General features: G+C 59.8%; 5 protein-coding genes and 1 non-coding gene across 9 annotated transcripts; 4 read left to right on the forward strand and 2 right to left on the reverse strand.

Moving 5' to 3' along the window:
• Window positions 1-3,755: 3,755 nt before the first annotated feature.
• On the forward strand, window positions 3,756-8,653 carry NDUFA11 (NADH:ubiquinone oxidoreductase subunit A11). Its single transcript, XM_054175142.1, has 4 exons — window positions 3,756-3,885; window positions 4,801-4,893; window positions 6,574-6,696; window positions 8,467-8,653. The coding sequence occupies exons 1-4, from the start codon at window positions 3,804-3,806 to the stop codon at window positions 8,577-8,579; spliced, it is 411 nt and encodes a 136-aa protein (XP_054031117.1). The 5' UTR covers window positions 3,756-3,803; the 3' UTR covers window positions 8,580-8,653.
• Window positions 8,654-10,776: 2,123 nt separating this feature from the next.
• Window positions 10,777-14,159, forward strand: KLHL33 (kelch like family member 33). Its single transcript, XM_054175458.1, is given in 5 exon segments — window positions 10,777-11,308; window positions 11,547-12,119; window positions 12,122-12,479; window positions 12,882-13,052; window positions 13,583-14,159. Coding segments are annotated over 5 exon segments (2,202 nt in total). The 5' UTR covers window positions 10,777-10,785.
• Window positions 14,160-14,757: 598 nt separating this feature from the next.
• Window positions 14,758-17,342, reverse strand: LOC104308308 (glycoprotein Ib platelet subunit alpha). Its single transcript, XM_054175360.1, has 2 exons — window positions 16,133-17,342; window positions 14,758-16,006 (listed from the first exon to the last, which is right to left on the reverse strand). Exons 1-2 carry the CDS (start codon window positions 17,320-17,322, stop codon window positions 15,076-15,078), a joined length of 2,121 nt encoding a protein of 706 aa, XP_054031335.1. The 5' UTR covers window positions 17,323-17,342; the 3' UTR covers window positions 14,758-15,075.
• A 3,771-nt stretch (window positions 17,343-21,113) lies between these two features.
• Window positions 21,114-22,823, forward strand: LOC128898782 (thaicobrin-like). Its single transcript, XM_054175459.1, has 2 exons — window positions 21,114-21,171; window positions 22,303-22,823. The coding sequence occupies exons 1-2, from the start codon at window positions 21,114-21,116 to the stop codon at window positions 22,821-22,823; spliced, it is 579 nt and encodes a 192-aa protein (XP_054031434.1).
• Window positions 22,824-26,325: 3,502 nt separating this feature from the next.
• On the forward strand, window positions 26,326-26,398 carry TRNAV-CAC (transfer RNA valine (anticodon CAC)). Its single transcript has one exon. It is a non-coding gene; the product is annotated as a tRNA-Val (tRNA).
• A 1,391-nt stretch (window positions 26,399-27,789) lies between these two features.
• Window positions 27,790-48,321, reverse strand: MARCHF2 (membrane associated ring-CH-type finger 2). 4 transcript variants are annotated; one of them, XM_054174865.1, is made up of 4 exons: window positions 48,082-48,321; window positions 42,833-43,028; window positions 35,145-35,354; window positions 27,790-27,926 (listed from the first exon to the last, which is right to left on the reverse strand). In XM_054174865.1, the coding sequence occupies exons 1-4, from the start codon at window positions 48,255-48,257 to the stop codon at window positions 27,906-27,908; spliced, it is 603 nt and encodes a 200-aa protein (XP_054030840.1). In that variant the 5' UTR covers window positions 48,258-48,321; the 3' UTR covers window positions 27,790-27,905. The 4 variants fall into 4 exon arrangements, with proteins under 4 accessions (XP_054030840.1, XP_054030839.1, XP_054030838.1 ...); XM_054174864.1 differs by having other exon boundaries at window positions 27,790-27,962; XM_054174863.1 differs by lacking the exon at window positions 27,790-27,926 and adding an exon at window positions 28,386-29,624.
• Window positions 48,322-66,389: the final 18,068 nt, after the last annotated feature.

Consider the following 66,389-nt stretch of genomic DNA (forward strand, 5'->3'; position numbering starts at 1 on the left):
CCCAAGCTTTTCTGTTTCCTTTCCCAGTAGGTTACCAACAGCTCAGTTCTCACTTGCTCTTTCTCTGGTGGCTTCAGGAGATCTAAATTGCACCAGCTCAAAGCAAATGGAAGGGGAGGAAGCATTTGATGGAGCCTGGATTGAACGTGAAAGCCCAGGCTGCACCACAAAGGCAGTGACCACACAGCAGAGCAGCCCTCACTGCTCTGCTCCCTGAGGCTCTGCTGGGAGCCAAGAAGGGACTTTGCCTGCTGCCTGTGGGGAGCACTGGGGCAGGGGCTGCTGTGCTTCTCCTGACAGCCTGGTGAAGGAACCTCTTGGTTCCCACTTCCAGGGAGTGAACAGAGCTGCTGCTGAGCTGTGTCTCTGGACTGGCTGCTCTTCCCTTTCTGCATTTTGGGTTTATTATTAGAGTCCTGGGGTGGTTTTATTAACCATGCACAAACCCACTGATTCCCCTCCCCACAAGCTCCCTTCTCATGCAGCTCACTAATAGAAGTCTCTTGCTGCCCCCCCCCCCCCAATTGTTTCTGCATCACCAGGTCTGGAGAGCTTCTGTATTACCAAACAGCTGATCAGTGTTTTGCATCTGTTGATGCTGAGAGTACTCAGATTCAGGCCAATCTTCCCAAACAACCCTGCAGGATGTCAGCATGAAGTAAATGAGATGTCTTGGCCACCAGGGCCTGCCTGTGGGGAGCAGGAGTTCTTTCCTGATGCCAGACTCCATAGGGTCCATGCAGGGTCTCCCTTGAGCTGCTTTAAACTGAACTTGATGGTGCATGAAGCTTCAGGAAGTGGATTAAGCCTCCTTGCTTTGAGCCTTGGTGGTACCAACAACCACCTGCAGCATTCTGAAAGGCATCTGGCAGCTCTTTACTGGTGCAAATCCTGTTCCAGATGGAAGCTTGGTGATGCTCATGGCAAGGAGAGAAGTGTTTCTGTGAGCCACCCACTGGCCATGGATGGAGCTCAGGCCCTGCCCAGTGAGATGGAGCCAGGCCAAAGCCAAACCTCTTTGTTTCACTCTGCTTTAAGCCTCAAAAAACCAGTGAGAGGTCAACCCAGAGAATGCCTCTGTGCTCGGTGGGGTTTGTGTGAGGCTGGCAACAAGGTGTGGGAACAACATGAAAAGTGCTGTCAGAAACCAAGCCCCAAGCCTTGTGATGTTTCCTGTGCTGGGCCATGGCTCTTGGGAGGGAGGTTGGTGACCCAGCTTTGCCTTCACACCAGCCTTCCCCTTGCACCCTCCTACTGCTGCTGCACCTTTGCTCCTGGGTGGATGTTTGCAGGTGCTGTGTGTCTTGGCCTGGCTGCTGGCCCAGGTGGGCTCAGCCCTTCAGAGGGCTCAGCCCTTCAGAGTGCCCAGGGTTAAGAAGCTGCTGAGGAGTGGAACAAAGCTGAGCACATCTGTTGGGAGGGTGTTTCAGGAATGGTGGTGGTAGTGAAAGCAGAAGTAAAGCTCTTGTCTGTGACAGGAGAGGTGAGGTCACAGCCCGAGGAGCTGCAGAGTTAAGCACAGCAGCACCAGTCCAGTTCCAGTGCAGGATGGAGCACCTGGGAGGAGACAGGGCAGGGAAAGGTCTGAATGAGCTGACCCTCAGCAGCCCTCCACTGCCACCAGGCTGGGCAGATGTCCAAACTATGGAGACACCTGGCAGGAGTTAAAACCTCCACCTTTGTCCCAAGCCTCCCCTCTGTCCTGGGCCCCGAGGTGTTGATCATTTCCATTGCTGACTGTGCCCTGTGCTGCTCTGAGTTTGGCCTCTTGTTTTCCAGGGAGTGTAGGAAGTGGCTTCTGTCCTTGCTGCAAAGATGTTGCAGGTGTGGAACTTGGCCTCATTCCCCCAGAATTCCTAGGTTTAGGAATTGCAGTGCTGAGAATTGCCATAACTTGTCATGCAAGACTTCATTAAACTGATTTTTCACTGTGTGCTCTTCTGCCCTTGTTCTTTCCTCTTGCTGTGCACTGACTTTGCTTAAGCTGAGCTCTGAGTCTGTTCTGGGGAAGCAGATAAAGTTCAGACAAAGTTATAAAACATTTCATTTCTCAGGGGGGTTTTTTTTCTTCACTCTGTGAAGGTGAGCACTGAGCAGCAGAGAGGCTAAACCTGCCTCAGGTATACCCGCTCAGCTATCCTCTGAGGAACTGCTCAAAGCTCAGTTCTGTAAAGAAAAGCCTAGTTTAAAGATAATATTCAGAGTTCCTCTTCCAGTAGCTCCTGGCAAGGGCTTAAGAAGACTCAAAAGCTGTTTGCCACCTTTGCTGGGCAGGGGGAGGGGGGCAGTGAGTGCCTTTGCTAAGGGCAGGTGTGGGCTGTGCTGAGTGAGCCATTCCCCATGGAGCTCTGGTCCTTTACCTTCAGCCTCCCAGGAAGCCCAGGAAGAGCCAAGCAGAGAGGTTCATAGAATCAGAATTGTCAGGGCTGGAAGGGACCTCAAGGAGCAGCCAGTTCCAACCCCCCTGCCATGGGCAGGGACACCTCACACCAGCCCAGGTTGCTCAGAGCCACATCCAGCCTGGCTGCAAACACCTCCAGGGATGAGGCTTCCACTACCTCCCTGGGCAACCTGTGCCAGTCTCTCACCAGCCTCATGGGGAAGAACTTCTTCCTAACATCCAATCTGAATCTCCCCACTTCTAGTTCTATCACTCCCTGACCCCTTACAATGTCCCTCCCCAGCTTTCTTGCAGCCCCCTTCAGATACTGGAAGGCCACAATTAGGTCTCCTCAGAGCCTTCTCTTGTCCAGCCTGCACAACCCCAACTCCCTCACTCTGTCCTCATAGCAGAGCAGCTCCAGCCCTCTGCTCATCCTCGTGGCCCTTCTCTGGACACCTTCCAGCACCTCCAGATCCTTCCTGTAATAGGGGCTCCAGAACTGGACACAGAGCTCCAGGTGGGGTCCCACCAGAGTGGAGTAGAGGGGGGAGAATCACCTTGTATATGATGTCCTCCTCCTGCCCAAGAGACCAGGAGGCACCTGCCTGGAGGACACTGCTGCTGGCAGCAGTTCTGTGAGCAGCCTGTGCCCAGTCTGTGCTGACTGCACACAGGAGAAGCTTCTTCATTGTCCCCTGGGCAGTCGCTCACCAACTGTGGTGCATTTTGTACCAGAGGCAATTCCCCTGCTGGAGGCTTCAGCATGAGCTCAGATGCAGGTGGGAGCTCTGTGACTGAGACCTGCACAAAAGAGGGGAGGATGGGGAAAGGCTTTTGAGTGTGACTGGGTGTCCTCATTGGCAAAACAGAGTTTTAGGGGTAGAAGGGAACTGAAGTCAGCTGCAGCTTGTGGGTGCCATCCACCACCCAAGGGAGCCCAGCCCCTATGTTTGCTGACTGGCTGCAGCCACAGCCTGCAGCTGCTCATAAAGTATCTGGAGTCAGGTTGGGTGTTTTACGTCTTGTCACCTGCCCGGGTTGGCCTGGCTCTGGAGCTTGCCTGTTCATGGTAAGAGAACTTACACCTCCCTTAACAGCTCTCTGATGAGCACTAATTGCCTGGGCAGAGTCCGACACAGGCTTCTGAAGAGCAAACCACTGCAGCTGTGTGCCAGGCCCTAAGGTGAGCTCTGGAGACTTTCCTACCCGTCCTGGACGTGCTCCGCGGCGCCCTGCCCTGCGCGATGCTGCCCAAGCAGGGGGTGGCACCGGACGCTCTCCAGCGCTCCCTTCCCTTTCCCAGCGCTCTCCACTCCGCTCTCTGCGCCGGCCCCGGGGGCGGCGCTGCCCTGCGGCCGGGGCGGGGCCGGGGCCGTCCTCTCGCGAGAGCGGGCGGGGCCCGGCCGTGCCCTTGGCGGCCATGGCTGGCTACTGGGACGGGCCCGAGGGCGAGCAGTGCCCCAGCCGCACCTGGCTGACCACCCGCGTCGGAGCCGCCGTCGGTGAGGGCTGCGCCCGGGGTGCGGCGGGAGGGCGGCTCCGGGGCCCGGCCCGGGCTTTGGGAGCCGGAGCCCTGGGACCGAGCGGTGGGACCGCGCGGCCCGGCGCGGCCCTGTGCTGCCCGGCGCGGTGCTGCCCGGCGCGGTGCTGACCGGTGCTGTGCTGCTGGCACGGTGCTGACCGGTGCTGTGCTGCCGGCACGGTGCTGCCCGGCGCGGTGCTGCCCGGCGCGGTACTGCCCGGCGCGGTGCTGCCCGGCGCGGTGCTGCCCGGCGCGGTGCTACCCGGTACTGTGCTGCCGGCACGGTGCTGCCCGGCGCGGTGCTGCCCGGTGCTGTGCTGCTGGCACGGTGCTGCCCGGCACGGTGCTGCCCGGCGCGGTGCTGCCCGGTACTGTGCTGCCGGCACGGTGCTGCCCGGCACGGTGCTGCCCGGCGCGGTGCTGCCCGGTGCTGTGCTGCCCGGTGCTGTGCTGCCCGGTGCTGTGCTGCCCGGCGCGGTGCTGCCCGGCGCGGTGCTGCCCGGTGCTGTGCTGCTGGCACGGTGCTGACCGGCACGGTGCTGCCCGGCGCTGTGCTGCCCGGCGCGGTGCTGCCCGGCGCGGTGCTGCCCGGCGCGGTACTGCCCGGCGCTGTGCTACCGGCGCGATGCTGCCCGGCGCGGTGCTGACCGGCGATGTGCTACCGGCCCAGTGCTGCCCGGCGCGGTGCTGACCGGCACGGTGCTGCCCGGCGATGTGCTGCCGGCGCGGTGCTGACCGGCGCGGTGCTGACCGGCCCTGTGCTGCCGGCGCGGTGCTGCCCGGCGCGGTGCTGCCCGGCCCTGTGCTGCCGGCGCGGTGCTGCCCGGCGCGGTGCTGCCCGGCGCGGTGCTGACCGGCGCGGTGCTGACCGGCGCGGTGCTGTGCTGTGTTGCAGGCTTGGTGGGGACGGCCTACAGGATCATCCTGCAGCAGCCCAGCTCGGCGCTGGCCGCCTTGCAGATGGCGGCGACCGACACCGTCACCATGGGTAAGGCCCGGCCCGGCGGGGCCCTGCGGCGGCCGCTCCCTGTGCTCCGGCAGCCCCCAGCTTGGCTTGGTGCGCGGTGCCGGTGGGGCTCGGCCTTCTCCTTCCCTCGAAGGCAGCTGAAGAACGGCAGCCATAGAGCCAGAGTGCTGCAATGAGTTGAGAGAGCTGCAGAAGCCTTACAGCTGCTGCTCCCTTCCCGTAGAGTGGCTGAAAGCTCATCCAGCTCCAACCCCCTGCCATGGGCAGGGACACCTCCCCCCAGCCCAGGCTGCTCAACGCCTCATCCAGCCTGGCCTTCAACACCTCCAGAGAGGGCAGCCACAGCCTTCCTGGGCAACCTGTGCCAGTCTCTCCCCACCCTCACTGCCAAGAATTTATTCCTCCTCTCCAGCCTCAACCTGCCCTCTTCCAGCTCAAAGCCATTGCCCCTTGTCATGTCCTCCCAGCCCCTTCCTGGCTTTCTTGGAGGCCCCTTGCAGTCCTTGACCTGGGGGCTCTGTTTCTTTTTGGATGAGTTTAAGAGCAGCATGACTGCCTAGTTTGGGGGTTTGGTCAGTTTGTTTGTGCAAAGCTGCAGAGGTCTGTAATGTGAGCTGGTGCTTTGCTGGTTTGCCACAGAGATGGACAATTTTTGTCCTGGGTGGAGCTGGAGATTGTTTGCAAAGGTCTCCAGTGGCAGGAGGCAGTGGTTTGAAATGAGAGCAGAGCAGATCGGATGTGAGGAGCAAGCTCTGCACCATGAGGCTGCTGGGCTTCCCTGTTGCCTCATCTGGAAGGGCTCTGAGCTGCTTGGACCAGATGATGCTTGGGGTCCCCCCAGTCTGGCTGTCTGTGACTGTCTCATTCTGATAACCAAGCTGGCTGTGGGGGGTTGTCTTTGGCCATTCCTGCCTCATGTGCTGGCAGGGTTCCTGCGCAGGACCTGCACAGGTGGCTGCACAGCTGGGCCTCTGTAGGGAGCAGGAGGAACTGGAAGGGACTTGGGTAATTCTGTCTCACCACAGTGGCTGGGATGGGATGCCCTGGGTAATTGGAAGCAGATCTTCCTTCATTGTCCTCCCTTCTGCCAGAGGAACCAGCACTGTGTGTCTCCAGACCTGGAGTACTGCATCCAGCTCTGGAGCCCTCAACACAGGAAGGACATGGACCTGATGGAGAGGGTCCAGAGGAGGCCACAAAAATGATCAGGGAGTTGGAACAGCTCTGCTACAAGGACAGGCTGAGGGAGCTGGGGGTGGTCAGCCTGGAGAAGAGAAGGCTCCAGGGAGACCTAATAGTGACCTTCCAATACCTGAATGGGCTACAAGAAGGCTGCAGAAGGACTATTTGCAAAGGCCTGCAGGGACAGCACCAGGGGCAATGGCTTCAAACTAGAGCAGAGCAGATTGAGATTGGATGTGAGGAACAAGTTCTGCAGCAGGAGGCTGCTGGAACACTGCAACAGGCTGCCCAGGGAGGTGGTTGAGGCTCCATCCCTGGAGATACTCAAGCTGAGGCTGGACAGGGCTCTGGGCAAGCTGATCTAGCTGGGGATGTCCCTGCTGAGTGCAGGGGGTTGGACTGGCTGAGCTTTGGAGGTCCCTTCCAACCCAAACCATTCTGTGATTTATGAAGAAGTGCTTTGTGTGTCATTCCCAGCTCCCTGAGGGGTCTGTTTTGTTCTGTGCCTCTTGTCTCCAGCCACCCTGGGAGCTGTCTTTGGTGCCACCACCTGCCTGAGTGCCCAGATCCGGGAGCAGCCAGACGACCCTTTGAACTACTTCATAGGTGGCTGTGCCACAGGAGTCGTGCTGGGGGCACGAGGTAAACATGGGCACTGCCTGAGGGAGGCCCTCTCTGGGCTGGGGACCCTTCCCCTGAGGCAGTCATGGGGATGGCAGACCTCAGAGTTTGTGCTGTGCCATTTCCATTGATGCTCCACTGTACAGCACCTGAAGCAAAGGCTGCTGAAGGGTGCCAGAGTGCACAGCAGGCTGGCAACGGAGTGAAGGCAGAGCTGGCCCAGTGCTGCCAGCTGAGTGACAGCTGCCAGTGAGAACTGGAGGTGGCAGGGTCTGGGAGATGGCATCCAGGTTTTCTGGAGACCTGGAGGTGGCAGGGGATGGACACTGCATGGGTGGCATCAGGCTGTGTGGGCAGCTCCTGGGGTTCATTTCCCGCAGCAGCTGGCACCTGCCCTGGCACTTCCCCTGCACTCAAGGCACAAGCTGCTCCTGGGGCAGCTCCTGCAGGGCTTTGTGCAGATCTCACCAACCTGGTGGCTCTCTGCAGTGGAGGCACCATGATGGTGGCCAAGGGAGGACCAACAGAGGTCACCTGCATAGGCTTCTGTAAAGCCTCTGACCCAGTCCCCACAGCATCCTCCTCCCTCAGATGCAGAGATGTGGCTTTGATGAGTGGGGCTGGCCAGTAGGGAAGGAATTGGTTGGATGATGGCATCCAAAGGTCAACAGCTCAATGTCCAGATGGAAGCAGATGACAATGGTGTCCCTCAAGGGTCTGCAGTGGCACCAGTGCTGTTCAGTGTCACCATCAGACAGAGACTGAGGTACCCTCAGCAAGTCTGCAGGTGGCACCAAGCTGAGTGCTGTGGTTGGCAAGACTGAGGCAAGGGAACCACCCAGAGCACCTGGACAGGCTGCAGAAGTGGCTGAGGAGAACCTGATGAGGTTCAGTCAGGCCAAGTGCAAGGTCCTGCACTGGGGTCAGGCCAACCCCCAACATCAATCCAGGCTGGGGGTGATGAGATTGAGAGCAGCCCTGCAGAGAAGGCCTTGGGGGTGCTGGGGGGGAGAAGCTGGACAGGAGCCAGCAATGGGCACTGGCAGCCCATTGACAGAGATGGAGAGAGGGGATCCTGCCCCTCTGCTCTGGTCTGTGTCCAGCTGTGGGATCTCCAGCACAGGAATGACCTGGAGCTGATGGAGAGGGTCCAGAGGAGGCCATGAAGATGAGCAGAGGCTGGAGCAGCTTTGCTATGGGGACAGGCTGGGAGAGTTGGGGCTGTTCAGCCTGGAGAAGAGAAGGCTCCAGGGAGCCTTTCAAACTCAGAGATGTGAGGACTGACTGCAGCTGGAGTTGTGGTGAAACCAAATTTATCTGTGTGCTGATGGGAGCTGGAAGCAGTGACTGCTGACACTGAAATGAGCAGGGTCAGATTGCCCCTGTGAGATGTGCTGGGTTACAGGAGCTGATATTTCAGGTTGCAAACTGAAGGAGAGAAGGGGACATGGACAGGGCAAGAGGAAACAGCCTTAAGTTGCCCCATGGGAGGTTTAGGTTGGACATTAGGAACAATTTCTCCCCTAAAAGGGTTGTCATGGCCTGGCCCAGGCTGCTCAGGGCAGCTCTGGAGTCTGCATCCCTGGAGGGCTTTAAAAACCATGGGGCTGTGGTGCTGGGGGTGGTGGTGCCCTGGCAGGGCTGGGTCCAGGGTTGGGTGGTGAACCTTAAAGGGAACCCTTCTGGTTGTCTTGGCAGACAGCAGCTCTGCTGCTCAGGAGGTTGTGAGGAGCTTGTGCCCCTTGGTGCTCGTGCCCTGAAGGTCTGTTGTGGCTCCTTGTGTCTCTGCAGCTCACAGTTACATGACGGGCACCACGGCCTGCGTGGGGCTGGGCGTCCTGGCCGCGCTGATGAAGATCGGCAATCAGGAGGGCTGGAGGATTACAGGACCCCCCAAGCTCTAGCTGCCCCCTGCCAGCTGCCCCCTGCCAGCTGCCCCCTGCCAGCTGCCCCTGGCTGCTGCTGTGCAATAAAGATGTTTTCAATCCACTGTGGGGCTGAGATGTGAAACTGCTGTTGGGAGAGGAAGCTTCACCTGCTGCTCCTGCTGGGATTTCTGCTCCGTGTCCAGATGGAGATCAAGTGGTGGCCCTTGGGGGTCCTCACTGGGACCAGTGCTGTTCAATGGCTCCATCAGTGGTGGGGTGAAAGGCTGCAGATGGCTCCAAGCTGAGTGGTGTGGTTGAGGAACCTGAGGGGTGGGATCCATCCAGGAGGATCTGGACAAGCTGCAGAAGGGGCAAGGATGAACTTCATGAGATCAGCAAGGCCAAGTGCAAGGTCCTGCACCTGGTTCAGGGCAGTCCCTGCTATCAATCCAGGCTGGGGGTGAAGGGCTGGAGAGCAGCACTGGGGAGAAGACCTTGGGGGTGCTGGAGGTGCAAAGCTGGAGCTGAGCCAGCACCAAGCACTGCCAGCCCAGCCCCAGCCTGTCCTGGGCTGATCCCCAGCAGTGTGGGCAGCAGGGGCAGGGAGGGGATTCTGCCTCTCTGCTGTGCTCTGCTCAGAGCCCCCCTGCAGTGCTGGGGCAGCTCTGGAAGCCCTCTGCTGGGAGGCCAGGCTGAGAGAGTTGGGCTCAGGCAGCCTGGAGAGGAGAAGGCTCCAGGCAGACCTTCTGGTGGCCTTCAAGGGCTGAGCAGAAAGCTGGGGACAGAGTTTGGAGCAGGGCCTGTTGGGACACGACAAGGGGGGATGGTTTGGATCTGAAAGAGATTGAGAGTGGAGAGAAGGGAGAAGTGTTTGACCTTGGGGTGGTGAGAGCCTGTCCCAGGCTGCCCAGAGAGCTGGGAGCTGCCCCATCCCTGGCACCATTGCAGGTCAGGTTGTTTGGGGCTCTGAAGAACTTGCTCTGGGTGCAGATGTCCCTGCTGGCTGCAGGGCCCTGGATGAACCTGAAAGGTCCCTTCCCACTCAAACCATTCCATGAGTCTGTGTTTTCTGGGCACAGGGTGATCCTGGGGCTGGGCAAAGTGGCTGGTGTCCCCATGTGCTCCCTGACCCTCAGATCTTCAGTGTGGCTGGGCTCCAGTTTAGGGGCACCATGGGGGGTGGTGGAGGTGTCACCTCTTGTGGGTGGGGAAGCCTGGGCAGTGTTTGTCTCCCACCCGTGGGCTTCAGGGGGGTTGTTGCTTCAGCCTGGGCTCTGGAGGTGCATAAGGCTAAGGGGAAGGTCTGATGGGGCAGAGCCCCCGAAGAGAACCTGCTCAGGAAAGCCCCTGGCTGACAGCTCTGCCTGTAGCTGAGAGAGGAAAAATCTCTGGGCAGCTTCGCACTACCCATCCTCAGGGATCCCCGGTGTCCCCTGGTATCCCCCGGTGTCCCCTGGTGTCCCCCGGTGTCCCCGCCGCCCGTCGCGGGATGCCGGGGCCGCGGACCTCCCTCCGCCTGGGCCTCTCGCAGCCCTGGGCCGTGGCCACGTGTCCGGTCTGGGCTATAATTACCGGGACACATTCCGGGGGGGTCACAGCAGCCTCCCGGAGCGGCGGCAGGCGGTAAGGGGGCACAGGACGCGCGGCGGCACCGCGCAGGGCACGGCCGCGGAAGGGCTGCGGGGCCGGCGCCGCTCAGCGCCGGTGGCTGCGGAAGGGCTTTCCGCGCAGGATGGAGGCTTAGCTGTGGGCTGTGGGGCAGCATTGGGGCTGTGGGGCAGCACTGAGGCTGTGGGGCAGCACTGGGGCTGTGGGGCAGCACTGGGGCTGTGGGGCAGCACTGAGGCTGTGGGGCAGCACTGGGGCCGTGGGGCAGCGGTGTGAACTGTGGGGCAGCATTTGGACTGTGGGGCAGTAGTGTGGGGCTGTGGGGCAGCACTGGGGCTGTGGGGCAGCAGTGTGACCTGTGGGGCAGCAGCTTCATGTGGAGGGCTCAGCAGTGAGGCAGAGAGGGGCATCAGCCGCAGCCGTGGGGCAACACCGCAGGCTGCCGGCACTGCCTGGGGGGCTGTGGCTTTGCTGGGGGGCATCAGATGCAGCTCTGGGGCAGCAGCAGAGCTCTGGGGACCTCAGCCGCGGGGTGGAGGCTCTGGCGATGGATCCACTGTAGGGCAGCGCCGGCCCCGGCGGCCCTGGCGATGAGGACAGCTCCTGAGCCGCCCCCCATGTGCCCGCAGGCAGGATGTGGGTGACAGAGGGGCCAGCCTCGGCGCACTGGAGCCTGCAGGACAGAGCCCACGCTGGACACTTCCTGGCCGCAGCCGAGCAGCTCCGCGCCGCGGGGCAGCTGGTGGACGTGGCCGTGGGGCCGGAGGCTGACGCGGCCCACGCCGTGGTGCTGGCCTCCATCAGCTCCTTCTTCCTGCGCTTGCTGGAGGGCAGGAGCGGGGAGCTGCGCCAGGGGCCCCCGGCCCGCGTCCCGCTGCCCGCCGGGGTTTCGCTGTGGGGCTGGAGGGCTCTGCTCGCCTTCGCCTATGGGGGAGCGGTGCCCCGCGGCCGGCAGCGGGAGGTGCAGGAGGCTGCCCGGGCCCTGGGGGCACCCCGGCTGGGGGCCGCCTGTGCCCTGCGGCTGGAGAACGACAGCCAGGAGGGGGGTCCCGAGCCCCTGGAGGCGCAGTGGGAAACGCTGAGAGCCATGAAGCAGCTGCATGGCAGCGGCCTGGGCTGCGACCTCCAGCTGCAGGCAGGAGACGAGGTCATCCCAGGTGAGCCGGCAGCAAGGGCGCCCCGGGAGGCGCTCAGGGCTTGCTGGGGTCCACAGCTGGGGGCTGAGGCTCCAGGGGTGGGTGAGGAGCTAGAGGGGGCCGCAGGGCTGGTCCCCTCGGGAGAGGTGGGGGCTTGGTGGGGGACCAGGACACCTCGAGTTCCCAGGGGGCAGAGAGTTCCCCACTCAGTGCAGGGGGTTCCCCTCTACCCCCCACCGTTCTTCCTCCTTCCCCCCAGTTCAGCGCCTGGCCTTGAGCTGCTCCTGTGACTTCTTCCGAGCCCTCTTCACTTGCCCCATGCGGGAAGCCACCCACGACCCCTCGGCCCCGCTGGCCACGGGGCTGTCCCCAGCAGAGCTGCACCTCCTCCTCTCCTTCGCCTACACAGGAGCTGTGGCAGGGCCGTGGCCCACGGTGCTGGAGGCAGCTGAGACCTCCCTGCGCTACCAGGCCTGGGGGCTCCTCACCCTCTGCCTGGATGTTTTCACCCACGGCCTGACCCCAGAAACTGTCCCGGACGTGCTGGCCTTTGCCACGACCTACGAGCTGGCCCAGGTGGGCCACGTAGCAGAGGACTACATCTTGGCCACCTTTCCCAGCGTGGTGGCCACACCTGCCTTCCTGGACCTGCCTGCACACCTCCTCATCCGCCTGCTCCGCTCCGACAGCCTCAACGTCCTGCACGAACTGGAGGCTCTGGAAGCAGCCTCCCGCTGGCTGCTGGCCAACGGCGACGGCCAAGAGGAGCTGGCCAAGGAGGTGCTGTCGTCCGTCCGCTTCGCCCTCATGTCCACCTGCGAGCTGAAGAAGGTCAAGGCGTGACCGCAGGGGTGGCTGACCCCAAGGTCATCCACGACCTCTTGGTGGCGGGCTTTGCCCCCACGGCCCAGCTGCCCTGCCGGGTGCGCTGCCTGCAAGAGGTGCTGGTGGTCTGTGGTGGGGAGAAGGTGACCTCCAACCTGGCTGCCAGGAAGCCCAGCAGGCACCTCTGGTTTGCCCACTGCTACCTGAGTGCCGTAGGGCTGGTGAAGAAGGTGGAGTGGAGGGCACTGGGACGCTTCCCTGATGGGCCACGCTTCCGGCACGCTGTGGCTGTGGTGGGCAACACCCTCTACATCCTGGGTGGGAAGCATTACTATGGGGTTTATGACACGCTGGCCAGCGTCTACAGGTGAGTGCTGCAGGGACCCGGGGGTGCCAGCTGGCACCAGCATCTTGTGGGACCAGAGGAGATGTTGCTGGAGCTGGAGCCGCCCGTGGAGCCAGGCGTGGGGCACTGCAGCTGGGCATGCTGGGGTCGGTTGGGGGCAAGGCTGCGAGGTGCCCTCTCACTCTGGGGTGTTCCAGGCTTTTGGGGGCAACCCAGGGGGCTCCTGCCTGGAGGTGCTCCAGGGCACGGTGGTTTGGTGTTGCCCACAGGAGGGGATGTGCCCATGTAAGGGCAGCACATGGCCCGAAGGCAAGATGGGGCTGGCCAGTTGCAGAGGGTGAGCTGCTGCCCTCGGAGGTGCCCAGGTCACCTCACGGTGCTGGGGGTGACAGGTGGCCTCTTGTCCTGTGCCCTCCGCCCCAGGTACCAGCCCATGGAGGATGCCTGGGAGCGCCTGGCCAGCATGAGCTGCGGGCGCAGCTACTTCGCCGCCGCGGCGCTGGGGGAGTTCATCTACGCCCTGGGGGGCAGCTCTGGGGAGCAGTACTGCACAGACACTGTGGAGTGCTATGACCTGGCCAATGACACCTGGAGGTGAGAGCCCTGCACGCAGACCCCTGCCCTGCTCTGCCCGAGGAGCCCCTTCCACTGCCCAGCAGTATCCATTGAGTAGCCTTTGGGTCACTGAGCCTCCAGTATGGAGTGGACCTGCAGCGGCCTTTGGGAGAGGTCTGCTGGGTGCTGAGCACCCGAGTCCCTGGTGCTGGCCTGTGCTGTTTGCTGGGTGGGGAATGAGGTTTTGGCCAATACTATTCCCTGAGGGTCTGCCAGTGAGACATTTGAACACCTTCCAGCCACCTTCAGTGGGTGCTCTGTTGGGTGCTGGCCACCATTGTCCATTGTGGAAGTCCACTGCAGGTTGACCAAAGATATCTTCTGAGGCCTGCAGAGTGCTGAGCAGTGATACCCCTTGGGCATCCATTACGTGGCAGCTGATGCTGCCCACAGGGGCTCCTTAGATGCTGGCTGGCATCACCTGCAGTCAGTGGAGCCATAGCTCCCTGGGGAAGCTCACCGTGCCCTGCTTACCCTGCCCTTCACACCTTCCCTCTCTCCTTGCCCAGGAGGTGCCAGCCCCTGCCGATGGCTGTGTGTGGGCACGCAGCCTGTGCCCTGGACGGTGCCCTCTACGTGTCAGGGGGGTTTGATGAGGCGTGCCAGTGCCAGGCGTTCCTGCTGCGCTACACCCCAGGGGCTCCTGCCACACTCCTGGCCCCCATGAACGGGCACCGAGCTGGGCACGTCATGGAGGAGGCAGGGGGGCAGCTCTATGTGGCTGGGGGGCTCTGCCAGCGGGCCGGGCAGACTGGCTACAGGGACCAGCTGACTTTTGAGGTCTACAGCCCTAAGCTGAACGTCTGGGTCCTCCTCAGCCCCCTGCCCCGTGCCCATGTGGTTGGGGGTGCAGCTGTGGTGGGGGGGGAGCTGGTAGTGCTGGGGGGGTACAGCCATGAGACCTACCAGAACACTCACCTGATCCACGCCTACCAGCCGGGCAGCCGGCGCTGGGTCGCTAGGGGCACCTTGCCCCACGCCTATGCTGACCTCCAAGCCTGTGTCCTCACCGTGCCCTCCGCCCTGCGTGGCCCCAACTGGCCTGAGGACCCCTCTGGGCCACATGGAATTCCAAATAACACTTAGGGAGGTTTCAAACTCTGCTCCCTGGGCTGTGATCGCCTTTGGCACCTCTCTGGAGCAAAGCCACCCCCAGATCCCTGCCCCAGAGCAGGCTCCTCCAGTGGTTTCCAGCAGGATGCGTGCCCTAGGCTGTGGGCACCCCACGGGACACAAAGATTCTCCACCCTGGGCCTCCAGGAGTTCTCATTCTCCTGCCCTGGGCCCTTCAGTGGGAGCTGAGGATCCCCCAATTTCCTCACACACTTGGGGTGAATAAAAGTGGCTCCTGACCTGCCCCCCCTGGCTCTTGTTGTTTCTGCTGGGGGGGACCCAGGCCTCAGCCAGGAGCTCCTTGAAAGGAGCAGGAGGAGAGCTGAAGACCAACAGCCTGAGTGTCCTGGGAGGGTGCTGGGGGGGACCAGGAGGTGGGTGGGGGACACCAGGGCTCAGTTCCTTGGCCATGGGAAGGGTCACACATCCAGGGCCAAAGCCCCAAGCTGGGAATTTTCCTTTCTGCCTTCACTTTTCCAAGTGCCAAAGACATTTCTGTCCCCCACTGTACCCTGCCAGGACCATGGGAGGTCCAGGGAAAGGAAGCCAGCACCCCTCTGAAGTTCAGGCCAAGAGAACATTTATTCTGTGCTTAACAAGCTGGCTTGGGCCAGGAGCATCACTCAGCCTCCTGGGCATCACCTGGCCAGAAGCAGCTGGGGCAGGGAGCACAGAGTTTGCTTGGGTTCTCCACACTCACCCTGACACCAGCCAGAGGCAGCTCCAAGCTGTGGCTGCCCAGCCTTGGACATCTTCTGTCCCTGCCAAGTCCCCAGGTGATTACTGCAGCTGTAGGAACCTCAGTGGGAGTGAGGGCTGGATGCTGGAGGGAGGAGCTGGGTGGCTTCTCCCTGGGCAAGCAGAGTTCACCCTGGCTCTCTCTCTCACCTCACAAGGTGTTGCCAGAGTATTTCACTCTGACAGCACCCATGGCCTTGACCCCCCTGTCCAGGCTGTAAGCAGAAGGGGTCCTCAGGGAGCTGAGGTTTGTCACCATCAGCTTCTTGGAGAAGGATTTGAATGAAGCCTCTGGAGGACCATGGTGGACCCAGAGCTCCTTTGTGGTGCGGAAGGAGGAAGGTGCAGGAGGAGGGCGCTGGAAGCCCAGGTCTTTGATGGTGCAGTAAGTGACCTCGGGGCACAGCTCTACCTCCTTGATGGTACAGAAGGTGTGGAGCTGGATGTGGCTCTCAGAGCTGCTGGGATGCACCTCAGGGCTTCCTGCTGACTCCCTCCAGTTCAGCAGTGGATACTGAGCCTCTTGGGTCTGCCAGGACTTGTGCCAGGAGCTCCGTCCCACCAGACACATCCATGCCAGGCAGCCTGCTAGGGCCAGCATGATCAGGACAAGCAGGACCAAGGCAGCCAGGTAGAGCCCCCAGTGCAACAGGCAGCAGTGCCTCAGCACCCACTGCCCCCACTGCGGACCCCCTGCCCCTGCCTGGGAGCGCATCAAGAGCACAGCTGGTCCCTGGGTGGAGCATGGGCAGAGGGGGACAGGGGCAGGGGAAGGTGCAGGGTGGGTGAAGTGTGTGGTGCCCAGGGGTGCTGGTGGGGTGTGAGTGGGAAGCAGGGTGCTGGAGAGCAGTGGTGTGGCGGATGTCAGAGGAGGAGGTGGAGCTCTGACAGTGGAAGAGGTCTCTGGCATGGCTGTGGAAGGCACTGCCATAGGGGTGGTGACAAAAGTGCCAGTGGACACCGTGGGAGTGGTGAAGGTGGTGGTGGTGCTGGTGGCAAGGGTGGTGTGGGGACAGCTGCTGGTACTGGGGTGTGTGGTGCTCATGGTGGTTGTTAGTGGGGTGGTGGAGGTGAGGGTGGTGGGGATGGTGGTGGAGGTGAGGGTGGTGGAGGTGAGGGTGGTAGGGATGGTGGTGGAGGTGAGGGTGGTGGAGGTGAGGGTGGTGGGGATGGTGGTGGAGGTGAGGGTGGTGGGGATGGTGGTGGAGAGTCTGTGTGGGGTGCTGGTGGGAGCAGTGCTGGGAATGGCAGCAGTGCTGGGGGTGGGACTGGGGGGCACAGGAGTGGTGGGACTGGGGGCTCTGGTGCTTGTCAGCATTGCCAACAACGTGCTCGGGGCAAGGGTGGCGCTCAGAGGGGTGCTGACGGGAGGGGTGGTGGCCGGGAGGAGAGGTGGGGTCACAGCAGTGCTCTCCTGGGGGCTGGGCCGAGAGGAGGGCGAGGTGGCCGCGGCAGCTTTCTTCACCGGCACTTCCCCATCATAGTAGTCTTCCTCTTCCTCCTCATCCGCATCCCCCTCGGCGCCGCAGTCGGGTCGGAAGTGGAGGATAGGTTTGTGCCGGTGCTCGGCGGGGCTGTGGCACAGAACCTTCTCGGGGGCCACCTCCACCTTGGTCTTCTCCAGGCCCCTCTCGGGCTGGTAGACGCTGTCCTCGTTGTGGCGGATCCAGAGGCGCAGGTAGCGCAGGCTGCAGTCGCAGTGCCAGGGGTTCTCGGTGAGGAAGACGTACATGAAGATGTGCCCCTCGGGGAAGAAGCCGTCGGGCAGGCTCCGCAGGCGGTTCCCCGACAGCCACAGCGTCACCAGCGCCCGCAGCTCCTGCAGCAGCTCCTGCGGCAGCTCCTCCAGCAGGTTGTCCGAGAGGTCCAAGTCCTTGAGTGCCCCCAGCCCTTCGAAGGCCCTGGGGGGCAGCGTCCTCAGCTGGTTCCCTCGCAGGTCCAGGTCCTGCAGCCGCGACACGGCGCGGAACGCCCCCGGCGGCAGCGCTGCCAGGCGGTTGTGGGCCAGGGCCAGGTGGGTGAGCGAGGGCAGGCCCTGCAGGGTGGGCAGCTCCTGCAGCTCGTTGTGGGACAGAATCAGCTCCTGCAGGGTCTGCAGCAGGGGCCCAGTGTGCAGAGCCGCCAGCTCGTTGTGGGACAGGTCCAGGTCCCGCAGCTGGGCCAGGGGCACCAAGTCGGAGAGGGCGAGGGAGGTGAAGCGGTTGGTGCTGAGCAGCAGGATGCCAGTCTCCTTGGGCAGGCCTGAGGGCACCTTGCTGAGACCCTGCTCTGTGCAGTTCACCTCCAGCAAGTCCTTCACCTTGTTTATCTCTGAAGGGCAGGGCTGGTCCGGGTCTGCGGTGCTGGCTGGGGGCAGCAGGGCTGGGAGGAGGAGCAGGAGCCGGGCAGGGACCCACATGGCCTGGAGGGGAGAGCCGAGAGGCTTGGGCACAGGCAGCTGCACAGCTGCAGGTCACCTTTCCTCCTGTGCAGACACCAGAGCTGCTGTCTCCTGCCAGACCCCCTGGGAGCCCTCTGAGCCTCCCAGCTCCTCCTGGGAGGGAGAGATGAATCCCACACCTTCAGCTAGCACCCACCCCTGGGTGTCATATCACCCCTGGGGGCTCAGCAAGGACACACTGCCTCTAGCCTTTTGCTCACCTCCTCCCCCTCCATGGCAGAGAGAACCTGATTCATGCAGGTCCTCACCTCGGTGCCTCCTGCACCAGGGTGGCATCACTGCCATGCCCACAGCCAGCCCAGCTTTGAAGGTCCCTTCCAACCCAATCCATTCTATGACTCTACAGCAAGATGCTCTTACCCACAGCCAGCTGAGCCCTCTGCCAGCTGTGGGTTCAGGAGCAGGAGCATGAGCCATGAGCCTTGAACTGTAAGCCATGACCATGAAAGCTTCCCATGCACAGCTGTGGCTCCCCCAAGCTCCCACTCAGACTCACCTGGGAATGCTCCAACCTTCGCTCTCTGCTGCTTTGCCTCCCTCCTGCCCAAGGACTGGGCTGCTCTGGGGGCAGTGGTGGTGGTGGAGCTCCCCTGCCCCTCTATCAGCACCCACAGCTGTGGGAAGGGAGCTGTGGCTTCCTGAACAGCCCAAACCACCTCCTGTCCTTCAGCCCTACAGCCCTGGCTGTAACTGTGCTGCCACCACAGCATCTCCTTGGAGAAGTCTCAACCAGAGCCCAGCTCCATAGCTTCTTGTGCAGTGAAGGAGGGAGGGCTGCTCCTGGGAGCATCCCTCCTAACCCCCAGGTTTCACCTTTATCCCTCCTGGGAAATCCCTGGGCAATGTCTGCCCCTCCTCTGCTTCCAGGCAGCTCCTTCTCAGCCCGCTCTGAGCTTCCATCCTTGAGGCACCACAGCCTGCAGAGCACAGCCCGGCTGCCACAGCAGTGAGAACCAGCTTCTGCACGTACCTCACCTCGCTGTCTGTGGTGTCCCAAGGATCCTCTCCTTGGGACTTGGGAGGACTTCTGGGGAGCTGAGAGGCAGGTCCAACGTCCGAGGCAGAAGCCACAGCACAGAGCAGGAGAGGAGATTAGAGGCAGAGGAAGGAGCTCGGTTTTGCAGTTCCTGCTGCTGGCCCTCCCCACAGCCAAGCTGTCTCCACTTCCCTGGGTCACTACAGAGCATCCTGGGCCTCAGGGCTGGAGGGGTACAAAAAGCTGCAAGAGGTTTGCTGCTGCTGCTGCTTTTCCATTCTGTGGGCTCTGGAGAGTCAGCTCCAGCCAGCAGCTAAGCCCCCACCAGCTGCTCCCCACTGCCTCTGCGGCAGGATGGGGAAAGCGAAAGCAAGGAAGAAGCCCCAGGGGGTCGAGACAAAGAGGTTAAAGAGCTAAGCAAAGAAAGTGACACAAAAGCTCTCCCTCACCACCCTGCCCAGCAGCTCCTCCAGCAATGGGACCTTGGGAAAACCTCTCTTCTGCCAGGCTCATTGCTGAGCAGGGTGCTCCATGGTATGCAACATTAACTCCTCTGGAGTGGGACACTCATCTCTCTGGTGTGGGACACATCCCTCTGGTGTGGAACATCCATCCCTCTGGTGTGGGACACTCATCCCTCTGGAGTGGGACACTCATCCCTCTGGTGTGGGACACTCATCCCTCTGGGTGTGGAACATCCATCCCTCTGGTTGTGGGACACTCATCCCTCTGGGTGTGGGACACTCATCCCTCTGGGTGTGGGACACTCATCCCTCTGGTCCACTGGAGCAGTCTCCTTCCTGCGTCCTCCCCCAGCCTCTCTCACCCTCTGCCCACTCCCTGCAGGGACATCTCAGCTCAGCTTGTAGAAGGCTGGAGGCAGAACCTGAGGGGCTGCTTCTTGACTCTGCATCAGCAATTGCCAGCAGGAACCAGGGGATAGGAAGGCAGAGAGCAAATGTAACCCCCAACCTCCTGTTTGGATCCCAGGGCTGAAGCCTGCCTTTGCTTTCACCTCCTCCACAGCACTATTTTTATCCTCACCCTGGTCCTACAGCATCCCCCACCACACCACCAGTTGCTCCCTGCTGCCACAGCCCCACGGTCTCAACCCTTTACAACTGCTTCTGCCTCTCTCTCTTTCCCCAGGCAGATGACTGCAGTAGGACACCTTGGGCCCTCGAAAGCTGCTTCACCCCATGGGCTCACTCCATGAAAGAGAAGGAGCCAAAGACCCAAGCAGTGACCAGCTCTGAAGGGGAAGAAGCCTCCTGTGGTGGAGGGAGGGTGTGCACAGGGCAGGAGTCATCTGCAGTCCTACTTCCCATGGCTGATTATGAGCAGTGAGGAGGAGGCCAGGAGAGATCCTGAGGTCCTGACATCCATGTGGGGAGAGCAAGGGAGCAGGCAGTGTTTGTGTGCTGAGCCTGCTTCCCTCAGGTGGAGTCAAGAGGGAGAGGAGGCTTACATCAGCCATCCTTCTGCCCTGCACCCTTCCATCTCTGTCCTAGGTTTGCCCTTTTGTGCAGCCCAGCAGCTTCCTCCTCTGCTCCAGGGTTTGATCTCCCGTGAGGTTGTTGCCCCAGCCTGGGTCCTGAGGTGGGTGCTGCCCCTCGCCCAGGGCAGGTGCTGTCACCAGCCATGTCAGGCTGTGTCTGGCACCATTCAGCTCCTCACTAGCAGCAGCTTCCTGCCCACCTGCACAGGGGGTGCCAGCGGCAGCCCCCCTCCCGTACCATGCCAGTGCCACCAAGCAGCAGCAGCCCCTGGGTGAAGAGTCCCTGCCCAGGCAGTCTGTCCCCAGTGCTGCCTCCCTGAGCCCTGTCCCAGCATGGGCAGCAGAGCTCTCTGGCAGCAGGGCCTCACTCTGCCCCACTTTGTGCCTGACTGGTGGCTTTCAGAGTGAAGTGACAGAGCAGAGTGGGTGCCACCTCCCAAGTTCCCTGTGAGTGGGCATGAGGCCATGCCCCCTGGGCACCTGCAAAGCTGCCTGGTGAGCAGAGCAAGGATGCAAAGCCCAGGATCTGAGCTGAGCAACCAAGGCAACACAAACCCTGCAGACACCTCCACCCTGAAACCCACCGGCAAAAGGACAGCTCTGGGCCAGCAGCACCTGTGGGCAGCCAGACCTCAGCATGGTCCCCAGCCTGGACACCCAGAGCACAGCCCCTGGGGTGTGATTGGTGTCCCCAAGGGACATCCCAGCAGGCTGGAGGTGCTGCAGGCTGATAGAGCTGCTCCCAGCAGCGCAGCAGCACTTATCACCCCCTGCAGCTGGCTGGGGGGGCAGATCCCGGGGTGCAGACGGGACAGGGGCTCTGAGGAGCTCCTCAGTTCGTGCTAGCTGAGGTCACACCACCCCTGGCAGCTGCCTCAGGGCCTGTGAGGTGGTGGCCAAGAGGAGGAGAGGTGGAAGCTGCTGTGGTGGTCCCCAACAGAGAGGTGCAGGCTCCAGGCTCTCTGCTGTGCTCTCCAGGCCATCCTGCCCCTCTGATGCTGATCTGCTTCCTTGGACAAGCTGGAAACGCTGTGCAGGTCCAGCGCAGCCAGGAGCTGATGAGGAGGGCAGGGGAAGACCTCCAGACACATCCAACCCCTCCTGTCCTGGAGTCAGCCTGCAGGTGAGTGTTGGCTGCCTAGAAACCACCCAGCTGCTGTGGCTCTTCCTGCTTCTTCAGCAGCTTCAGGCAGTCTCCAAGCCTTGCAGTTTCCACTTTCAGCAGGAAATCCTCTCCCCTCCTGCTGATTTTCTGCAGCCCTGCTGGTATCCAGGATGGAGAGAGAAGAGCCTGAGATGCTGGGCAGTGAGGTGGAGCAGATGGGTGGAAGAGGTGAGTTCTCAGAAGGGAGGAGAGGGAATTGCTCCCTGTTGATGAGAAAAATGCATCTGGCTCCTGCTATGGAAGGATCAAAGCACCTGGGGCTTGGCCCAGGGCTGCAGCCCCCTCAGCTGAGCTCCTGGTGCTTGTCTGTAGAGCCACCACCAGGCACCTGAGCTGCCACCTGGGCTCCCTCCATGTGCCCACAGGACTTTGGGGCCACAGGTTGCTGGTCCTGGGGTGATGCCTACCCCAGCCTGCTCTGGGCCCTGCTGTGCTCTTGCAGCACTAGAAACAGCCAAACTCAGCTCCTGTGGCTGCACAGCAGAGGTGCATTCATCCACCCAGGGCCATCCTCCTCCAGGAAACTCAGATCTCCTTGGCCAGCAGCCACCTGGAAGTTCCTGGGGCAGGATCAGGGGCAGGGGCAGGAGCAGGATCAGGGGCAGGGGCAGGAGCAGGGGCAGGGGCAGGAACAGGAGCAGGGGCAGGGGCAGGGGCAGGGGCAGGAACAGGAGCAGGGGCAGGGGCAGGGGCAGGGGAAGGGGCAGGGGCAGGAGCAGGGGCAGGGGCAGGGGTAGGGGCAGGGGCAGGGGCAGGAGCAGGGGCAGGGGTAGGGGCAGGGGCAGGGGTAGGGGCAGGGGCAGGGGCAGGAGCAGGGGCAGGGGCAGGGGCAGGGGCAGGGGTAGGGGCAGGGGCAGGGGCAGGAACAGGGGCAGGGGCAGGGGTAGGGGCAGGGGCAGGGGCAGGGGCAGGGGCAGGGGCAGGAGCAGGGGCAGGGGCAGGGGTAGGGGCAGGGGCAGGGGCAGGAGCAGGGGCAGGGGCAGGGGCAGGGGCAGGGGTAGGGGCAGGGGCAGGGGCAGGGGCAGGGGTAGGGGCAGGAGCAGGGGCAGGGGCAGGGGCAGGAGCAGGGGCAGGGGCAGGAGCAGGGGCAGGGGCAGGGGTAGGGGCAGGGGTAGGGGCAGGGGCAGGGGCAGGGCCAAGGCTGGGGCAGTCCAGCATGAGAGGAATTTCCACCCCACGCTGGGAAGCCCCGGGCAGGAGAGAGGAAATTGCTGTGTTCCTTCCCTTGCTGGGGTGGATGGAGCCCTGATGTACCCTGGGGCCACCTGTCCTGAGCAGCTTCTCCTCCTCTGTCCCCAGCTGATGTGATCCTGGACCCGGACACTGCCAACCCCCTGCTGGTGCTGGCAGAGGCCGGCAGGGCCGTGTGGCGCGGCGCCAGCTGGAGCCTGCTGCCCGACTGCCCCCAGCGCTTCGACACCGAGCCCTGCGTGCTGGGCTGCCCTGCCTTCAGCTCGGGCACGCACTGCTGGCAGGTGGAGGTGGCCGAGGCCGGCGACTGGTGGGCTGTGGGAGTGGCCCTGGACTCTGTCAGGAGGAAAGGGGTCCTCAGGTTTGCCCCCCAGGAGGGCATCTGGGCCGTGGGGCAGTGGTTTGGGCAGTACCTTGCTTTCACCGACCCTGACTGGACCCCCCTGAGCCTTGCCCGCAGTCCCAGGGCCGTCCAGGTCTGCCTGGACCTCACCACGGGGCAGGTGACCTTTGCTGATGCTGAGAACCGAGCGCAGCTCTTCGCTTTCTGCCTGGCCGCCGGCCCCGGGGCCGCCCTCCGCCCGTGGCTCTGGGTGGGGATGGACTCCTGGCTCAGGCTGTGTCCCTGATGTCCAGGGAGCCAGGGTGGTGCTGGGGGACACTGCAAAGCTGAACATCAGCAGCCTGGGTCTTGGTGCTGGGCACTGGGAGTGTCTTGCATCCTGCCAGCTTCTTCTGGCCACCAAGTGGGAGATGGAGACCACCAAAGAGCCTCCTCCCTGCCCTCTGCCCTGCAGCTGGGACTGCAGACAGCACCGAGGCTCAGTGTGTGGAGGAGCTTGGTGCCAGGTGGCAGGGAGGTGGCATTGAGAGCTGGGGCACTGCAGACCTGCCCTGCACAAGGCCATGGCTCCTCAGGAGGGCTGCAGTGGTGTCCATGGCTCTTTGCAGCTGAGCTCAGTGGTGAAAATAAAGCCCCCAGAGAGCAGTGGGTGCTGGAGCCCATGATAGCTCTTATCTGCCCCTGGCATCCACAGCCTCTCTTGGCCTGATGCCCACTGCTCACTGATGTGCACTGAGCACATCTCTGGGCAGGGCACCACAGGACGAGGCAGGGGTGTCTGAAGTCCAGAGGAGAGGCAGTTGCCACAGATCTGTTCTCTGGTCTCCCCCATCAGTCTCCTCCTCCTCAGAGCAGACTGGAGGAGCCCAGGTGGAAAGGGCCTGCAGCCATCCCCTGGTCCAACTGTGTGACCAGTCCAGGGCTGACCAGGCTCAAGCTGTTATTAAGGGCATGGTCCAAATGCCTCTTCAGCCCTGCCAGGCTTGGGGCATGGACCACCTCTTGAGCAAGCCTGTCCCAGGGTCTGACCACCCTCTTGGGAAAGGAACTCCTCCTCATGTTGTGTCTGGGCCTCTCCTGGCTCAGCTTTGAACCATTCCCAGGGGCTCTGTCCCTGGCTCCCAGGGGGAAGAGCTCAGCACCTCCCTCTCCACAGCCCCAGGAAGCTGCAGAGAGCGAGGAGGGCACTCAGCCTCCTTTTCTGCAAATGAGACCAACCCAGAGTGCTCAGCTGCTGCTCAGAGTTCATCTCCCACCTGCAGAGCAGCTCCAGAGAGCTGGGAAATGACATTGAAAGGACAGGCAGCAGTCCCCACTCCCAGGGAGCCTGCTTTATCCTCTCCTGCCACTCCTGTTCTCAGGAGAAGAAAGGTCAATGGAGGTGAAGAAGAACTGCCTGGGTCCCACAGGTGTCTTCTCCAGCCACACTGCTGGATGGACCTCTCAGTTGTCACCTTTGTGTTGGCAGCAGGGCACAGGGATTGGTCTCCCTGGTGTGCTACAGTGGCTGGAAAGAGTTGCAGCCCTGGGTCAGGCACAGACACCCTGCCCTGGCACCAGGGGTGGGCTTCCCACCCTCCCTGGCACTGTGTGGGCACAGGGGACACCCCACTGGGCTCTGCACATTCGTGGGGCCAGCCAGCCAGGAGAGCAATCCTGGAGACCATCCAAGGATGGTCCAGGCAGGATCAGCTCCAGCTGCTGGCAGAGCAGCCCCACAGAGGCAGTGTGAGGTAAGGGAAAGCAGCACAAACTTGCTCCATGTGCTGCCCATGTCCTAGTGGGCACAGCTCAATGCTGTCCCTGCCCAGCTCAGTCCCTGCTCACTGAGGCACTTTCTGCAGCTCAGGGCAGGTTTGCACAGCCAGGGGCAGCTCCTGGCACTGAGAACCCTGATGGGCAGAGTTCCTGCCAAGGGCTGGGCTTAGACTTGCTTCTGAGCAGACCAAGGGCACTGCCACAGCTTGTGCCCCACCCTGGGGGGCAGGAAGGCAGAGGTGGCAGCTGTGGCCAGGACAGCTGACCCTCAACTGCCCACCAAGGGACTGCAGCCCATGGAGGGCATCTTTAGGAGAGAGCTGAGGGATCACCAAGTCCAGCCTCTGTTTCAGGGACCACTGTCCCAGGGGGACTCTGTCCCTTCTGCCTTCCATCCTGACCCCTGTGCTGCCAAATCCAGCTCCAGAATGCAGCTCCTGGCTCTGGCTCCCACCTGCTGCTGTGTCCAGTCTGGGGCTTGCCCAGTGCCTGCCCCCAGCATCAGTGGTGCTGGTGAGGTCTCTGGCACCAGGGGCTGGGTCCAGTCTGGTTTATTTTGTTGTTATTGTTTCCATTAAAGCTGTTGAATTTTCTCTCCCAGCCCAACAGCCTCTCTCCCTTATTCCCTTTCTTTTCCCTTTGGGAAGGGAGAGGAGTTTGAGAGCCTCTGTCACTCCTCCAGTGACTGTCCCAGCCCTGCCCCTTGACCAAACCACAGCCTGGGAGCCTTCAGACTGCCCAGAAAAGCCCTGGGGAGCTGTGGCACAGCAGAGGGACTGCAGCAGTGTCCCTCAGCCCTCCCCCAGAGTACCAACAGACCTCTGTGGAAGGTCCTTGGCATGGAGAAGAGACCTCTCCCTCCCCACCTCAATAACATTCTTTTCCTTTTCCTTTTCCTTTTCCTTTTCCTTTTCCTTTTCCTTTTCCTTTTCCTTTTCCTTTTCCTTTTCCTTTTCCTTTTCCTTTTCCTTTTCCTTTTCCTTTTCCTTTTCCTTTTCCTTTTCACCTTTTCCTTTTCCTTTTCCTTTTCCTTTTCCTTTTTCCCTTTTCCTTTTCCTTTTTCCTTTTCCTTTTCCTTTTCCCCTTTTCCTTTTCCTTTTCCTTTTCCTTTTCCTTTTCCTTTTCCTTTTCCTTTTCCTTTTCCTTTTTCCCTTTTCCTTTTCCTTTTCCTTTTCCTTTTTTTTCTTCTTCTCAGCTCTGGGCTGTCAGAGATGCCCCAAAGCAGCCCTGCTGAGATTTTGGTAAGCTCTGGCTCCTTCTGCAGCAGTGACTTCTCCTCCTCTGGGTTTGCTGCTTCCTTGACACTCTCTGGCTGCTGCTGCTTTTTCCTCTGCTGGTCCTGGGCAGGTTGCTGTGTTGCAGCTGTTTGGCTCCAAAGGGCCATGCTGAGCTGTGTCCCCAGGAGCACAGAGCCCTCTCTTTTCAGAGTTATTGGTATGAACAAGCCCAGAGGCCTCTTGACTTGCAGCTTCTGCAGGAGCCATGGGTCTTGGCCAAGGTTAAGGCCTTGCCCAGGGCCTTGGAAACATGTCCAGACACTGAGTTTATGGTGTCCTCCTTGGCACTTGTAACATGCAGCTTCCTCTGCTCTGGTGAGGCCATGCCCAGTCCAGTGCTGGGCTCACCAGTTGAAAAGAGACAGGGTCCAGAGGAAGCTACAAAGATGCTGAGGGGCCTGGAGCATCTCTGTGAGGAGCAAAGGTTGAGAGCCCTGGGGTGAGCGTCTGGAGCAGAGCAGCCCCAGAGGGGATCTGAGCAATGCTCAGCAAGAGCTAAAGGAGCTGTGGGGGGCAAGAGGCTGGGGCCAGACTCTGCTCAGTGGTGCTCAGTGCCGGGCCAAGGGGCAATGGACACAAACTGACACCCAGGAGGTTCCATCTGAGCAGGAGGAGAAAGTTGTTTGGTGTGAGGGGGATGGGGGCCTGGGGCAGGCTGCTGAGAGAGTTGTGGAGTCTCCTGGTGTGGAGCCCCCAGCGCCCCCTGGCCTTTGTGGCCCTTGGAGGCTGCCGGGGGGGAACGCTGGCAGGCAGGTTTCCGTAGTGTAGCGGTTATCACGTTCGCCTCACACGCGAAAGGTCCCCGGTTCGATCCCGGGCGGAAACAGCTTTTTGCCACGGCCCCACCGAGCGCAGCGGCCCGCAGGCTGCCGCCAGCGCCCGGCCTGGATCGGCAATGGGGCGGCCAGGAGCAGAGCAGCGATCGGCCGCTGGGGAGGGGTCGGGCTTGTACCCTCGCTGCCAGGATACTGAGGGGTGGAGCAGGTCCAGAGCCGGGGAGCAGCAGAGGGCTGGGGAGGAGCAGCTGAGAGACCTGGGGGCGTTCAGCCTGGAGGAGGCTGAGGGAGACCTCATTGCTCCCTACAGCTGAGAGGAGGCTGCAGTGAGCTGGGGGTTGGGCTCTGCTCCCTAGTCTCAGGTGCTGGAAATGGCTTGAGACTGTGCCAGGGGAGGGTTAGGTTGGAAAGGAGGAAAATTTCTTTGCTGCCAGAGTGGCCAGGGACTGGCACAGGCTGCCCAGGGAGGTGGGGAAGTCCCCATGCCTGGAGCTGTTCCAGAACCCTGTGGCCATGGCACCTGGGGCCATGGTTTGGTGCCCATGGCGGGGCTGGGTTGGTGTTGGACTGGATGACCTTGGCAGGCTTTTCCAACCCAAACGACTCAATGATTCTATCATTCTATGATTAGCTGAGCTCCAGGGGTCCCTTCCAACCCCACCCATCTGGGATGTTTTGATTTCCAACCCTCACTTCCAAAGTGGCACAGCCTAACCAGGCTCTCAGCACAGGTCCAATGTCCAGCCCACATCCAGAAGCTGAAGGCTGGGCTGGGATGCAGGAGGTGCTGGGGGTTCCTGCTGGGTGTCCTTACACCCCATGGAAAGGCAGCCAAAGTGTGTTTGTGCCTCTGCTCTGAGATGCCAGAGCCAGCCCTGGGCAGAAGTCCTGCCCCACACCACCCTGCTGTGGTGCTGGCCCCAGGTGGCTCCTAGCTGCACTGTGCCCCAGGAGCATGGAGAGGCTTCTCTGGCCCCAGTCACCAACGGCTCTCATGTGCTGTAGCCTCAGACACAGCACCCAAGGCCTTGCTGGGGCTTGGATGAGAACAGACTGGTCCAGCACCTCCCACCACGCTGAAGCAAAGGACAGAGTCTGGGGTAGCCCCAGCAGACAGCAGTGGGGACCTCTGAGGGGCTGCATCACAGGGAGCGCTGGGATTGCTCCAAGCAGCCCCACATCCATCCTCTGGGGAGGCCAAATGGACCCCCCCTGGCCTGAACACCACCTCCTTGCTTGGTTCACACCAGGGAGGTTTCTGTGCACAGACAAGAGGACCTTGCCCACAAACAGTCCTGGGTGTTGTCCAGGTTTGGCTCAGAGACCTTCTGCCAGCTCTGCTGGGAGGTCTGGAAAACTGCCCACAGTATGCTGGGAAGGCAGCAGGGGATTCTTGCTGCTTCCTCCCCTCCAGTAAGGAGACAGCAGCCCAGAGTTTGTCTCCCTTTTATTTACAGAATTGCACAGTTTCCCCAGGACACTGGAGGGTGGAGGGTCAGAGACACGGAGCTCCCACATCCACCAGCTGGACTCCTCCTCTGGGCAGCAGCAGAAGGCTCAAGGAGTCGCTGTTGGGCTCTGCAGGGACACATGGACAGCTCCAATGGTTGGCAGCTATGACAGTGACAACGCAGCTGAGAGTGAAGCACAGGGCCAGGCCCCAGCTGCTCCCAGCCAGGGACTTCTGCCTCTCAGAGTTTCATGTCTGGGCTAGGAGTGAGCTTCCTGACCAGGGAGCCCTGGCGAGGGAGGTGTGGGGTGGGAGTGCACAGCCCTCACTGCCTGCCACCACCACCGGACCTGCTGCAAGACCAAGCTCCTGGGAGGCAGTCAGGGCTGGGAAGGTTAAACCACCACCCACCTTCTTCTTCACTGGGAATGTCCTGGTGACAGGGGGTTTGCTGGGGAGGGCCTGAAGGAAAGGGGACCCAGGACAAGGCACAGAGCAGTGGTGCAGCCCTCGCTGCCATGGGAAGGGGCATGTGGATGGAGCAGCTCCCCTGCACAAGCTGACTGGAAGCAGGACACTCCTGCAGGGAGCAGAACCAGAGCTGGGCTAAAGAGGCCTCTCTGCCCTGCAAAACCTCCAGGAACACAGGGCAGTCATCCCTGCACAACAGGGAAAAGGGAAGGTGCCCATGGACAGATACATGGCAGAAGGGAAGGGACAGGCAGGGAGGCTGGCAGAGGGCAGCAGAGATGCACAGCCTGGCTGCAGCGGAGGACACACAGACCATGATCAGAGGAGACCTTCATGCTCAGAACAGAGACCAGCTTGGGCCAGCCCACAGCTGGGCAGAGAGAGGCTGCTGCAAAGTGTGTTGGGCTGTCACTGAGAGCCCTGGGCAGGAGATGGAGGAAAAGAGCACAGACAGACCCCAGGGCTGGAGCAATCCTGCTGGGAGCGATAGGGCCCTGGCCCTTGCTGCTCCTGCCATCAGCAATTTCCAGCCTAGGGCCAGGGAGGGAGCAGCATCCTGCTCTGCAGCTGGAAAGCAGAGGGAAGGGCACATGGTGCTTGGGATGGAAGCTGTTCAGGTCTTGCTCCAGCAGGGGTTGGACTGATCCCCCTGGGCTCAGCAGAGCAGAGGGGCATGGTGTGACTGCCACACCCCTGCAAAGCCATGGGCACTTTGCAGCCTGCCTCCTCTCTGCTCCCCACCCTCACCATGGCAGGAGCGAGGACCAGGGCAGTGCCAGCCCTGGTGTCCTTAGGGCCTGCTCCACTCACAGGGCTCAGGGGAGCAGAGCACCAAGCATGGACATTGCAGACTGGCACTGCAGGACAGAGGGGCTCTTAGCTGGAGGTGCTGGGAATGCAGATGAGTGAAGGGAGGAGGAAGGACAATGCAGGCCCCGCAGAAGGGACCCGGAGCCTGCTCTCTGGGAACCAGCAGCCCTGGGATGTTTCCCTGGAGGACACAAAACAGGCAGGCAGAGCCTCAGGGCCAAACCAAACCACAGCAGCTCCTCAAGCTGCTGCCCAGGAATGTGCAAATCAAGCATGTGGGGGACAGCCAGGACAGCAGGGCCTGTCCCCAAGGTGTGGTGTGACCATCGCTAGGAGAGGGCCAGCCTCAAGGTGGTGAAAAGGACAGCAGCAGAGACTCCAAGCTTTGGGGCTCAGCAAAACTCCCTTCTGCATCCTGCCAAAGCAAAAGGCAAAGGTAGCTTTAGCCAGCAGGAGCCATCGCTGCTCACCCCCAGGGCCTCCATCAACCTTTGCCAGACACAGCAAGAGCTGAGAGCATCCAGATCCTGGGGATGAGCCAGGACCTGCAGGGAAAGGCTTTAGTGAGCTCAGGTCTGCACAGGAGGCCATGTTCTCATGGTGCCACTTCTGAAACCCTCAGCATTAGAGTACTGCACATCCAAAACGTCTGCACTGGGGGTGATGTCATTGGACTCCTTCTGGGACTGGAATAATGATTAAAACCACAGAAGGTTGTAGGAAGGACAGAAACACCACGAAGGGAAAGGCTGCTGCAGGATTATCAGAACCAATGTAGTGCAAAGGAGAAGGAGGCTCTGGAGCTGGGTGGATGAGAAGTGTTCTCTGTCTGCTTGCTTGGAGAAAAGGCATAGAGGTAACCTCGGAATGAGATCAGGCTGCCAGCTCCTAGACTGAAGCTTAGAACATCAATGCCGGGGGCTGGGACACAACCTGCATGGCCATCAAAGAGTAATCTTGTCTGGAGACAGAGAGATGGAGCTGCAGCCCCTCCCACCCGTGCTGCCCGGGCACAGCAAAGCGTCCCTGCAGACGGGCCCCTGCTGCCAGCCGCTCCACGTGGCACAGCTTGGGCACCTTTTGGCACCGCACAAAGGAGGTGCTGAGCACAAAGTCCCCTCGGGTGGGATGGTTCCTCCCCTGTGCCCCCACGGCTGCCGCGTCCCCTGCGTGCGTGGGGGGCACTCGACCCTCGTGGCTGTGCCCGGGCCAGGGGCTGCCCTGGGCCTGGCAGCCGCGGAGTGCGGTGCCCCTGGGGTGCAGTGCCCACGGGGTGCGGTGCCCGCGGGGTGCGGTGCCCGCGGGGTGCGGTGCCCCTGGGGTGCGGTGCCCACGGGGTTCGGTGCCCCTGGGGTGCGGTGCCCACGGGGTGCGGTGCCCGCGGGGTGCGGTGCCCCTGGGGTGCGGTGCCCACGGGGTTCGGTGCCCCTGGGGTGCAGTGCCCACGGGGTGCGGTGCCCGCGGGGTGCGGTGCCCGCGGGGTGCGGTGCCCCTGGGGTGCGGTGCCCGCGGGGTGCGGTGCCCGCGGGGTGCGGTGCCCACGGGGTGCGGTGCCCGCAGGGTTCGGTGCCCGCGGGGTTCGGTGCCCCTGGGGTGCGGTGCCCGCGGGGTTCGGTGCCCCTAGGGTGCGGTGCCCGCGGGGTTCGGTGCCCACGGGGTTCGGTGCCCGCGGGGTTCGGTGCCCGCGGGGTGCGGTGCCCGCGGGGTGCGGTGCCCCTGGGGTGCGGTGCCCGCGGGGTTCGGTGCCCCTGGGGTGCGGTGCCCCTGGGGTGCGGTGCCCGCGGGACGGCTCAGACGCTGGTTTCATCTGCAGCCTTCTTGATGAGCTTGGCAGAGAGGAGGGAGTGTGGCACGGGGTGGGGGCTCCGCGAGGCCGGGAGCATCAGCCGCACCTTCTGGTTGGTCCTGCGCCACTCGGAGTACAGCTGGCAGTGGTAGCGGAAGGACACCTGGCAGGGGGCGAGGCAGCAGGGAGGTTACCAAGCTGCCACCCCCCCTACCGCAGCCCACAGAGGGTCGTGAGGTGCAGCCACCCCTTCCGCGTGCTCTTGGCAGAGTCCTGCTCCGGCAGCGCCCTCCTGGCACCCGCCACGTGCCAAGGCAGAGACCAGGCTGAGCAGGCCTGGCAAAGGGGCCCTCTGGCACCAGGACAGAGTCTGCTCAGCTGGGTTTGGGTCCCAGGTTGGGAGGAACCACAAGGCGATCCCCTTTGCCCTAGCCATGCACCACAGCTGGGCTGAAGCGAGCACCTTGCCCGGGCACAAGGAGGGTTTCTCGGCTGGGCCAGCCTCCTGCCACCTCACAGACCCTGGTGGACCCTCTGCCCGCTGCAAAAGCCTCCTCTCCTTTGCCTGCAACAACAGGGCAGCGGTTGGGCTCATTTCTCCTGACAGCGCTGGGTCCTGGGAGAGGATGGAGGGGGGAGAGGAGAGGATGCAAAGGCTGAAGGGGACCTGAGGCAGCCTGGCCCAGAGGCAGGAGCTGGCCTCTGCAGTTCCAGAGCAGCCCTGGAGGGGGCGCTCCGAGCCGGGCTCCCCAGCCAGCTGGCTCCTTGCTGTGCCCCGTCCTGAGCATCAACACCACCAGAGACCTCCTCACATCAACACCACCAGAGACCTCACATCAACACCACCAGAGACCTTCTCTCCTCCTGCTGGTTCTTTAGCTCTGAAATTCAACTCCTCCAGGACGTCTTGGGGGAGGAAGAGAAGCTGCAGATATTTCCCCTCCTATTTATTTTCCTAGAAATGGTGAGTAAGGCAATGCAATTCTGAACGCTTTCAGCCTCTCCCCAAGCACAGGAAACGTTTAGCTGGCAAGCCAGGAGCCCCAGGAAGGGCATCTGAGAGGGCAACACCAGCACCCCTGCTCTGAATGGGTCTCAGCCAGCTGCTGTGAGAAATGGAGCCCTGCCATGGCTTGGAGGTAATTCCCTCCCCTCTTCCTGTTGCTGAGGGACAGCTGTGGGAATAAAGCTGTCTGCTGATGAAGCAGCAGCAGAGGCATCTTGCAGCCTTCACAGGCAGCCTGTGAATGGGGAGCTGATGGTGCAAACTTCCAGGAAGGCTGCTCCACAGGAAGGAGCTGCAAGCTTGGCCACAGCCCTCTCTTGCAATCCTCACCCCGATTGCAGCCATCACCACCCAGCCACCCACCAGCCCTGCTGGCAGCAGGCAAGGAGGAATTGCAGCTGAGGACAGTAAATGTGAACCCAGGGCCTTCACTTCGTGTCCTCCTCTGCTCAGGGGAACATGAGCACAGCAGAACTGAGCCCATTTTAGCCAGGACTTGGCATTTCACAATAAAACCCCCAACATTTTCTCATTTCCTGCAGATTTCCAGCTCCTCTGGAGCAGTCCTGGGACAGGGAGGACAGAAGCACTTCCTCAAGGTTTCCACTTTTATCTTGGGGCTTTCCACACAAATGAACTTATGCAGAATTTCCTCCCCAGCTCCCTGGGCATGTGTGGGCTGTGGCAGCAATCAGAGGCTTCCACTGCAGGCACCCCCACAGCAAAGGCTGTGGCACCAGCTCCCCTGGCACCCGAGTCTGGAACGTCCTAACTCCAGGGACAGCTGACCTCTGGGATCAGAGCGTGGCAGGGAATGGGCTGTGGCACTTCTACTGCCCACACAACGCTTTGGGGTCCCACTATGCCTTCTCCAGCCCCTGCACTCCTTCCCTCCAGCCCCTGCACTCTTTCCCTCCAGCAGGCAGCTGGGAAAGGATCCACAGGGTGTGAGCACACCCAGGGCACTGAACAGCAGAGATCCCAGCCCAGAAATCCTCCTGGCAACAGAACAGGAAAGAAGGGAATGGGAAGCAGAGGCAAGGCCCTGGCCTGAGAGCCTCCACAGTGAGCAGGGCTGGGGAGCCCTCAGGGCTCTGGGAGTGGCAGGGCAGGGAGCTGCTCCCCAGCCCCACTGCGCCCCAGGCCTCTCAGCTGGGACCACTCACAGTTGTGTTACACACCTCAGCCACCTTTGCTTTCCTGCTCTTCTGGACTTGCCTCAGGCTGCAAGCTCCTGGCTGCCTGGTGCAGCATGTCCAAAAAGATGCCAAGCGAGGCACCTGCAGGAAGCTCCTTCCCAGCATGGATCAGTGCAGCACCCTGACAGTGCCAGGTGCAGCCTCCCACCAGCCACCAGTCCCAGCAGGGCAGGCTGCTCTCCCAGCCTTGGCTAAGGGCTCAAGTCCAAAACCCCAAGGAGAGGGAGAAGCCCCAGGGCCAGTGCTCTTTGCACTCCCCCTGTGCCACTGCCACCTTCCAGACACTGGGAGGAGATGATTTAGTGGTAGGCCACAGAGCCCCCAGCAGCCACCATGCCCCTCCCGTGGGCAGGGACCTGTGCTGGGCAGCACAAAGCAGGGCAGCAGATGATGGCAGATTGCTCAGGGGCCAAATGGTTTCCAGATTTCCTCCTAAACCACCCAGGTTTGTGTATCATCTCAAACAGGAACAGGCAGCACAACTGGGTTGGGCCTCCCCACCCAGGCTCAGCCACACCGGTGCCCAAGCAGATGTCAGCCCAGGAGCAGGGCTCCCGGCTCAGCCTGGCAGGCAGCTGCTCAGGAAGCGGCTGCTCATCCTCAGCAGCTCCACTGGAAGGTAATTAAATGGATGTTGAAGAGAAGGAGCCCAAGGACTCGATGATCCTTGGGGCCTCTTCCAACCTTAGTTATACTGTGAAGGCTTGCTCCCAAATGAGCCCAGGGTTTGCCCCCGAAGGAGCCCAGGGTTTGCTCCCAAAGGAGCCCAGGGTTTGCCCCCGAAGGAGCCCAGGGTTTGCTCCCGAAGGAGCCCAGGGTTTGCCCCCGAAGGAGCCCAGGGTTTGCCCCCAAAGGAGCCCAGGGTTTGCTCCCGAAGGAGCCCAGGGTTTGCCCCTGAAGGAGCCCAGGGTTTGCCCCCGAAGGAGCCCAGGGTTTGCCCCCAAAGGAGCCCAGGGTTTGCCCCCAAAGGAGCCCAGGGTTCGCCCCCGAAGGAGCCCAGGGTTTGCCCCCGAAGGAGCCCAGGGTTTGCCCCCGAAGGAGCCCAGGGTTTGCCCCCGAAGGAGCCCAGGGTTTGCCCCCGAAGGAGCCCAGGGTTTGCCCCCAAAGGAGCCCAGGGTTTGCTCCCAAAGGAGCCCAGGGTTCGCCCCCGAAGGAGCCCAGGGTTCGCCCCCGAAGGAGCCCAGGGTTTGCCCCCGAAGGAGCCCAGGGTTTGCCCCCAAAGGAGCCCAGGGTTTGCCCCCAAAGGAGCCCAGGGTTTGCCCCCAAAGGAGCCCAGGGTTTGCTCCCAAAGGAGCCCAGGGTTTGCCCCCGAAGGAGCCCAGGGTTTGCCCCCGAAGGAGCCCAGAGTTTGCCCCCGAAGGAGCCCAGGGTTTGCCCCCGAAGGAGCCCAGGGTTTGCCCCCGAAGGAGCCCAGGGTTTGCTCCCAAAGGAGCCCAGGGTTCGCCCCCGAAGGAGCCCAGGGTTCGCCCCCGAAGGAGCCCAGAGTTTGCCCCCGAAGGAGCCCAGGGTTTGCCCCCAAAGGAGCCCAGGGTTTGCCCCCAAAGGAGCCCAGGGTTTGCTCCCGAAGGAGCCCAGGGTTTGCCCCCAAATGAGCCCAGGGTTTGCCCCCGAAGGAGCCCAGGGTTTGCCCCCAAAGGAGCCCAGGGTTTGCCCCCAAAGGAGCCCAGGGTTTGCCCCCAAAGGAGCCCAGGGTTTGCTCCCGAAGGAGCCCAGGGTTTGCCCCCGAAGGAGCCCAGGGTTTGCCCCCGAAGGAGCCCAGGGTTTGCCCCCAAAGGAGCCCAGGGTTTGCCCCCGAAGGAGCCCAGGGTTTGCTCCCGAAGGAGCCCAGGGTTTGCCCCCAAAGGAGCCCAGGGTTTGCCCCCAAAGGAGCCCAGGGTTTGCCCCCAAAGGAGCCCAGGGTTTGCTCCCGAAGGAGCCCAGGGTTTGCCCCCAAAGGAGCCCAGGGTTTGCCCCCAAAGGAGCCCAGGGTTTGCCCCCAAAGGAGCCCAGGGTATGCCCCTGAAGGCAGGCAGGAGGGGGGCACCGCGCTCCCCTCTGCCCGGGCGGGAGGCGCCGGCCGCAGCCTGGCACTTACCAGCGTCCAGAGGACGTAGATGGTGAACAGTGCAATGGTGAGGGCGATGAGGCCGATGGCCTCCAGCCGGCTGTTGAACTGCAGGTGGTCCTGCGCCCCCCGCAGGCACAGCCAGCCCGAGATGGCGGCCAGGGGAGTGATGAAGAGGAAGCAAACCATGTCGCAGAAGAGCGTCCGCTTCTCGCTGCGCGGCCCGGGGTCCTTCAGCCACTGCCGGGGGAAGGCACAGAGACCGCGCTCACCACGGGCACCGGGGGCACACGGGGCATACAGTGTGGCTGCTGTGCTGGGAAGCACTCACAGATGCCCCGCAGCAGGCGTTCAGCTGACAAAACCCTTCCCAGCAAGCAGAGCCAGGCAGTGCCCAGCATGCCTGTAACCAATGTGGGCAGGGGAGAGAGGCCTGGAGAAAGCTGGGGAGGGACTTTTGACAGGGCTGGGAGTGCCAGGACAAGGGACAATGGCTTTGAGCTGGGAAAGGAGAGATTGAGAGTGGACATATCCCAGTGGGGCCCTGAAGGGATGAGCCACACAGACACAGCTGCTGAAAACTGCCCCCCCACGACTGCCAAACCTCAGAGACCTTTGCCCACTGCTGGTGGCATCTGCTGGCACCACACTGCAGGCAGAAGAGAGCTGCCAGGACCAGCACAGAGCCTGTCCTGGTGTGTTCCCATTTCCAGCTTTGCCTTGCTGCTCCCAAGGCAGTAGGACATGCAGCACCTGCAGGCTCTGCACCTTGCTCTGCCTCAGCAGGAGGCTCTGCAGGCCCTTCCCTCCTGCAGCTCTCAGACCTGCAGCAGCTGGCCTTCCACAGTCAGTCTCAAACCATTCACCACTTGTAGCAGCCCCAGCTTGGTTCCAGCCTGGGTTCACTTCAGATGCTCGACTTGGACAGCAGCAATTGTTCCACTTTTCCTGGGATTCTGCTATTTTCAGCCTTCCCTTTCCTTTTTTAGACAAGCAGGCAGCTGTGGTTCCTACCCATGCCCAGCTCCTCTGCATGCTGGGCTGCTGGCTCCTTCCTTCTGCCCTGCACAAGGATCCTGCTCTTGGTCAGCAGTATTTACTTTTTTAATCAAAATAACAGAAAATTGGAGAATGTGGTAAAAAAAGGCACAGCCAGGGCAGGGAATAGAGAATCACAGAGCTGGCAGGGCTGGAAGGGACCTCAAGGCTCAGCCAGTTCCAACCCCCCTGCCATGGGCAGGGACACCTCACACCACAGCAGGTTGCTCACAGCCACCTCCAGCCTGGCTGCAAACACCTCCAGGCATGAGGCTTCCACCACCTCCCTGGGCAGCCTGTGCCAGGCTCTCACCACCCTCATGGGGAAGAACTTCTTCCTAACATCCAATCTGAATCTCCCCACTTCTAGTTTTGCTCCATCCCCCCCCAGTCCTATCACTCCCTGACACCCTCAAGAGTCCCTCCCCAGCTTTCATGTAGCCCTCTTCAGATCCTGGAAGGCCACAGTTAGGTCTCCTTAGAGCCTTCTCTTCTCCAGCCTGAACAACCCCAACTCCCTCAGCCTGACTCCACATCCCCACAGGGCAGGGTGTCCCCAGGTGTCCCCACAGCCAGCCTGGGAGCAGGCTGCTCACTTGTGAACAGGCAGCATGAAAAGGGAACCATCAGAGCTGTGCACAGAAGGCTCCTTCAGACACAGTGCAAAGAGAGTGAAGGAGGGGGGTGGGGGCAGGTATGCAAGAAAGGAATGAGGCCACACCAGTCAAAACAGAGCCCAGGTAAGCTGAGGGCATGGCTGGCCAGGAGGACAAGCAGGAGGGGTTGGCCCAGACACAGTGGTGCAGAACTAACTGTGAGAGAGGTGTGCAGAGAGACAGGGCAGAGGGCTGAGGGCAGGGTGAGGAGAGGTGACAGCTTCTGTTGGAATGGGAAAGAGAAAGGGGAAGTGGTAAATCTGGGCAAGGGAAGAGGAGGTGGCAATGACTTTACAGCAGGCTTCCAGGACCTGAAGGGGACCTACATGAAGGATGGAGAGACTATTCCCAAAGGCCTGCAGGGACAGCACCAGGGGCAATGGCTTCAAACTAGAGCAGAGCAGATTGAGACTGGATGTGAGGAACAAGTTCTGCAGCAGGAGACTGCTGGAACACTGCAACAGGCTGCCCAGGGAGGTGGTTGAGGCTCCATCCCTGGAGATACTCAAGGTGAGGCTGGACAGGGCTCTGGGCAACCTGATTTGGTGGAGGATGTCCCTGCTGACTGCAGAGGGGTTGGACTGGCTGAGCTTTGGAGGTCCCTTTCCACCCAAACTGTTTTAGGATGCTAAATGCCTCTCAGCAGCAAGTAGCTGGCAGGGAGGCCACTGCCACCCAGCCCAGGGCACGCTGCTGCCTGTGTCTGCCAGCTGTGGAGCACAAAGAGTCTCAGCAGAGTCTCTCCCTCCCAACCCAAACCATTCTGTGATATGTAGGTAAGGACCAGCAGTGTGGCAGAGGAGGTCAGAGCCACGGCAGCAGGGTGCTCTGCAGACACCTAAGATGGGACACTGAGCTGGCCAGGACAGAGGAGGGGACAGCTTGGGTCACTTTTGACCCTTGTACAGTAAGAACCCCTGGGACTGGAGGCAGATAGGTGTTGGGCTGCATCTGGGGCTATTTATATTCCTTGTGACCTCTGAAACTCCTTCCTCCTCCCCAGGACGGGAGCCAAGCACGTCAAGGCAGGAAGCAGAGGGATTTCCTCTTGGAGCAGTGGAGTTGCTTTGCCAGAGTGCACTGAGAGTGACAAGGGAGCACAGTGGAGCACCCCCAGGGCTCTGCCACAGCAGCACCTCAGCACACAGGGGCTGGAAACAAATCCTGCCAGCAACCCCAGGCCTGCTCAGGCAGGTGGAGCAAGGCAAAGCTGCCAAGCAAACATGGGGAAGCAGCAAAGCACAGCCTGGGCTGCCTCCAGGCCAAAGCCAAGGCCAAACCCAGCTGCCTGCATGCTGCAGTCGTGTGTGAGGCCACAGGGAGAGTGCAGAGAGCTCTGGCTGTGAGCTGGCTCCCAGAACACCCTGCTGGAGCCACCCTCTCTGCTTGTGCAGCAAGAAGGTTCATAGGCTCACAGGATACCAGGTTGGAAGGGACCTCAAGGACCATCCAGGCCAAGCTTTCAGGGTAAGAATAGTTTAAATGAGCTGGCCCAGCACCTTGGCAAGCTGGGCCCTGAAACTGCCTCATGCAGGGGAAGCAAACTTGTCCAAAGAGCTTCCAGGTACAGCCACACTTCTGTTCCAGGTGTTCCTCCCCTGAGCATGAGCAGGGCTGTGGAAGGAAGCTCATTCCTTGGCCCCACAGCTGTGGGATGCTGAGCAGCTGAGCTCCAGGTGCTGAAGGGCCATGGACCCAGGACTTTCCTCACTTGTTCTCTTCTGATTCTCTCTCCCATCCCACCAGGGAGGAGTGAGTGAGCAGCTGGGTAGGGTTAAGCCACAACACTCCCTGAGGGTGCTCAAGGAGCAGTAGTGACCCTGGCAGAGCCAGGTGCTCCTGAGGGACTTTCCCAAGCACAGTGATTCTGTGATGCTGTTTCTAAGGAGGCAGGCATGAACTGATTGATCACAGAAAGCATTCCCATCCCTCCATACACTACAGGACTTTAAAGGACAAAGTTTGGCTGAGGCAAATTTAAGATGTAAAACTGAGGCCCAACCAACCCAACCCTGATCTGTGTGACCAGAGGCAGCTCTCCAGCCTCAGGTGATGCTTCACTTCCAAAGGCTGTGCTGCTCTGGGCAGCAGAGCCAGATGTCTCCTGAAGATGAGTCCTGGGCACTGATGCATTCCCTGTGCCTATCACTGGACCCCAGACTGAAGCACCTGAGTGCCCTGCAGCTCCAGGGATGAGTATCTCCCCTGCATGTCTGCTGCTGAAGGGAACACAGCAGCTTTGCACTGTCTGACCCCAGCACCATGCTGGCCAGAGCCTGCTGGCTGCAGCTGCCTCTCCTGCACACCCCTGGCTGCACACTGAGCCAGCACTGGGGCAGGAACATCAGGTGCTGGCAAAGAAGCCCTCCCTCAGGGCTTGGCCATCTCACTCTCCTCGCCTGAGAGCCTCACTCCACAACCCTCTTGTGCTGGAGGCCGCTCCAGGGAGCCAAGCAGAGGCCACTCTGTGCTGCCCCAGCACAGGCAGCTCACAGCCCTGGCTAAGGACCCACCTGGGGCTGCAGCTCTGCTGTCCAGCTTCACCTGCAGGATCAGAGCCCCCTGACAGCCCCAGCTCCATCTCACAGCCAAGCAGTTACAAAAGCCTTTTGTGGGCTGTTTTTATCCAGCTTGCAACCAGCTTAGTTAAAAAATAACTGAACTAGGCTGAGCTGCAGGAGATCTCCAGCCTGTGGCTGCCAGAGCTGCTCCAGGCTCAGCTGAGTGCCCTGCTCCAGGGGCAGAGCTCAGGCAGGCTGGCAGCAGCCCTGCTGCTGTTTTCACACTGCCCACACACAAAGCAGAGGCTGCTCAAGGACAACACAACCCCAGAGCTGCTCAGCAATGCTCTTCAGTCCCTGCTGCTTTCCCTCTCTGCAGGAGGCTGCAAAACTGAGTTCCTGTTTGCAAAGCACTCAGATGTCCCAGCAGTGAGAATCCCAGAGGAATGAGGGAATCCCACAATAGCAGCTTGGAAGGGACCCCAGGGCTCATCTGGTGCAACCTTTCCAGGTGTCAGTGCAGCTGCAAGGTCCTGGCCCTGCACCCTGCCAAGCTGAGGCTTAAGCTGCCCAGGGTAGGGAATCCTCCACTTCCCCTGGGAGAGGATTCCAGTGCCCAGCTGAGCTCATGAGGAAACATTTTCCTCTGCAGTCCCATGGCAATCTCCCCAGCAGTACCTTGTCCCCACCTCCCCTGCTCTGCTCCTGGCACTCCTTGCACACAGGGAGTCTCCACCCTCTTGGCTGCCACCCTTCATGTCCTGGTCCCTGGTGAGAAGGTCTCCCCTGAGCCTTCCCTCCTCCAGGCTGAACAGCCTCAGCTCTCAGCCTTTCCTCACCTGGCAGAGCTCCTGGCCCTCCCCTGGACACTCTCCAGCCTGTCTGCATCTGTTTTGTACAGCAGGGACCAAACCTGCACCCAGTGCTCCAGGTGTGGGCTGAGCAGTGCTGAGCAGAGTGGGACAAGGACTTCACCTCTGCTGGGGATGCAGCTCAGCACCCTGCTGGCTTTCTTTGCCCCTGCAGCTCTCTGCTCACTCATGCTGTCCACCAAGATCCCCACAGGGGGTCCCTTCCCACAGGGCTGTTCTCCAGCCAGGTGGATCCCAGGCTGAGTACTCCTGGGTGGTGTATTCCACGTGCAAGACCCCACTGAACTTCCTAAGGCTCTTGCTAGCCCACTCCTGCAGCCTGCCCAGGCCTTCCTGGAGGGTCAGTCTCTCCCTTCTGAAGAGGCAACCTCTGCACTCAGTTGGGTTTGCAGGACAAAGTCAGGAAGCAGGCATCTCCCTCCCTGGCAAGCACAGCCTGTGGCCATGCTGTGATGCAGACAGACAAGAGGACTGAAGCAAAAATTGAGGCCATTTGGGTTGTGCCATTTCCTGACTTCCAAGAACTTTCCACAGCTTCCCCAGAAGGCCTTCAGCTTCCCCAGGGCGCTGGGGCTAGGCCAGAGTCAGCTCTCAGCCTCTCTCCCTCCCAGGGCTCTGCAGACACACAGAGCTGGCTTTCACAGGGCTGATGGCCCACTCCCACAGGGGTCACTGGGACCTGTGACAAGAGAGCCTGCTGCCCAGTGTCCAGAGGGGTGCCCAGTGCCCACTGCAGCCACTATGACCAGCTCCAAGTCTTCCCAGGCTAGCAAAGCAGGACAGAGCAGAGCAGCCAGAGCCAGCTGCTGTCTCCTGTGAGGAAAAGCATCAGCAGGCAGTGTCACCCAATTCTCTTGGGGGCTTCATGGTGGTCACATAGAGAGGAGGAGCAGAGGACAGCTAGGCTGCCTGGACAGCCTGGGCCAGATCAAATCCTGGGCTCAGTTCTGTGCCCTCACTCCAAGAAGGACACTGAAGTGCTGGAGCAGGTCCAAAGAAGGACAACAAAGCTGGGGAAGGGTCTGCAGAACAGGGCTGGGGAGGAGCAGCTGAGGGAGCTGGGGGTGGGCAGTGTGGAGGAGAGGAGGCTGAGGGAGACCTCCTTGCTCTCTACAGCTCCCTGAGAGGAGGCTGCAGTGAGGTGGGGGTTGGGCTCTGCTCCCTAGGAACAGGGATGGGGCAAGACAAAATGGCCTCAGGTTCCTCAGGGAAGGCTTAGGTTGAACATTAGAAGAAACTTCTTCACTGCAAGGGCTCTCAAGGAGTAGAATAAAGTCTCCAGGGAGGTGGCTGAATCCCCATGCCTGGAGGTGTTTCAAAGCTGCAAAGGTGCTGAGGGCCATGGTTCAGCCCCAGCCTTGGCAGTTAGAGAATGGCTGGGCTGGGTGACCTGAAAGGGCTTTTCCAACCCAAAGGATTCTCTGATGCCCTGAAGCATGCTCCTGCCTCCTGCCCAGACCCCATCCCATCCATCCTCCTCTGCTCACCAGTTTCTGGTTTGACTTCCCAGTGTGACCTGACCAGATCTGAACCTGAGCCACTGAGCAGCTCCACTCCTGGCCAGGCATCACCCCCTGAAAGCTTCACCACCCTCCCCAGCCCAAAGGAGCAGAGAAGCTCTCAGATAAGCACTGAGGGAACTGTGTCATTTCCAGTGACTCAGCAGCCTCTCTCCCTGGCTCCTCTCAGAAGCTGCTGAGCAGCCTGGGGATGACACTTCCCTAAAGCATCTGCTGAGGAGCTGCAGCCCAGGCTGGCATGGGGCTGGGATTGCACCAGGGTCAGACACAGGGCATTGATGGGCAGTGCCAGCGAGCTGGCAAAGCACCACCAGCCCTCTCAGAAGGGCTCTGCACTAAGGGCACTTCTGAACATGGCCAAGTTCTGTCAGCTGGCCCCAAAGGGACCCAGGAGGGGAAGCAGAGTCATGGTCACTGCTGCTGACAGGCACAGACTGTGGTGCTGCAGAGGCTCAGAGGGTTTGCAACAGCTCCCAGGGAAAATGACACTGACTCCTGGGCCCAGAGGACTTCCATGTCACACTGTCCCAGCAAGCTCCTCCTGCCTGCTGGAGCCACAGCAGTCAGTGTCAGAGGAGAAGTCCCCCCCCAGTACACTCTGCCTTAGGAGCTTTTAGCCAAGAGAGCAGTTTTCCAGGCCTGTCCTTGTTAGGAGCTGCTACAGCCTCTGGGAGCCAGGGCTAAGCACACTTCCAGATGTTTGCTGCTGGCCATCAACACCTCACTGCCTCAAGCTAAAACATCTGAGACCTGCACTCCACACCTGGCCAGCACAAGCCCCAGCAAGCTCCCTGGCACTGGGCAGGTCTGCAGTGTGATCCAAAGCCAAGAGACACCTCCCAGATGTGTTAGAGCAGTGAGCTCCAGCCTCTGAAACAACCACCTGAGGTTTGGGTCAAAGCCTTTTTAGGTGGGAGAAAAGTGCCAAGACTGAGGAGCACTGAGGGGCACAGAGCAGCACTGAGGGGCACTGAGGCAGCACTGGTCTGATAGAGCCCTCTGGCCAAATGCTGCTAGTGAGTGCTGGAGGTACTGCGAGGAGGAGCAGAGAGCCAGGAGGACAGCAGAGCACATCCGGCACCGGCTCTCAAATGGCAAGCAAATGGAAGCGAGGCAGGAGGAAAGAGGTACCTCTGTCAAAGGCCTTGGTCTTCTCTCTACAACAAACTCTGTGTGGCAGAGCTCACAGTAACTTGTGTTGGAGGAGGACAACCATTTTTCCAGGCAGCTCTTGTGCACGGTGCCCAGCGTTCCTGTGCAGTCGCAGGGGGACAGCAGCCCCTCCCCACTTCCACCCTCGTGGCAGATTCGACAGATGGGACCATCACTGGGGGCAGACAAACAGAAGGAAGTCACTGTCAGAGCAGGCACAACCCTTTGGCCACACCAGCATCAGCCTCTGTCCCCTCCAGGCCCCAGCAGGGCGCCCCAGGAGCAGGCAGCACATAGCAGAGCCTGGCAGGAGCCCTGCAGCTCTCCAGAGCAGAGCAAGGAACCAGTCCCAGGGCAGCAGGGAGGTGTCCAGGACAGTTGAGTTCAATACAGCAGGGAGGGAAGCTGACAAGCACCACAGCACCCAAGAGAAGCTGGCACATCAGCCTGGCCAGCTCAGCTGGTGAAAGAAGGGACCTCAGCCAGTGTGTCCCACAGGCTCCAGCTCCACTCACAGCAGGCAGAGGCTGGCACCAGCCCCAAGTCCTGATGCAAACCCAGAAGGCCAAAGCAAGGCCAAGATGATCCACACTGCCTGGAGACACTCAAGGGGTTTGCAGCCACAGCTACATTACCCTGTGGCCACCTGCTCTCACCCCACCTCTGCAGCCTGCACTCAGCAGTGCAAGGCACAGCAGCACCCAGACACAGCCAGGCTGTCCCTGCAGCTCAGCTGAGGACACAAAACAGATTCATGGAATGGGTTGGCCTGGAAGGGACCTTAAAGACCATCCAGCTGCAACCCCCTGCCATGGGCAGGGACACCTCCCACCAGCCCAGGTTGCTCCAGGCCTCATCCAGCCTGGCCTTGGACGCCTCCAGGGAGGGAGGGAGGTGCCAAGCACTCATCCAGACAAAGTTCTCAGCCCACTACAGTGCAAGACCTCCCTCAGCACCCCACCTGCACCCCACCACACAGAGACCATTCCTTCAGCTGGTCTTGGTGCCTCAACAACCACTTCTCATCCCCTCCTTGGCTGTCAGGTTCAAATCTCTTTGACCACACTCAAGATCTACTCTCTTGGGAGTTCACAGAACCAGAGAAGCTTATCAAGGGAAGCATCAAACACCTCCAGCAGCCCTTGCAGTCTTCCCACAGAGGCCTGCACTGCTGATGGCACCCAAAGCACCCATCTGCTCCCAAGGTGTTCCCTCACACCTCTGACTGCTGCCACTGGCTGTGGACTCTCAGTGCTGCTGCTCCAGCAACCATTAGCTCAGGTCTGTCAGCCCACATTCATGTGACAAATTCCCACCACAACCTGAAGTCTTTCCTCTGAGCCAAGGCCAGCTCAGAGCATCATCCAGTGTCCTCCTGCAGCAATGACCTTCTCTAGCTGCACAAAGAACCTTTCCACTTGAAGCCTCTTGTTTGCTTGTCCTGTTTCCTATCTCCTGCTCCTTGTCCTGTAAAGGACAATGTTTTCCACCACCCCCAGAGCAAGTGACCTCCACCACAGTCCTTCAGCAGCAGAGCAGTCCCAGCCCATGCTTTAGACTGAAACAAAGAAGATTCTCTAGAGTGAGGCTGGGGAGGCACTGCAACAGGTTGCCCAGGGAGGCTGTGGCTGCCCCCTTCCCAGAGGTGTTGAAGGCCAGGCTGGATGAGGCCTTGAGCAAGCTGTGCTGGTGGGAGGTGTTTCTAAGGTCTCTTCACTCTTCTTTGGTGTGAGACTGCTGGAGACCTGGAGCAGGCTGCCCAGAGAGGGTGTGGAATCTCCTCTGGAGACTTTCCTGACCCATCTGGATGTGTTCCTGTGTGAGCTGCCCTGGGTGACCCTGCTGTGGCAGGGGGGTTGGACTGGATGATCTCCAGAGGTCCCCTCCAACCTCTAACACTCTGATTCTATGATGGGACAATCCCTGCAACAGGAATGTGGAGAGGTTGGGGAAACTCCATCCTCAGAGACACTGAAAACTACTTTGGACAAGGCTCTGAGCAGTCTGATCCATCTTGGAAGTCAGACTTGCTCTGAAAGGGAGGCTGGGGCAGATGTCCTCCAGAACTGCCTTCTCCTCAGAATTCTTTGGTGCCCCTGCACCCTTCACTGCCACTGAAGCTCAGTGCTGCATGGCAGCAACAAAACTGCAGCCACAGTGCCAGGGCCTGACCAGAAAAGCCTGCCCTGCTCCCATCCATCTGTGATTTCCCAAGGCAAGCATCTGTAAGCTCTCATCCCTTCTCTTCCTGTCTGAGAAGTTTCATATTTCCAGAGCATTCACATAACCTTGGCCACCAACAAACAGTCCAGGAGGAAAAAATGTGCTGACACTGCAAGAACAAAACTCCTTCTTATCAGGCTCCATTTTCCTTGCTTCCTGTGCAGAGGGGGAGGGGGCTGCCAGACTCCCACCCACACAGCCTCAGACACAGCTTCCCAGCAGCCTGGAGACACCTGGCTAGTCTGTGGCCATGGCACTTGAGGACATGGTGGTCTGGTTGATGGTTGGACTGGATGACCTCAGGAGGCTTTTCCAACCCCAAGCAGTTCTGTGTCACCTCTACAACCTCCCACACAGTGACACTGCTGCTGGGTGCTGGTGACATCAAACAGAAGGAACTGGAGTCTCATGAAGACACAGAATCATAGAGGGGTGGGGTGGAAAGGGACCTCCAGAGATCATCCAGTCCAGCACCCTGCCAGGACAGGGTCACCCAGGGCAGCTCACACAGGAACACATCCAGGTGGGTCTGGAAAGCCTCCACAGAAGGAGCCTCCACAACCTCTCTGGGCAGCCTGCCCCAGGGCTCTGCCAGTCTCACACCAAAGAAGTTTTTTCCTCATGCTGAGGTGGAGTCTCCTGGGTTCCAGTTTGTGCTCACTGCCCCTTGTCCTCTCACAGGGCACCACTGAAAAGAACCTGGCCCAGCCTGGCCTCCTCTTGCCCCCCACCCTGCAGATATTGATAGACATTGATCAGCTCTCCTCTCAGCCTTCTCTTCTCCAGACAGACCAGCAGCAGGGCTCAGCCTGTCCCCATCACACAGATGTTTTGGTCCCTTCAGCATCCCAACAGCCTCCACTGGACTCTCTCCAGTATCTCCCTGTCCCTCTTGAACTGAGAAGTCCAGACCTGGACTCCAGATGTGGTCTCACCAGGGCAGGGTAGAGGGGGAGGAGAGCCTGCCTTGACCTGCTGGCCACACTCTCCTGAACACAGCCCAGGTCACACCTGTGGAATCCTGTTGTGTTTTTCCTTAACCTGTAATCCCAGGCAGTATCCCACCCAGTTCTCACACCTCCACAAGTTTAAGGAGCTGCAGTTTCCAGCCAGCCTCGCTGAGATCAGGCTCAGCTCCCTCACACCTCTCTTCACCTGCTCCATGTTTGCCAGCTGCAGCAGTGCTGTCTGCCTGGGTTCTCATCCAGCTCCCCTGCTTCCCTCCCCCACACCTGCAGTCCCTGCTCTGACACTCATCAATGTTTGGCCCAATTCACTGAAAACACAGCAGCTGTGAGCCAGGATCTGAGCACAAACCCTGAGCAGCCCCAGGGGCTGGGCCGAACAAGGCTGCCAAATGCCCTTTGCTCTGGAAGCTCAAAGCACACAAGAAAAGTCCCCTCAGGAAGGGCCTGAATGAGTGAAGATGCCACCCATCCTCTCCAGCCATAGCTGGGCACTGCCAGCTCCTGCCAAACCAACACTCTCCTCTCCTTGGGGCAGCAAATCCACACCACACCTCTATTCAACAACCACCTTGAAGGAGGAGCTGTGCTCCATTTGCAGCTCTTCAGCATCTCCATGAACACAGAATCACAGAGTTGTTTGGCTTGGAAAAGCCCTCCAAGACCATCCAGTCCAACACCAACCCAACCCCACCAAACCATGGCCCCAGGTGCCATGCCAGGGAGCTGTAGAGAGCAATGAGGTCTCCCTCAGCTTCCTCTTCTCCAGGCTGAACACCCCCAGGTTCCTCAGCTGCTCCTCCCCAGCCCTGCTCTCCAGACTTTGTTGCCCTTCCCTGGACCTGATCCAGCCTCTAAATGCCCTGCTGGGAGTGAAGCACCCAAACCTGAACACAGCAGCACTGCCCCTGCTGGCATAGTGTCCCACCCTCACTGCTGCTCAGCTCGGACTTGGTGGAGGCCGCCTGTGATGTCTCCTGCTGGAGGGGCTGCAGGCCTGGAGGGCTTTGATGAACACAGGAGACTCAACCTACCAGCATGTGGCTGGAGTGAGCTCCCAGAGAGAGAGCAGAGTCCAGAGAATCAAAGGATGGTTTGGGAAGGGACCTTTTCAGCTCATCCAGTCCAACCCCCTTGCAGCCAGCAGGGACATCCCCAACTGGAGCAGGCTGCTCAGCCCCACACCACCTGAACTGCAGTGGTGCCAGGCGTGAGGCAGCTCCCAGCTCTCTGGGCAGCCTGGGACAGGCTCTCCCCACCCCAGGGTCAAACATTTCTCCCTTCTCTCCACTCCTGATCTCTTTTAGTTCCAAACCATCCCCCCTTGTCCTGTTCCAACAGGCCCTGCTCCAAAGTCTGTCCCAAGCTTTCTGCTCAGCCCTTGAAGCACTGCAAGGCCACCAGAAGGTCTCCCTGGAGCCTTCTCCTCTCCAGGCTGCCCAAGCCCAACTCTCTCAGCCTGGCCTCCCAGCAGAGGGCTTCCAGCCCTGCCAGCATTGCTCCTCTGGCCCTGCTCCACCAGGTCCCTGCCTGTGCCTCCAGAGCTGCCCCAGCACTGCAGGAGGGCTCCGAGCAGAGCACAGCAGAGGGGCAGAATCCCCTCCCTGCCCCTGCTGCCCACACTGCTGGGGATCAGCCTGGAGCAGGCTAAGGAGATCTCACCCTCCACAAGCAGCTCCCTGCTGACCTCCTCCACCGCACACTTTTGTCGTCGTCTCTACCCCTAGAGCCAGAGCAAAGAACCAAAGCACGGGCGGGCAGGGAAGGGGCAGCGGCGGGCCGGGAAGGGGCAGCGGCGGGCCGGGAAGGGGCAGCGGCGGGCCGGGAAGGGGCAGCGGCGGGCGGGGAAGGGCAGCGGCGGGCAGGGAAGGGCAGCGGCGGGCAGGGAAGGGGCAGCGGCGGGCCGGGAAGGGGCAGCGGCGGGCAGGGAAGGGGCAGCGGCGGGCCGGGAAGGGGCAGCGGCGGGCCGGGAAGGGGCAGCGGCGGGCCGGGAAGGGGCAGCGGCGGGCCGGGAAGGGGCAGCGGCCGGGGCAGCCTCACCTCTGCGCTCCCAGCGCCTTGATGACGGTGGAGAGCAGCCGCCCGTCCTTGCTGCTGACCTGCGCGACGTAGTGCGGCCGGCCCCGCTCCGCCTCCTCCACCGCCTTGGCCAGGGCGGCGCCGCCGGGGCAGTCGCACAGGGAGCCGGGCAGGTGGCAGCAGTCGCCGGTCGTCATGGCAGCTCCGGCTCCCTCCTCCGCCCGGGGACCGCCGCCGCTGGCACTGAGACCTGTGGGAAGGGCGCCGTTGGTGAGAGTCACTCCAGGACCCCGAGCTGCCCGACACCCCCCCGCCTGCCACCCCCCCCCCCAGGCAGCACCCCAGGACCTCAGCAGCCACAAGTTTTGCCAGTCCTCTGCCCCCTTTAACAGGCTTTGCGAGGCTGCCTCACCATGAAATTAAGGCTCTGAGCGTCCTACTTACATAATTTAGCGTCAGAATTGCAAATTTGCCTTTCCCAGCGAGAAAGGGAGGTGATGCTCCCCCTCTGCTCCACTCTGCCCAGACCCCACCTGGAGCACCCTGCCCAGCTCTGGAGCCTCTGTGCCAGGAAGGCTCTGGAGGTGCTGCAAGGTGTCCAGAGAAGGGCCACGAGGAGGAGCAGAGGGCTGGAGCTGCTCTGCTCTGAGGACAGACTGAGAGAGTTGGGGCAGTTCAGCCTGGAGAGGAGAAGGCTCCAAGCCTCTCCTCACTGTGGCCTTCCAGGATCTGAAGAAAGCTGGGGAGGGACTTTTTAGGGTGTCAGGGAGTGATAGATCTGGGGGGAATGGAACAAAATTAGAAGTGGGGAGATTGAGATTGGATGTGAGGAAGAAGTTGTTCCCCAGGAGGGTGGTGAGAGCCTGGCACAGGTTGCCCAGGGAGGTGGTGGAAGCCTCAGCTCTGGAGGTGGTGAAGGCCAGGCTGGATGTGGCTCTGAGCAACCTGCTCTGGTGTGAGGTGTCCCTGGCCATGGCAGGGGGTTGGAACTAGAAGATCTTTGAGGTCCCTTCCAATCTTAACAATTCTATGATTCTAATTCCTGGTACCCATCCTTGAACCTGCTAGAGCCTCTCAAACCAACCAGGCCAAGGCAGAGCTGGGGAAGACAATCAGAAGCCCCACAGGCCCCACGCTGGCCAGAGCCACCCTGAAAACTCAGGTTCAAACCTCTGTAAAGCTGCAAGGTTCCACCTGAACACAGCTCTTCAACCAGTCCAGGAAGGCTCTTCCCCCAGCTGTGACCTGGTGCTGAGCCCCCTACAGCCTGTCCATCGACCCCCCAAATGCTCCCTCCTGCCCCTTCTTTCGGTTCCCATTCTGTTATTTCTGTACAGAGGGGCACACATTTCCCTTGCACATCCCACCTGGACCATCCCAACCGTGGAGGTGTTGGCATTAACCACCCAGAAGCCTTGCAAAGCCTCCTGGAGCTGCATGGAAAGGGCAGCAGCCCAGTTCTGCTGCTTTCCCTTCCAACACTTCAGAGCAGTGCTGAGTTTTGTACCAACCAGGTGCCAACAGTAGAAGCACCTCCCAGCACCTCTGCAATTCACCCAGCAAAGGGAACACCAGGAACCAGCAGTCAATGCCAGAAGTAGGGAGAAGATGCAGAGGAAAAGCCCAGCAGGAGGTGGCCCAGAAGAGCCTGGTGCAGACAGGAGAGAGCTCTCTCTGCCTTTGAAGGAAGGCAGCAGCTCTTTTCTTCCCTGGCAGGGGTTTTCTCAATCCCAAAGGCTTGCTTTGCAGATTCAGAAACACACACAGCCCCCCCCCCCCCCATTTTCTCCAAGCTCCTTTAGCCTGGTCCCTAAGAGACAGCTGTGCAGAAATAAAGAGCTGGGGTTACAATTAGTCACCAGCTGAACACCAGCCAACAGCATCGTCCTGCTGCTGAAGACCAAAATCCCTGTGCCTGTAAACAGGGCTGCCTTATGTAAGGCAGGCAGAGAAATCCCTGAGCAGCAGCACTGGGGGAGCAGAGCTGCTCTGGGGGCTCATCCTGGTGGCTGCATTTCAAGAGGGAAACCAACCCATCCAAGAAGCTCAAATGAAAGCAAGGAAAAAACAGTCTGGGGGGAAAAAAAAACCACCACCACCACCACCACCCCAACCAAAACAAACCAACAAAACCATGAAGAAAGCAAGCAAAAATTGCCCAGAACGTCCCAAAGAAGAAAGATGCTAAGAAATGTTGGTGAAATGCAGAGGACACGGCAGGGGGAACCTTCAGTCCCCACCTCCTGGAGTTGCAGGAGCAGGCAAACCAACCAACCCCCACACCCCTCCCCTCCAGCTCATCCAAGGAAATGCCTTTTTTATTTTGAGCTCCCTGTGCACAAGCAGAGGCAAACATTCCCATGGAACTGCAGCTTCCCCAGGTTCAGCTAAGCCTAAGCCAAACGAAAATAGCTAACCAAAAGAAGGGCTGGAGCCCGGCTGCAGGCTGGGCCGGCCCACAGAGGGAGAAAACAAAGCACCGGGAGGAGAACAGGCTCCTGAAGGCTGCAAGCAGCGAGCTGGCTGAGCAGAAGTGCTCTTCAGGGCTTGGACATGAAGCAATCCTTACACAACCGAGGGCTTGGTCCATCAGGGCGTGGTGAAAGCCTTCAAGAGGGACAGAGCCTTCACTGCTGCCCTCAGACACCAGCTCTGGGCCCATCCCCTCCCATTTCAGAACAGTTTGTCATTCCCAGTGGAAAAGTTCCCAATCTCTTTACCAAAGCTGCTCTTGGTCACTTGGGGGTTGGACTTGATGATCTTCAGAGGTCCCTTCCAACTATTCTGTGGTTCTGTGATCTTCAGTCCTTGCTGTGCATCCAGACAAGAGGATCACCAAGTCATCGAGTCCTGGAATGGGTTGGGACCTCAAAGCTCATCCAGCTCCAACCCCCTGCCATGGGCAGGGACACCTCCCACCAGCACAGGCTGCTCAAGGCCTCATCCAGCCTGGCCTTGAACACCTCCAGGCAGGAGGCAGCCACAAGCCTATTCCAGGGTCTCCCCACTCTCACTGTCAACAATTTCTTCCTCATCTCCAGTCTCAATGTCCCCTCACCCAGCTCAAAGCCACTGTCCCTTCCCAGCTCTCCTGGAGCCCCTTCAGGTTCTGGAAGGCTGCTCTGAGGTCCCCCTGGAGAGTAGGTTTGAGCTTGTGGGCAGGTCAGTCCCCATCAAAACAAACCAGAGTCTTCCCATCAACTTCAAAAGGAATTTAGCAGCCCCAGCACTACCTTGGCCCAGCCCTTCCCTGTCCCTCTGCAAGGAGCACACAGGCTTGGAGTCACTTTCCTTATTGCTCTCCTTTCAAAAGAAGCAAAGGCTGAGAGCCCTCCAGCTTGGAGGAGCAAAAAGTAAGATGATAAATGTGATTGGAATGACTCAAGCCAGCTGCTCTGCAAGTTCAGGAGGGCTTTCAGTTTTCAAAGCCTCTCAGAGAGGCCAGCATGGAGAGCCATGCTTTTAATAAAAAGGTCAGGGCCATTTGTTCAGCCAACACATTGTTTATTTTGAAGTCCAGAGGAAAAAGGTCTGTTTGGTGCACTGGAAGAAAACTGCCCTCGCTGCCTGTGTCCTGGGAGCCTTTCTGCTGAGACTCTTTGTGCTCCACAGCTGGCAGACACAGGCAGCAGCGTGCCCTGGGCTGGGTGGCAGTGGCCTCCCTGGCAGCTACTTGCTGCTGAGAGGCATTTAGCATCCTAAAACAGTCTGGGTGGAAAGGGACCTCCAAAGCTCAGCCAGTCCAACCCCTCTGCAGTCAGCAGGGACATCCTCCACCAAATCAGGTTGCCCAGAGCCCTGTCCAGCTTCACCTTGAGTATCTCCAGGGATGGAGCCTCAACCACCTTCCTGGGCAACCTGTTGCAGTGTTCCAGCAGCCTCCTGCTGCAGAACTTGTTCCTCACATCCAATCTCAATCTGCTCTGCTCTAGTTTGAAGCCATTGCCCCTGGTGCTGTCCCTGCAGGCCTTTGGGAACAGTCTCTCTGCAGCCTTTTTGAAGCCCCTTCAGGTACAGGAAGGTTGCTATTAGGTCTGCCTGGAGCCTTCTCTTCTCCAGGCTGAACACAGGCTCCCTCAGCCTGTCCTCATAGCAGAGCTGCTCCAAGCCCCTGATCATTTTTGCGGCCCTCTTCCAGATCTTGTCAAGGTCCATCCCCTGGTGCAACCCAAAGCTTCTGCCATTCAGCAAGCACAAAGGAAAAGCAGCAAGACTTTCATGGATGCAGCCAGTGGGGAAGTAGCTGAAATCCAAAGATAACATCTGCAGTGCACTCCAGTTCCAATTTCATACCCAGCTGAACACGAACCACGGTGTACAGCCAAGCCAGGCCCTTCCCTGGCTCCCCAAAGGCTCAGCTCATCAGCATGCAGCCTTCTCCCACAACTGTCAACAGCTCAGCGAACCCAAACCCATTGTTACAGCAGAAACACCCAAAACTTGGAGGGGAAATCAAGACCCAAGCAGCTGGCTGAACCACACACTGGGGGGTTTCTGGGCAGCTGTGATTTCAGAGCCCATTCCTGGGGGGATACATTTCTTGTTCTCAGCTGAAAAAACTCCAAAGAGTCTCTGAGCCATTAGGGTTTATTGGCCATGTCCCCACTGCTGCCACAGCCAGACATAAGCAAAGCAAGCCGAAGTCTTTTCCCAGCTACATTTTGTATCCTCAGCTTCTGAGCAGGCCCAGGATACAAAGGACTGAGCTTGGAGAGATTGCTCAAACTGAAGGAAAACAAACCCTGTTTGTGGAAAGTTGGCTCAGAGGAGCAAGTTCTGCACTGGGGCTCCCAACCCCAGACACGTGCAGGCAGAGGAGCTGCTTCCTTGCAGAGCAGCTGCTGCCTCTTCACTGCTCCCAGGCAGAGCCCTGGGTGCTGCTGCTACACAGGTCATGCAAAACACACCAGAAAAGGTCTCCCTTCTCTGTCCTCAGGCATTGCAATGAGATTTGGGATCCAGTTTGGATCATCCAGAGAGCCACAGGGGGTTCAAACCTCCCTCAAGTAACCCAGCTGCTCAGGACCGCAGAGCCCAGGCTGGATCCCTGCTCCCAGAGCAGAAGCTGTGCCCAGCAGGAACAAACAGAAGACAAAGGAGCCTCAGGGTCCCCAGCTGTGTGCTGCAGGCTGAGGTGCTGTGGCCAGGTCAGTTATTTGTGCAGCCAGGGACCCACAGCAGGCCAGGTGAACACCTTGATCAAAGCCCCAGTCAGGATGAGAAAGGCATCAGGCAAGACTGAGGCTGAGCGCCGACAGCGCAGGGCAATGGGTGAAGGTCACAGCTCCTCCAGGCTGCTCCTGGCCTGCCTGCACCATGAGAACCTCAACCAGTGCAGGCTCTGGAGCAGTTCTGAGGCTGTGATAGGATCCTGAGCAAACTGGAACTAGAACCAGCTCCACCTTCCCTGAGTGCAGCTCACATGCAGCAGCTTCTGTACAAATTAGCTTCCTTGGAACATCTCCACCAAGCAAAACAAACCACCCCCTGGCAAGGCTGCCAGCCACCCAGGCTGTTCCTCTCCCTGTGCCAACTCCCTGATTGCCCTAACCAAGGCCTGGCACCTCACTGGGATGCTGCCAGGAGATAACCAAGTTGTGCAGGCACAAAACCCACCCAGCCCCACACAGGGGCTGCACCTTTTGTGTGCAGTGCTGTCTGGACCCCACTCCCTGTGTGCAGATCCCCTGAGGCTCTGCCTGCTGCTCTAACCCCCAGGAGCAAACCCACTGCAGCTGCCCTGGGGATGCAGCACCTCAGCACTGCAGCCACATCAGCCTGCAAACACCAACAGGGAACTGGAGGCTGCCAGTTGCTGAAGGGCATTCCCAAACACCAGTGCTTTCCCTCTCACCACAAAAGCTGCACTTCCCAAATCACAGGGCCCTCAGATCATCCTGAGCACACACCTCCTGAGGGAGACAGGCACAGAGAATTGCTTCCTTCACCACATCTAAGCACCTGCTCCCACACATGCTGTCTGCTCATCTTTCCATGGCTCCAATCCAATCCCAGGCCTGCAACATGTCCCTCTGCACCCAGCTCTGCCTGCTACAGGCATCTGCAGTGCCTGGCCAGCACAGCCTGCAGCCCCTGCTCTGGGCAGCTGGCAGGGAATCCCCTCCTGTACATGGAGCCACAGAATGGGCTGGGTTGGAAGGGACCTTCAAGATCATCCAGTTCCAACCCCCTGCCATGAGCAGGGACCTCCCACTAGCCTAAGCTGCTCAAAGTCTCATCCAGCCTGGTATTGAACACTTCCAGGGACGAGGAATCCACAACCTCCCCAGGCAACCTGTTCCAATGTCTCATCACCCTCATAGCAGAGAACTTCTTCCTAATCTCCAGTCTGAGTCTGCCCTGCTCTCGTTGCAAACCATTGCCCCTCGACCTATAACACAGGCCCTTCTGAACAGCCCCTCCCCAGCTCTTCTGTAGCCCCCTTCAGGTACTGGAAGGTTGCTCTGAGGTCTCCCTGGAGCCTTCTCCAGGCTGAAGAGCCCCAACTCTCCCAGCCTGCCCCCACAGCAGAGGTTCTCCATCCCTCTGATCATCTTTGTGGCCTTCTCTGGCTCCTCTCCAGCAGCTCCAGGTCCTTCTTGTGCTGTGGGTGGGGGCAGAGCAGAGCAGAGGGGCAGGATCCCCTCCCCTGACCTGCTGCCCACGCTGCTGTGGTGCAGCCCAGGACATGGGTGGCTGTTTGGGCTGCCAGTACACATTGCCAGCTCATGTCAAGCACCTCACCCACCAGGACCCCCAAGGCCTTCTCCTCAAGGCTGTTCTCAATCCACTCCTCACCCAGCCTGGATCTGTGCTTGGGATTGCCCTGACCCAGCTGCAGCAACCTTGTCCTTGGCCATGTTGAACTCCATGAGGTTGGCTTGGTCCCACCTCTGCAGCCTGTCACAGAGAGCAAGCTGTGGCCCCCAGCCCCTCACAGCCACGGTGCTGCCACCCCCCAGCCACTGCTGCCACCACAGCTGTGCATGGCAGGAGTGGCCTCAGCTGCTCCCTTGCAGGGTTAGAAGGGTTACAGAAAAGGTTAATTGAAAGCAAACAGAACAAGAGCCCCAAGAACTGGTCCCAGAGGCTGCAAGCTTTGGGTTTCAGTTTTGTTTGTTTAAACACAAACCCTGCTGAGGGTGGCAGCTTCCCTGCAGGTCTGCTGCCTAGCACTCTAGAAGTTGCACAGCCCAGGAGAAGACTTTCCACCCTTGGTCCACCAGCTGAAGAGAGCTCTACAGCCTCACCAGATGTGTCCTGAGGCACAGAGAGAGGAACTCTGCTGTCAGGCCTCACTCATCAGTCAGGACTTGGGAAGAAATCTAGAGAGTCCCATGGTCAGAAGTCATCTGAATGCAACAGTCCTGCAGGTCAGGCTGCAAGGAGCCCTGGTGCTTGGGGACATGGTTTGGTGCTGACCCTGCAGTGCTGGGTTGAGGGCTGGGCTGGATGCTCTTAAAGGTCAGAGAATGCATTCAGCTGGAAGAGACCAGCTGGACTGGATGAGCTTGGAGGTCCCTTCCAACCAGATGGATTCTGTGACTATGTGACCTTTCAGCTCATCCAGTCCAACCTTTCTGTATCTACCAAGGCTGAGGCTAAACCATGGCCCTCAGCACCACATCTGAGGCCTTCAAACACCTCCAGGGATAGGGATTCAGCCACCTTCCTGGGCAGCTTGTGCCAGGCTTTGAGAACCTTTCAGTGAAGAAGTTGCTCCTGATGTCCAACCTAACCCTCCCCTACTGCAACTTGAGGCCATTTCCTCTCACCCTATCACTTGCTACTAGGGAGAGACCAGCTCCCACCTGACTGCAGCCCCTCACTGACTGCAGCCCCCCACTGACTCCAGCCCCCCCCTGACTCCAGCCCCCCCCTGACTCCAGCCCCCTTTCAGGGAGCTGTGGAGAGGAGCTCTCTCCACACCACACAGGGAAGCCTTCCACTCCCCAGCAGCTTCTCAGTTTCCTGCCTCACAGCTGAAAGGAGGAGCTGCAAAACCATCAGCATGAGCTTGGCTCTTCAGCCAGTGCCATGGAGCCATGCTGTGACCCACAGCCAAGGGACAGACCTGACCCCAGGCTCCAAACAGAACAAACACAAATAAAGGGACAGCATCCTGGGACCTTGTAATAAAGCTTCACACCAGAAACCTCCTGCTCCACCTTTACCAGCCCAGGAGGCAGGCTGAGATCCCTGCACCCCCAATGTTCCTAAGGTGCTCAGGGCTCTAACCATGCAACACCCAGCAGGAGCTCAGCACTTCCAGGAAGCAGCATTTTCAGCCTCCTGTTCCTGCCCTATCTGCCCATTATCTACCACTGCCAGACCTCACTCAGCTGCCTCTCAGCTACCCCAGGAGCACAACTTGGCAGCAGTGAAATGGTGACACAACAGCTACCAGGCTCTGGCTGAGGACAAATGATCAAAACTTCTCCACACCAAGCCACTCTTTAGGCATATTCTAGGAGCTCTCTGAAGTCTTCTCTAATCATGGTTTGATGGCAAATGAGTTTGCTGCCCAGACACAGATGAAGAGAATTCCACAGAATGGGATTCAGTCATTTTTTCCCCCCCCAGACACATAGCCAGGACCTGACTTGTACTCCCCACTGCCATGAGCCTTCAGGATATGCATGCTCTTCTTTTCCCAAGCCTGCAGCCATGCACATCTCTCCTCCCCAGAACTCTCAGCCTCTGCAGCAGCTGCACTTCATCAGCTTCTCCTGCAGCACTGACAGAGATGAAACCCAGGCACACAGCCCCTGTGGTCCTTGGTGGGCTCCCACCAGGAGCTAACCCTACATTTCAAGCAAGGCAACAGAACCACAGAATGATAGGGCTTGGATGGGACCTCTGCAGATAGAGTCCAACCCCCTGCCAGAGCAGGATGACCCAGGGTAGGTCACACAGGAACACATCTTGAAGGTCTGCAGAGAAAGAGACTCCACAGCATCTCTGGGCAGCCTGCTCCAGGACTCCAGCATCCTCACACCAAAGAAGTTTCTCTTCATGAGAAAGCAGCTGGGAGATGAGAAACACTGGGATGAGTCTTGTGTGAAGACAGCAGAGCCAGGACACAGCAGGGCCCCAGGCACCCCAGATTTTGGGGTCCCTGTCATATTGTTCTGCCCTGCTCTGTTTCAGGAGAGTGTTGCCTGAGCTCTGCCAATTTGCTACTCAGCATTCCAAGAGAAGCCAGAGGCTGGAGTTTGCATGCTGAGGAGAAGCTCAGGATCCAAATGAGAAGCCTGGGGGATGATTTTTTTTTCCCCTTGCTGTCCTTGGGAGGGACCAGGCTGAGCCTTACAGCTGCAGCTCCACAATGACCCAAGTTCTCTCAGCTCTTCTGAGACTTATTATCTGCCACAGGACCCTATGAAAGGAGACTTTACTCAGCTTTGATTACCAACATCTGGAAAAACGAATTGCAACACTGGGAGAAAATTCTTTGCAAGCCAGACTCAGCCACTCAGCCATTTCAACAACAACTTTCAGGAGGGAACAACTGAGAAGCAGCTGGGCTGTGAGGAACACCTGCTGCTGCTCCGAGGATTCCAGACATGGTGTTCAGAGGTGAACAGCAGCACAACTCCCTGCACAGACCCCACACCCACCTCCCCCTGCCTTGTAGCACTCTCTGCAGGGGAAGAGAGAAGCACTCTCGAGAGCTGGAAGTGTGAGTGAAACCATCAGAGTGCAAACCAAGCAGCTCTGCTCAGGAAGCTTTGTTTGCAGGAGTGTGTCCCATCAGCAGGGAACCAGCACATCCCAGCCCTGCTCCTACCTGGCAGAGGTGCCTAGTGATGGCACCAGAGCCACACAGAATCATGGAATCAATAAGGTTGGAAGCAACCTCAAAGATCATCGAGTCCAACTTGTCACCCAACACCTCCTGACTAACTAAACCATGGCTCCAAGTGCCACATCCAATCCCCTCTTGAACACCTCCAGGGATGGGGACTCCACCACCTCCCTGGGCAGCACATTCCAATGGCTAACAACTCTCTTGGTGAAGAACTTCCTCCTAACCTCGAGCCTAAACTTCCCCTGGCCCAGCTTGAGACTGTGTCCTCTTGTTCTGGTGTTGGTTGCCTGGGAGAAGAGACCAACCCCCTCCTGGCTACAACCTCCCTTCAGGGAGTTGGAGACAGCAAGAAGGTCTCCCCTGAGCCTCCTCTTCTGCAGGCTAAGCAACCCCAGCTCCCTCAGCCTCTCCTCACAGGGCTGTGCCCCAGACCCCTCCCCAGCTTTGTTGCCCTTCTCTGGACACCTTCAAGTCTCTCAATGTCCTTCTTAAATGGAGGGGCCCAGAACTGGACACAGGACTCCAGGTGTGGCCTAACCAGTGCTGAGCACAGGGCACAATGACCTCCCTGCTCCTGCTGGCCACACTGTTCCCGATGCAGGCCAGGATGCCATTGGCCTTCTTGGCCACCTGAGCACACTGCTGGCTCATGTTCAGCCAGCTGTCAGTCAGTACCCCTCTTGCTTCCCTTTGCACCCCTGTCCTCTGCCTAAACAACCACAGGAACACTTCTGCTTCCCAGCCCTGCTGCTTCCCAGAGCTCCCCTTCACAGAACCGGCTTGAGGGCCACAGCCAAAGGGTGGCTGTCAATGGCTGCATGACCAAGTGGAGGCCAGGGACAAGTGGAGTCCCTCAGGGATCAGTACTGGGTCCAGTCTTGTTTAACATCTTTGTTGGTGACCTGGACAGTGGCATTGAGTACAGGTTTGCTGATGGCACCAAGCTGTGTGGTGCTGCAGACAGCTGGAGGGAAGAGATCCACCCAGAGGGACCTTGACAGGCTGGAGAGGTGGAACCATGACAACCTCATGAGCTTCAACAAGAGCAAGTGCAAGGTCCTGCTACTGGGTCAGGGCAATCCCAGGCACTGATACAGGCTGGGCAGGGACTGGCTGGAGAGCAGCCCTGAAGAAAAGGACCTGGGGGTGCTGGGGGAGGAGCCAGCAGTGAGCACTTGCAGCCCAGAGAGCAAATCACAACCTGGGCTACATCAAGAGAAGCATAGCCAGCAGGGCCAGGGAAGTGATTCTCCCCCTCTGCTCCGCTCTGCTCAGACCCCACCTGGAGCTCTGTGTCCAGTTTTGGAGCCTCTGTTACAAGAAGGGTCTGGAGGTGCTGGAAGGTGTCCAGAGAAAGGCCACAAGGATGAGCAGAGGGCTGGAGCTGCTCTGCTGTGAGGACAGACTGAGGGAGTTGGGGTTGTTCAGTCTGGAGAGGAGAAGGCTCCAAGGAGACCTTCTTGTGGCCTTCCAGTATCTGAAGGGGGCTACAAGAAAGCTGGGGATGGAGCAAAACTAGAAGTGGGGAGATTGAGATTGGATGTTAGGAAGAAGTTGTTCCCCAGGAGGGTGGTGAGAGCCTGGCACAGGCTGCCCAGGGAGGGGGTGGAAGCCTCATCCCTGGAGGTTTTTAAGGCCAGGATTGATGTGGCTGTGAGCAACCTGCTGTAGTGTGAGGTGTCCCTGCCCATGGCAGTGGCTGCTCCTTGAGGTCCCTTCCAGCCCTGACAGTTCCATGACTCTATGGTTCACAGACCGCAGCGGCAACAGCGCCCAAGCTCCAGGGCTGCCCATGCCTGTGCTGGCACTGGCCAGGCAGTGTCAGGGTATTCAGGATAAATGGATTTTCCTTCAGAATAAGTGGATCAAATGGATTTTCCAGCCTGGGTAGCACATCAGAAAAGAGCAGCTTCAGTGTGACTGCACCAGGCCAGTGCAGGAGCACCCGCATGGCGCCAGACCTCGCAGGGGGGACATGAAACAGTATTCCAGGATCTGGAATGCCATGCCAGGAAGAAGTTGCATTCCCCTCAGTGCTCTCCTCCCTGGCTTCTACAGCACCATTTGCACCATGCCACAAACAATCAGGCTCTGCTCAGAGACAGACTGGGGCTGAAGCCTCTTGCCCGCCAGCACCAACCCCTGCTGGAAACCAGGCCGAGCTCTGTGCAGATCCCTGGTCTGGAACTGAACTTCCCCACTGATGTGTTTCAATCTCATTATTTCACAGCACAAACCCCTTCAGCACACTCAGTTCTCAAAGAGCTTTCCAGCAAAGGCACCACCACGGCCTTCAGCCTCACCACCCATCTGAAGAGCTCCCGAGCAGGCACCAGCTGGGAGCATCCTCTTTTTCCAGGGCCAAGGAGCAGGATTAGCTGATCCCAGCTGATGTCTGCAGCATCTCCCTTCTGCCCACTCCTTACCACCACAAATTCCTTCAGTCCTGAAGTGAAACTTCACAGCTCATATGAGAGCTGCAGAATCCCAGTCCCCCTCACCTCTCTCCCAGTTCAGTTTGCAGAGTTTTGCCTAGGCTGCATTTCCCCTCCTGGTGGGAACCCAACTGCTTTGTCTGCAGGGAAGTGCAAGAAAAGCTGGGAGGGAAGAGAAGTTGAAAGCAGTCCAGAACTGTAGTTTACTTTTTCCATCCCACCACTCTCAAATCCAAACCCAAAGAGCTTTCATCTGAAACAGGACTCAAGCTCTCAGAGTTCCAAACAAAGAGGTGCTAAAGTCAAGCCTGCCAGGGCTTGCTGTGCTGCCTGCTTGCAGAGAGCTGCTTTAGAACCTGGCTTGGATTTGTTTGCCCCAGGATTTGCCAAGCCAGCACTGCCCCATACCCCCTGCTCCCTCTTTGTGGGAGCAGCAGCAGAAGGTTTCCTTCAGTCTATCACTGGCTTCAGGACAACTGATTAAAGTTGCAGGAGCAGCTCCAGGATGCCTGCCCTTGAGGTTAACCACACATCATCAGCTTGGCTTACAGCAGGAACTGAGAAGTTAAGTCACAGTTGCTACATAAAACCTGGATGAAAACTGTTTTGATTGAAAATGAGGACAAAGCAACTGCAAACCACAACACTGCTCCTCCTGGAGAGCTCTGGGGCACCAAATGCCTTTGTGTAGCTGGCAGGCTGCAAGAGCTGCAGGTCAGGAGCTGGGCACCTCACTAGAGGGTACAAAGGGCTCAGTCCCTGCCCCAGGACTCTATGTTCAGTCCATGCCTTCAGGAGTTTCCCAGCCTGCACTTCACCATCAGTGCTCAGAGCTCTCACAGCTATAGAGACCTATTCCACCACTAGCATGGGAGGTCAAATCCTAAAGAAGCCTGGTACTGATTTCCCCGTTTCCCCAGAGCAGGAGACACAGCTGAGGGCCACCCCAAAGGCCCAGCAAGCAGGTGGCCACCCCTGCCAGCACAGCTGCAGCTGTGGCACCAAAGAGCTGGAGCCAAGCTGGCCTGAACACAGCAAACACAGCAGAAGGAGGGCACCAGAATGGCATCGCTGCAACCAGAGCAGGGTTGGGAGTAAGAACAGGCTTGGAGAGCTGGAGAACCTGGGGCACACCTGTGTGACACTGGCTGCATGGTCTGCACCTCAGCACAGACTGATTTATAGTCACAGAATGGGTGGGATTGGAAGGGACCTTCAAGCTCATCCAGTTCCAACCCCCTGCCATGGGCAGGGACACCTCCCACCACACAGGTTGCTTAAGGCCTCATCCATCCTGGCCTTGAGCACCTCCAGGCAGGAGGCAGCCACAGCTTTCCTGGGCAACCTGTGCCAGGCTCTCCCCACCCTCACTGGCAAAAATTTCTCCCTGATCTCCAGCCTAAATCTACCCTCCTTGAGCTCTGCTGGGGTAGCACTAGAGGAAACTTTTTCACATGAACTTCTTGGTTGGAGATGAGGAAAAATGTCTTTGCTGCCAGAGTGGTCAGGGACTGGCACAGGCTGCCCAGGGAGGTGGTGGAGTCCCCATGCCTGGAGCTGTTCCAGAACCCTGTGGCCATGGCACCTGTGGCCATGGCGGGGTTGGGTTGCTGCTCGGACTGGGTGATCTCAGAGGGCTTTTCCAACCCAAAGAGTTCTCTGTTGCTGTGATTCTAGGACACTACCTGCCCACCCTTCCCACTGGCTGGGTGCTGTGCTCACTTCTGGAATGGAATGGACTCACAGCTTCCTCTTTCCTGTGCCTTGCCTTTCACAGCACAGAGACCCTGCACCTGCTTCTCACTAACTTGGAGGTGGTTCCTTGTGTCTTTGAGGCACCAAATGCAGGTAACTGAAGATCACTGCTTTTATGGGAAGGCTGTGAGCTAAAAGCATAGAGAAGTTAAGCAGAGTAACAAAGACTAGGAGCAGAAGAGCCACATCACTTAGGAACTTTAATCTGGGGGGGAAGCCAGTTTAGAAAACAGAAACTCTGGAATCTCCAAATATCCCAAGCTGAGTCAACACCAAGTGGAGGAAAAATAAACTCCTCCTGCAGTTTACAGTTTGAGATGCCTGGTTCCACCTCCTCATCATCCAAAGTGGGGGGGAAGGTTGTGTGGTTTTTAGTGTCAAAAGCCAAGATACATTAAACAGTAGTGAAAAAAGCTCCTCAGTGCACACTGGGCCTGGTGTCTGCATGCAGAGCTGCTGTGAGCTCACAGCCAGAGGATGTGCTGCAGCCCTGCAGGACTGGAGGTCCAGCTCTGGAGCCACTATGACAGGAAAGGTGCTGGAAGGTGTCCAGAGAAGGGCCATGAGGATGAGCAGAGGGCTGGAGCTGCTCTGCTCTGAGGACAGACTGAGGGAGTGGGGGTTGCTCAGTTTGGAGAAGAGAAGGCTCTGAGGAGACCTTCTTGTGGCCTTCCAGTATCTGAAGGGGGCTACAAGAAAGCTGGGGAGGGACTTTTGAGGGTGTCAGGGAGTGATAGGACTGGGGGGAACGGAGCAAAACTAGAAGTGGGGAGATTCAGATTGGATGTTAGGAAGAAGTTCTTTCCTAGGAAGGTGGTAAGAGACTGGCACAGGTTGCCCAGGGAGGTGGTGGAAGCCTCCTGCCTGGAGGTGTTTGCAGCCAGGCTGGCTGTGGCTGTGAGCAACCTGCTGTGGTGTGAGGTGTCCCTGCCTATGGCAGGCGGGGGTTGGAACTGGCTGATCCTTGAGGTCCCTTCCAACCCTGACAATTCTATGATTCTATGACTGCCAGAGTCTCAGAGCCACATCCAGCCTCAGCTGGATGCATTTTGGGTTGATCTTGGTCATGCTGTTTCAAGGAATCTACACTAACTTCCCCCCAGGGAAACATCCTGCCCTGCACTTGCTTGATCCAGGCCAGTATCAATAACCTAGGAGGAGAAAGCCTCTCTCCCAGCAGCAAGAAGTCTGTTGGAAGCTGTTTGCAATTAGTGCATTTGTAGCACTGCTCATCTGCATGGTCTCCTTGGCATCCAGCACCCAGTGACCTCACTGCAGCCTCAGTGCAGTTCCACAGCAAAAAGAAATGGACAGAGCTGCACCAAGAGGTGCACCAGAGCCATGGAATCCTCCATTCCACTGCTTTGTTCCTCTCTCCACCTACAGCCTGCCAGAGGTGCACAGCCAGCCCAGGTCTGAGAGCTGCCATTCGGTGCCCAGGGTACACAGCTGAAGCTCACACTTGGCTGTTTCCTGTGCCACCTGCTCCTGGCAGAGTTCAGACTTCCTTGCTGCTGGAGGCTGCCTGGAACACTCCTCAAGCCATGCTCGAGGGGAGCTAGCCCTGGTGTCCTCAGCTGGAGTTATTCAATCCACCCTTACACTGCATGACAAAGGGATTTTCCAGAGCCAGCTCCTCTCCCTTCAAGCCTCTGTTTCCAAGGGTTGACACCATGGCAGTTCCCAGGGCACCTGGAAAACCAGAGCTACTCTAGCCCCCCCCAAACACTCCCCCTGCAGCTGTCTCCCTAATCCTTTGGAGATGCAAAAAAGCCTTCAGGCACTTGGGCCTGGGAGAGCCAAGGCTAACCCCCAGCTGTCCAAAGGATTACTCTGTGCATGTGCAAGCTTGGCAGCCCAGCAGGGCTGGAAGTCCCCCGGTGCTGGGTGGCTAAAGGGGACTGCTCGTAGCCATGGGAGCTGACCTGCTGCAGCAGCACTGCAGGCATTCTGACCAGAACCTGAACAAAGGTTGGGAAAGTGCTAGAAACCATCAGAAGGGAAAGACACAGAGCTGGGCTCACTGGAAGGAGAGTGGAGCAAGGGAATGGGAGTCCCAAGCAAAGTGAGGGCTGGTAACACAGAGGGTTGAGAGTGGGGTACAAAGAGTCCTGTGAGTACAAGCAAGACCGAGGCAGAGGGTGGGATGAGAAGCACATCCCCACTGCCAGGTCCAAGTCTGGCATTTCCAGGTAGCTATGAGAGACCTCACTCCTCTGCTTGTCAAGCTGAGCTCTGCACAGCTCCCTCTGAGGGCACAGCCCAGCCTGAGCTCCAGTGGCACAGCACCGGCACACAGCACGGACCTCACCCACGCTTAGGTGAGGACCTTCCCTGTGGGGAGCAGCAGTGAGAAGTCTCAGTGGCCATGGCACAGCTTTTAGGTTTTTCATCTTGGTCACCCCACCAGATAAAGAACAAGCTCACCTGAGCACTGGCTGAGACCATGAGAAGAACACCTCCATGGCACACATGGTTCTCCCTGCAGAACCACTGGCTCATCCCTCCCACCGAGCCCACGGAGGAGCCCCTCTGGCCTGCCACCAGCAGCCACACTGTCCCCAGAAAACTGCAGAGAATAGTAGGTCCCAGTTCAGGAAAAGCCACTCACAAATCCTAAGCTTACGGCACAGAGGCAGGCAGCTGGTGCCCAGCACACAACTGTGTGAGCTGCTCAGCGCCGCTGGGACACTGAGCTCATTCTCTTGGGGAACCTCTGTAAGGAGCAAGGCAGAGCTCTCCCTCCGTGCCCAGGAGGTCAAAGAGATGCCTCCGGGCGCTCCAAACGAGAAACAAACAGGCAGGAGATCCACTGGCGAAGAACATTCTCCTAGTAGCTGCTTACAGGCGTGAAAGCCAAGTCTGGTGGAGAGACACAAAAGCTGCTGCGCCTCAGCCCTCCTCGCCCAGGTTCGGTTCCTACGCGGCCCCGCCAGCCCGGTACCGGCGCTGGGCCGCGGGCAGGAGCCGCAGCTCTGCCGTCAGCAGCGGCGGAGACGCCGCACGGCCGGCTCCCGGCCTCGCTGCTCGGGACGCCGCTCTGCAGGCGAGCGTTCGATTGCACAGCCCGGCACACCGGGCGCTGCTGGCTCGCAGGGCCGCCCGGGGCCGGCAAGAGCGGGAGAAGGAGCCGGTGTCAGCCGGGAGAGGCCGCGCTGCTGCCGGGAAGGAGGCTTCGGAGAGCGCGGCCAGGGCAGCCAGCCCCCCCGGGACCCTGCGGCGCGGCTCCAGGCACGGCTCCGGCCCCCCAGCACGGGCGGCCGGACGTTGGCAGACATCGGGACGCCGAGGACATCCCCGGGGCGGGGACCACCCAGTAAATCGGGGCTGCCAGACCGGGAGGGCTGTCAGGAGCCCTCGGATCCCCAGTCCCAGTGCAGCCACACCGCGGCCCAGCCAGTTCGGCTCGCCCTGGACACCGATACCGCCGCCATAGCCCCACACCTGAGGGCGGCTCGACCCGGCCCCGTGCGGCAGGCCGCGGGCCACGGTCGTGAGCAGAGCGCTGAGCTGCGCCGGGCGCTGCCCTCAGCGCCCCGCAGGTGCCGCCCCGCCCCTCCCGGTACCTGCGGTCCCGGCGCCCACAGCCCCTCAGTGCGGCCCGCGCCGCCCCATCGCCGGCTCCTGCGGCCGCCGGGCACCGCCCACCCGCGGCCGCCCGCCCCCTCGGCGGCCCCGGCGCCGTCCGCCAATCCCTGCGCCAGCTCCGGAGCCGCTGCAGCCAATGGGCGCCGCGGGGCCCGGCCGGCGTCGCAACGCGACCACGCTGGCAACTGGCGCTGGCCAATAGCGGCCCGGCAAGGCGGCCTTCGCCCCGCCCCCGGCCGAGGGCACGCGCGCCCCGCCTCTCGCGCCGCCGCCGCAGGGTGTCCCCGGCAGCGGCTCCCGGCCCCGCCCGAACCCCCGGAGGCCGCGGGGCGAGCGCGGAGCGGCGGCGCTGTCCCGGCCGGAGGGGACGTCCCGGGGAGGGACCAGCTCGGCCGCAGCCCTTCGCCTCGGGGCTCGGCCCCTCGCGGCCGCCGCACCCGGACAGTTGTTCATGGAGCAGCAGAGAACGGAGCCCCTACAGCGGAACCCTCGGAGGACCACCGAGCCCTGCTCCCCTCCCCTGGCCCCGGGGGTAGCGACCAGGACGGGCAGTGACCGTTCTCGCTGCCAGGCTGGGTGTGAAGAAGGGCACCAAGGCAGCGCCCCGAGGCAATGGGCAGAGCCCACCGTGCCGTCTGCTCCCGGGTGCAGGGGACAGCAAGGGCAGTGACCGCCTGGCTCTGGCTGCTGCTTCCCGCAGGGGCACAGCCTCGCAGCTGTGCTCGGAACAGAAGCGTACA

The sequence above is a fragment of the Dryobates pubescens genome, chromosome 31, assembly GCF_014839835.1.
Source record: "Dryobates pubescens isolate bDryPub1 chromosome 31, bDryPub1.pri, whole genome shotgun sequence".
Classification (NCBI taxonomy): domain Eukaryota; kingdom Metazoa; phylum Chordata; class Aves; order Piciformes; family Picidae; genus Dryobates; species Dryobates pubescens.

Excerpts from the sequence above, each read along its gene's own strand:
- MARCHF2 (XM_054174862.1), bottom strand. The coding sequence starts at position 48,257 with ATGACGACCGGCGACTGCTGCCACCTGCCCGGCTCCCTGTGCGACTGC. Across the intron at positions 35,355-42,832 it reads GACCAAGGCCTTTGACAGAG|TGGCTGAAGGACCCCGGGCC; the intron begins GTACCTCTTTCC and ends TTCCCCCGGCAG. Across the intron at positions 31,029-35,144 it reads TCTACGTCCTCTGGACGCTG|GTGTCCTTCCGCTACCACTG; the intron begins GTAAGTGCCAGG and ends GCCCCCTGCCAG.
- LOC128898782 (XM_054175459.1), top strand. The coding sequence starts at position 21,114 with ATGGAGAGAGAAGAGCCTGAGATGCTGGGCAGTGAGGTGGAGCAGATG. Across the intron at positions 21,172-22,302 it reads GGAGCAGATGGGTGGAAGAG|CTGATGTGATCCTGGACCCG; the intron begins GTGAGTTCTCAG and ends CTCTGTCCCCAG.
- NDUFA11 (XM_054175142.1), top strand. The coding sequence starts at position 3,804 with ATGGCTGGCTACTGGGACGGGCCCGAGGGCGAGCAGTGCCCCAGCCGC. Across the intron at positions 4,894-6,573 it reads GACCGACACCGTCACCATGG|CCACCCTGGGAGCTGTCTTT; the intron begins GTAAGGCCCGGC and ends TCTTGTCTCCAG. Across the intron at positions 6,697-8,466 it reads AGTCGTGCTGGGGGCACGAG|CTCACAGTTACATGACGGGC; the intron begins GTAAACATGGGC and ends GTGTCTCTGCAG.
- LOC104308308 (XM_054175360.1), bottom strand. The coding sequence starts at position 17,322 with ATGTGGGTCCCTGCCCGGCTCCTGCTCCTCCTCCCAGCCCTGCTGCCC. Across the intron at positions 16,007-16,132 it reads ACCAGCACCCCACACAGACT|CACCACCCTCACCTCCACCA; the intron begins CTCCACCACCAT and ends CACCACCATCCC.